Here is a 72,089-nt window from a genome sequence, read left to right on the forward strand (position 1 = left end):
CGTTCCGGCGGTCATCACCACAACCCCCCCACCTGACGACCTCACGCTCGGTCATCACGTCCTGCCAGTCTACACCTCCTGATGATGATGATGATGATGATGATGATGACGTACTTCTGAGAACAGTCGTCTGTCTGTCTGATGGATCTGACAGGAGGGGAGTCAACAGTCTGTTGTAGCTTAAATCTGATGCAGCTCATCTGACCCCAGCATACACACCACAACGCTGCTAGGAAGGAAAGAAACAGACGCAAACACGGATGAGGTCAACAATGATATGCGACAAGACTGCAACAGAAGACGTTCCTGGCTGCGTACCTGGCCGCGTACCTGGCCGCGTACCTGGCTGTGTACCTGGCCGCGTACCTGTGCAAAACATTATAGAACCAAGAGATGATAAGGAACAATTACACATTGACAGATCTCTCCCTTGCATGAAAATATAAACACCACAGAGAACAGCAGGGCACGACACTAGCAGCTCTGGGTTGTGGCAACAGACTTGTAGCTCACGGTTGTGAATCACTTGCACAGACACTCAAGACAAGAAGAGCAATAACAGACGTCGAAATTATGACAGAGGTCGGTCGTCATGGGTAAGAAATTCATGAGCCGTCACCACAGACTGGAAACCTGTAAGATGCCACCAGGGAAGGTCCAGTAATACCCTCACTTCGAGCCAGCACTGTGGTCAACACAGACATCCCCCAGTCATAAACACTGCCACCAACCCAGGTGTCGTCTGCACCGGCTGACGAGGGACGCGATCGTACAAAGGTTCACGAACCCTGGTCCTCTACATACAGGTAAGAGAGGTGTATTGAAGTCATGTGTGCGCCAGGCTGGCGGTGGCACAGGTGGGGCAGAGGGAATCGTAATTCTGCTGTTGTCGCTCAGTGATCTTGATACGTCCATGATACAGTAATAGTTCGAAAAAGAAATGTCATACAACTTTTTATATAAAGGATTTGAAAACTAAGTTGACCTTATCTCCAAAAAATGATTCAAGTTTGGTTTACATCTGGAAATTGTCTTTTCTTTCGGAAGTCAGTTTTGTTGTCAGAATATCGTCGAAAACGGTGAAGTACACGTTTTGTAAAGTTGTCAACAGATGAAGGTATTGTAGCACTACCAGGGACGTCGTGATCCTTCAGTTCTCCTTATATAGAGAACACTTTTGCTCTTCATCCGGATGCTGAGCTCGAAATCCTGATCGTTGTTTACGGGTTCGGATCGCTGGAGTTGTGGTGAGGTTGTGAGTACTTGGTTGTGGCTTGATAAGAACGCAGCTGGGTGTCTGGTGGTCCACCGTGATCACGCTAACTGACCATGAACAATATAGCTGCCTCAGTAGATGATACACGTCATCATTCAGGCCGTCCAGAATGTGGTGATATCTACTCATCATGTAACGTCGACATGACATGTAATGGATTTGATACAACCCTAGTCTGCCTGAAGACTAATAAGTCTTAATGCAAAAACTTTGACTACAGTGGGAAAGTAACCCGTGGGAACCCGACATAAGTAAGATCGAGTCTTGAATTAATTAATATTATTACAGATATTATAATTACAATGGCAGAACTGCTCAGTCGTCGGACTCACTTCTGTACACACACACCTCCTCTACTTCTGTACATAGTCATTAGTAACTAAGTAACGTAGAGTAACAGTGATTTCGTGTTAAGTAACCTTTCTTGTATGATGACTACACAGAACTTGAGTAAGGTTGTTAATTGTGTACATAAAGGCCAATGTTGTAATTAGAATATGTACATAGTATGTGTGCCAATTATACCATTATTGTTCACAACTCTAATTTAAAAATACACAGTAAAAAGATGATATACATTGTTTTATAAACTCCCTCATCATCATTATTGACAAGAGAAACATAAAAAGTGGATGAAAGGAAGGTGGGAACACGTGCATCAATGTAAGTCACCAATGGCAGATGGTAAACATGAATGTAAATAGTGGAAAATTATCAAGCAGATGTACCTAATTATCAAGCAGATGTACCTAAATTATCAAGCAGATGTTCCTAAATTATCAAGCAGATGTACCTAAATTATCAAGCAGATGTACCTAAATTATCAAGCAGATGTTCCTAAATTATCAAGCAGATGTACCTAAATTATCAAGCAGATGTACCTAAATTATCAAGCAGATGTACCTAAATTATCAAGCAGATGTACCTAAATTATCAAGCAGATGTACCTAAATTATCAAGCAGATGTACCTAAATTTTAGTCGTTGGATGTGTATGTAAAGGACGATAGATGTGTATTGATGGTGGACAGCGATATATCATGGTGGACAGTGCTGTATTATTGTGGCCAGAGATATATTGATGATGCAGTGATGTAATGATGGTGGCAAGTGATGTATTGATGATAGTATTATATTGATGATGGAGAGTTACGTTTCATAGTGGTCTTTGCTGTTTCAGTGCTGGCCACCGCTGCATTGATAATGGCCAGTGATGTATTATGCTGGCCAGCGGTGTATTATGCTGACCAGTGATGTATCACTATTGGCTAGTGTTGTATGACTTTTGGCCAGTGTTGTATGACTATTGGCCAGTGTTGTATGACTATTGGCCATTATTTTGAGAAGCGTATGAAAGTTAGTGTCCTGGGGTTAAGCGCCATGTAAATAGAGGTTGGTAAATAAAGAAGTCATATACAAGGTATGGATGGGTAGGACAACCCAGAGTCAGTAAAAAATGGCCATTAGGGAAAAGTTTTTATATAAATGTTGGAATTTATGTGAGTACAAGGCAGGGACAGATAACAAGAGACCTGATCGTCCATTATGAGATTATCTGTGAAACAGAAAGCTAAATGTAGTGGCAGAAACAGATGGACAAAGCCAGTGGCACCTTCCCCATCCCCTCCATCTCCAGCTCAACTGCCGCCAGAGAGAAAAAAAAGAAATACTGAGAAATAATACCTTGCTGCAGTCCTGTGGGGAAATACTGGCCTGGAAATCTTATAGGAACGTGTGGACTGGAAAGAAGCTCCCTGTCAGTTTGACGACGACATCTCTGCACTTGGATTCTGAAGAAAACAAAGAAAGATTAATGTTATTATGGTCATCATCTTGCTGATGAGACATGTATGTCACCGACGTACTTGTCTAGCCTCAGTCTCAAGGTATCTATAGTCTCTGACACTTCTGAAGTTATTCATTCCAGTGCCTCACCTGAGCGGTGCAGGACACGTAAAAGGAGGACATTTGGTATAAAGTTATGCAGGTGGTGATCACTTGGGATGAAAGGTATCTAAAAACAGAAAATGGGTTGAAAAGAAAGTAAATAATGGGCAGAGGGTAAACAATTTCAATGGAGGGGGAGGGGGGACAGGTAAAGGAAAAAGCAATATATTTTGCAAGTGTGTGTGTGGCCTTCATTGTCATTATCAGAAAAAGATTATTTCCATTTCGACGAGACTACTCCCACAGGCTGTTTACACTTGACGTAAATTGCTGTTTACTTACATACGTGTCACGTAACATCTCTACCCACGTACAGTTTCTGCTTGCATATTTATCACGTACCATCATAAACACAACACGAAAACTACGAACATCTTTCGTTTCTCTCAGCAGTTTGTCCACACACAGACTGACGTGTTCCTATCCTCTCGTCTCTGTTGGATCGTATTCTAGCACTTCCTCATAGATCATTTTCAAGACTGCTACAGTACAGTACAGAAGGTCTAGTATACAGTAACCAGACAAAAATACATGTGTGTCAGTACATGTTTAAGTTGTCTGCTCATATGACTACTCAGTGATCGGAAGTAACAACCACAAAACAGTACCACAAACATGAAGGTAAGGAATCATACTTATCATCACTTCCTGGGAACGATTACCTTCTTACTGGTACATTAAGGTCATGCCACGAGAGATGCATAAAGTGCTCATAGAGGAACATTATAATGCTCTTGAGAGGCACATCATGTTGCCTTGAGAGACACATGATAATGTTATGAAGCAAGATATAATGCCTTTTGAGACACATTATGATGCTCTTAGAAGCACATCATGATGCCTTAACGAGCACATTATGATGCTGTGGTGTGCCTATGAGGAGGTTGTAGTGTGACCTGCGGCACATGAGGGGTGTGCCTCGTCTAGTGAGCCAGGCTCTAACATGCAACATAGCCTTGGTCATAGCTTGAGATGGGATGTTCATAAAGCTTCATAGAGTTATTGTTCAGAAATGAACTGTATATGACTCAACACTGGCCAGAACTGTTCTTGAGTCATGCCTTTATAAATGAGTTGAACCTGGAAGGACTTTAATCTTGCTCATAACTAGAAGAAAAGTTTACCTTTCGTCTTGGAACATAACACACAACTACGTAATATCTTATATGCAGTATATCCAGCCATTCTAATTTCACTTTCAATAACTGACGCAGTGCGGGCGACACAAGTGTCGTGGAACAATATTTTGATTTATGATAATAACAGCAGCTGCACACAACCAGGGAGGAGGCAGGTCGATACGCGGCAGATGAGTCAGTTATATGATCAAGCAGACTATTGCGCTACTCCCGTGGTCGGAACCTAACTGTCTACTATTTCCAACACTAAATCATACGGCTGTCGAGGGACGCGTTTTCTACCGGGCTTCGAAGCCTCACACTGCAAGTGTGGCTGAGCTGTCTCTCACAGCAACCCCCCCCCCCCTCCCACCACCACCTGTGATGTTTTCACTTTCATGACACATGATGACCGTATGGTTACTCTCTACGTACACTTGAAATAAGACTTTCAACCTGGCTGACGACGATCTCGCTGCGGCTTGAGGATCTTACTTGACGTCTGACCTCAGACCCTTCGCCCCGCCACCCGGAGTGGATCTCAAGTTCTGGTTGTTCTCAAGAAACGAACTGTTGCCCCTCATGCTGTGAGTCCCACGGTGGCTTGTCCTCAGCTCCCCCAACCACCCTAGCAGGAGGTCACCCTGCAGCAGCCACCCTGGCCAGACGCCTATGTGTGATGATGTAGCGACGGAGGAAGGTAAATAATGAGGTAAGCGAGAGTTCATATGTTGTTGTGGAGCGTGTTGGGCTAGTGTAGATGTGTGGGTAAGATAACCTGAGGTCGATAACATCAACAACAGCAGCAGGCAGGGGTGTCCATGACCGCCACTATCGTGCACACGCTTCCCGCCCATCACGCACGCCCGTGCACATGCCCTCAAATACACACACACACACACACACACACACACACACACACACACACACGTCTGTGTCCTGAATTAGAATAAAGCAAAACGAGCTAATAGAGAAGGTCCAGAGGACGGCAACAAAGATGGTACCAAGAATAAGAGGACTGAGTCAAAGGCTTTACATATACCTACCTGGATCACGACCTTTATTAAGACAGTTTAATGATGTAAGCAGCGATCAGCTCAAAAGATGTAGGGACAGATCAACCAGGAACCATAACATGAAATTAAGCTAGAAACTTGTCAAGTAAGACGTGAAGAAGTACTTTTATAGTGTACAAATGGTGGATGAAAGGAGAGAATGAATAAAGACATGATTAATGCAGGGAATATTCACATATTTAGAAGGAAAAGTTGTATGATATAAGAGAATATTGAAGAAAAGGAGCCTCGTGAGTCTTACCCCCTTCATGTACAGGACAAGTGGGCAACTACTTACAGACGTAGATACGGATCATCCATCATCCATCATACAAACTCTCGAACATACTGGGTAATGTACTCACTGTCACTCATCACGCCTTGCTACCTCACCACACACCACACATTACCACACCCACCACACCTAATCACACTCACTACATTCAACATCCATTACCACTCTCACCACATATTACTACGATCATCACAAATCTCCACACACACCACCAACATCATATGTTGTCAGTTATATAGTTATCTGTTTACTTATGAACACACACACACACACACACACACACACACACACACACACACACACACACACACACACACACACACACATATGCAGCTGGACTGGAGAGCACACGAGATTCAACCCTCGCGTCCACATTTGCCATATGGCCGTAAGCCTCACACAGACACAACGCTTTACAAAACGTACACATAAGGAAACACGTGTAAGCACATGTGTCGACAACGATGCAATATATATATATATATATATATATATATATATATATATATATATATATATATATATATATATATATATTGATACAACTTTGTGTATACCAACTACATTGTGAGAGAGGTGTACAGGCTACGTGAAAAGTGTTTGAATTATATTTTGTTTGTGCTGTGAATATAGATCAGGAGTCAGAATAAGAGAATATTGAATATTGATAACTATGAATGATTAGTAAGGTCAATATCGGCGAGTAAATTTAGTAACTCCTTCCATATCTTACCTACTGTGTGACCTTCCGCAGAATATCTTTGTTTTCACTTTCAACAACTTAAGCTGAAATTTGGGTTACAAGTCAAAAAAAATATATATCTTGATTTCTTCTAACCATCAAAGAATGCTGAAAATGGTGTCACAAATTTGTCATTAGCATTATATGAAGTGTATGGCGATATATCTTCCCAGGGATCATGGACATTGGCTGAAGTACATGAAGGTAAGGTCCACAGTTGTTTTCCTGTTCATTGTTTAAACACTTGGAAAACTGAACTTATGAGAACTTTGATACACGCGTGTAGCAGAACATATAACATCTTTATGTTACATTTCTAGAAAACTTGCTGGAACATATTCAAGAAATAGTAAGATACATATTGTAACCCTGGTTCACTACCGGAAGATACATATTGTAACCCTGGTTCACTACCGGAAGATACATATTGTAACCCTGGTTCACTACCGGAAGATACATATTGTAACCCTGGTTCACTACCGGAAGATACATATTGTAACCCTGGTTCACTACCGGAAGATACATATTGTAACCCTGGTTCACTACCGGAAGATACATATTGTAACCCTGGTTCACTACCGGAAGATACATATTGTAACCCTGGTTCACTACCGGAAGATACATATTGTAACCCTGGTTCACTACCGGAAGATACATATTGTAACCCTGGTTCACTACCGGAACTGTTTCAGATCAGAGGTGTATGTGGCGCATCATGAGGGGCGCCTCTCTGCCCCTCATGTGACACCACACATTATAAGGTATGGCTGATCGCTGGTCGGGTTCCTCCGATGACTTCATAATATCATTATGTGAATAAATAACAAGAGTAATGATAGTAATGATAATGATTGTGATGATAATGATATATTGTGCCGAGTGTAGACGTAGTGAAGGTGTGAGGCTACGAAGGAAACCTGGTTAATGATGATAAAGGCTGTCACCTGTGGCAGGCCAGACTATCCATACCAAGAACACTATTTATCCTCATATATATATATATATATATATATATATATATATATATATATATATATATATATATATATATATATATATATATATATATATATATATAAAGAGAGAGAGAGAGAGAGAGAGAGAGAGAGAGAGAGAGAGAGAGAGAGAGAGAGAGAGAGAGAGAGAGAGAGAGAGAGAGAGAGAGAGAGCGATAGGGTCTGATTTTGATCCGTCGTTTCACCTCAAGACAGATTTCAATTCCTCACAAGTTACATGACACTGGTGTCCACTGTTCCCACACACGGCATGACCCTCCTCTTGTGGTGCACTACAGTACAGGCCAGGAACAGATGACGGTACAAGCCAGGTACAGGTGACGGTACAGGCCAGGTACAGGTGACGGTACAAGCCAGATACAGGTGACGGTACAGGCCAGGTACAGGTGACGGTACAAGGCATGTACAGGTGACGGTACAAGCCAGGTACAGGTGATGGTACAGGCCAGGCACAGGTGACGGTACACATCACATGACCAGTGATGCCTGGTACACAACCATAACATGTTCACAAGTTGTCATCACAACACTGTAACAACAGCTCACCTCCTCCTCTGGTAACACTACTCACGTGTCTGTCTCTCTCTTGCCTTCATCTATTAGCAATGTCTGCTAACCAAAACTAAAGTTATTAATGAATTATTAACATCATTATTATCATTGTCATCAATTATTATCATTTTTGTTAATATCATTACTATTATTATCATTATCATTATTATTATTATTATTATTATTATTATTATTATTATTATCATTATTATCATAGTTATCATTATCATTATTAAGCACGTATGTGTATAATGTGATAATTCATCTATGAATATCCTGAAAGCTATTGTTTTTCTTCAACCATTTCTTTTAGAAAGTTTTAACATTTTGTGACATATTGCCTCGCCATATTCCAAACAGTAAGTTTGTTCAAAAACGGAAATTCTCTTTTCTCCTGTATTGTTGTATTCTGTGACAGGAAATATGTTATCATGTGAAATATTCATATTGTGTGTCAGGTGGAGGTGCGTGTCGTGTATCAAGGAGCAGGTTACATGTGCCCACGTACTCAACACGTTACCATGGTAACGTAAACAAACAACACGTCACACCTCGTACAATTATATGTTTACCTCCAAGCCTCAGGACCAGCAAGCTGGAAATACCAAGAATAACAATACTAGGAAGCTGTACATTCCCTTAACAGCGGTACCAGGCGTTATAAATGGCCAGACCAGCGGTACCAGGAGCTGTAAATGGCCAGACTAGCAGTACCAGGAGCTGTAAATGGCCAGACTAGCAGTACCAGGAGCTGTAAATGGCCAGACTAGCAGTACCAGGAGCTGTAAATGGCCAGACCAGCGGTACCGGAAGGTGCAGAACATAATCTTAAAATTGTTTCTTGTTTAATTCCTGCTGAGATGCGACGTACGAATAACATGCACTATTAAGTGTATGAGAAGTTCAACCTAACATACAAGCCAGAGGCAGACGCATAACCTTCATAACACAAGGAAAACGTGTGTGTGTGTGTGCGCGCGCGCGCATACATACACAGGAATAAAGAAATGGTACAGACGTATATACAAATCTAAGAGACGAGGCAACGTGAGTCTTGAATTCCTCCTAATACTTAAGTAACGATTACACACACACACACACACACACACACACACACACACACACACACACACAAACACACACACACATACACACACACACACACACACACACACACACACACACACACACACACACATACACACACACACACACACACACACACACACACACATACACACACACACACACACACACACACACATACACACACACACACACACACACACACACACACACATACACACACACACACACACACACACACAGACACACACACACACAGACACACACACACACCACAGCTTAAGTGAGGTAGCCACATATTATCGACCAGCCTGGAGGTGAAGATGAACACTTGATATGTGAGTCAGGCACACACAAACTGGCTTACATTTTCTTAGATCCCTTCAAGTGCTTGACCTGAAGATAAGACGAGGCACGTTATCCTGCGTCACAGTGTCCCCTGTTATGTTACCATGAGTGCCGATGTCCCCTGTTATGTTACCATGAGTGCCGATGTCCCCTGTTATGTTACCATGAGTGACAGTGTCCCCTGTTATGTTACCATGAGTGACAGTGTCCCCTGTTATGTTACCATGAGTGACAGTGTCCCCTGTTATGTTACCATGAGTGACGGTATCCCCTGTTATGTTACCATGAGTGGTAGTTTTCCTTGTTAAGTACAGAAGTTAGTAGATGACTTAAGCTGGGACAGAAGTCTATAATTCAACTACATAATCATAATGATAATAATTCAACTACATAATCATAATGATAATAATTCAACTACATAATCATAATGATAATAATTCCCGATTATTGACCATTAATGGTATATCTCTTAATTGGGTTAATTTCATAAGGAAAAGTCGGATCATTTGCTGATTACAGGAAGTCACACTTCGTCCATTGACTTGTATAGGTCGAGCTTCTAGTGTACAGGTCAAGCTTATGGTATGCAGGTCGAGGTAATAGTGTACAGGTCAAGCTTATGGTATGCAGGTCGAACGTATGGTGTACAGGTCGAGTTTATGGTATGCAGGTCAAGCTTATGGTATGCAGGTCGAGCTTATGGTGTATAGGTCGAACTAATAGTGTACAGGTCAAGCTTATGGTATGCAGGTCGAGCTTATGGTGTACAGGTCGAACTAATAGTGTACAGGTCAAGCTTATGGTGTACAGGTCGAGCTGTGGCATCTGCTGGTGCTGTCGGGCATGATGTCCACATTTCTCAAACTTCACAGAAAATGTTAGCACAGCGTCACATGTTAGCACAGCGTCACATGTTAGCACAGCGTCACATGTCAGCACAGCGTCACACTACAACATGACTCGTGAGGTGGATGTTGTTGTAGAGGTGTTTCATCAGTGGCTAGGTCACCATGACCTAATTTGTTCACGGGGAAGCCTCTCATGACACATGAAGTGTCTTACAGCGAACATGAACACTGGCTATCATTCTTACTGCAGTCTTACTCAGTGACTTATAGAAAATATTGGGGAGTGTGTCTGAGTCATGTTAATGGGCGAGTCAGGTATGGAGGCAGACAAGGCTCCAGAACCAGTCTACAATCTATCACTGGTCTACAGCACCAGTCTACAGTGTATCACTGGTCTACAGCACCAGTCTACAGTGTATCACTGGTCTACAACACCAGTCTACAGTGTATCACTGGTCTACATCACAAGACTTGTGTCACTGTCTGCGTTCCTCCCAGTCATGTACTATGGCCGCGTTACCTCCATTTTCTACCACACGGTTCCTGTGGCCTTCCTTTGATCGCTCGTACTGATCCTCCCCGCAGAGTTAGTTCTCCCCCGTCACACTCCCTCAGCCGGGGCGTAAACCTTCCCCCTGACCCCCCTTCCAAGCCCCCTCCCCAGCCCTCGGGAACCAGCCATTGTTAAAGGTGTGCGTGACAGACAGACATACGGGCCTCGAGATCTGTGTCCTGATAGCTCGGTAAATTGCCCTGTGTCATAATGCGTTGTTAGGGGCTTTCTTTCTGCCGCAACACCGTTACTATCATTAATTTTACTTACCTTGCCCAGTGCTGTCCAAGTTTACTGTCTATATACTGATGAAAGGATAGTTATTTGTGGGTTGATGCAGTAGCAAGAGAACTTTATCAACTAACAGTGACAGAAAAAGTAATGAGACGAAAACTCTCTGATGGCAACAGCGAGCGACATCTGATAGTCTTTTGTTTACCAGCGCTACACGCAGGCAACCTGATAAAGTGGGCGAAGTGAAGCCACAACATTCACGCTGATTAAGAAAGAAATATGAATGACTGACACGAGGCCTGAGGCTGGAGCACAGTTGAACAACGCCTCCAGACACTGACACTTCTACTGAAAATGTTTGATCACTTCGTCATGTTACTTTGCTTGTGAAATTTACCAGCCAGCAGCAGCCAGGTATATTGTTAACTTACCAGCCAGCAGCCAGGCATACTGTTAACTAGCCTTTTGCCATCTGACTACGATGCCTCGTTAGGCTGGACACAAACAGGGTCAGGGGAGGTAGGCTGGACACAGACAGGGTCAGGGGAGGCAGGCTGGACACAGACAGGGTCAGGGGAGGTAGGCTGGACACAGACCGGGTCAGGGGAGGCAGGCTGGACACAGACAGGGTCAGGGGAGGCAGGCTGGACACAGACAAGGTCAGAGGAGGCAGGCTGGACACAGACAGGGTCAGGGGAGGTAGGCTGGACACAGACAGGGTCAGGGGAGGCAGGCTGGACACAGACAGGGTCAGGGGAGGTAGGCTGGACACAGACAGGGTCAGGGGAGGTAGGCTGGACACAGACAGGGTCAGGGGAGGCAGGCTGGACACAGACAGGGTCAGGGGAGGCAGGCTGGCAGCATCAACGCCTGTTACCGCCACACAATGCGGTGTCCGGGACTACGACGCAGTAATTCCAATTGCTTCGGCCCGAGGCGCGGTTGCTGGCTGCCGCCGGCTGGCATTCATTAGGGTGGCTCTTGAAGACGCCAGTTTGTAGTGTAATTGCCTTTACTTGTTAATTGGTCGTTAAAAATCAGTTAGTGAGTTAATGGGCGTGTTATTACCATTGCTGAAGAGCTACTTTAGGTAATTGAAGTCAGTCAAGGCTGGAGGCGGAGGCTTGGGGCCGCCGATCCAATTATTTAAGTTTAATTGACCATTCGTGAGTCAGGCTTTTATCCTCCAGTAAGCAGTGGACGCGTCTCGGTTGCTGGAGGATCGTCACCACCCTCTTTTTCCAACAGTGGTGGTGGTACAGCTGTCCTGTTCCCACTTCACTCTCCAACTGGCTCTAGTCTTCACGACCTCCCTCTCTCGCTCCCACCTCCCCTGCTCCCAGCCTCCACACAACCACTTCCATAATCCCAATCTTCGTAATCCTAATTTCTAAGTTCCTAACTGTCAACTCCCTAGTTTCCCAGATACTTACTCCCCATCTCCCAGATCTTAAGTCATTATCTTCCCAGATTCAAACTTCCCATTTCCCACTTCCTTACTCTCCATCCCCCCATCTAACTCTTCTCCTACTTCACCCTCTCAAACTCTGCCTCCTCAAGCTTCGTGTTTTCACATTTTCCACAACATGAGACGTCACCCCTGAAGCAACAACACCTACAAGTGATGTTATGTTTCAGTAACAACTTTCATTATTGTGACGACGGCGAGGAAGGATACTACACACACACATCTTCTGCATGTCCTATATGACCACTCAAAGAGCGAAGTAAAAACGAGTATACATACATACATACACACACATATATATATATATATATATATATATATATATATATATATATATATAGATAGATAGATAGATAGATAGATAGATAAATACAGATAGATAGACAGGCAGATATATAGATAGATATAATGTGACGATGAAAGTAATCTATGGTGATATCATGTAAGGATGATAGCTTCAGCACGAGTTGTATCAACTTGTTACCATCAAACGATGCGCTCCTCATGTAGCGGAACAGATCAGTCTGCTTAGCAGTATACAATGCACGAGGTTTCCAAACCTAACACTCGTACACAGACACGTTAAGTCAGTAGTAATTGGATGTTGTACCATAACAAACGAGAACAGGCAACTTGTCATGTATCCTGGATGTTGAGGTTCCTACAGTAACACATCGCACATCATGAGGCTCCTACAGTAACACATCACACATAATGAGGCTCCTACAGTAAAACATCACACATCATGAGGCTCCTACAGTCACATATTGACAGAGAGACGGTCACTAGTCAGTTCAACCTTCAGTTTGACTGATATGTTATACATCACATGCTTCTTCAGAAGTAAACACAGTCATGAGGAAGGCCATAGCCTGACTGGCCTCACCTGGTGCTCACGTGTTGTCATCAGAGGTAGGAAGTAAGGGCAGGCTTCGCTACACCAGAAATACAATCTATACGAAAATCTTACTCAAGTAACACACAAACGCCACAACCACAACACTGATCACATGTGAGCACAGACGGACATGGTAGTCACCAGATGATAGCCACACCATCAGTAACAGGGAACAAAGACTCTCGAGACCAGTGAAGCTCCGAAAAATTAGAAGCATTTCACGACCTCTTCTCTCGCTGACATCAAGAGGAGTTAAAGTAAGTTCTCCGAAACCAGTTTAGTCGTTTGTGAAGTGTATTCACGGTTAAATGAGATGCATAAGTGTCCAGTTAAACCTGTTTATTCTTTTCTGTGCAACAACGTGTACGATGGTATGGCTGGCGGATCACTAGGGAGAGGGACAGGGTTTTTCGTTTCTCATGACCCTAATGATCGGCTGGCAGTGACCTGCGGTGCTCCTTCATGGTCTCGAACAGGAACTGTAGTCATGACCCCTGAACAAGTGACACTGACTTCAGTTTCAGTTTTTATATTACTATTGATGAAGAATGTCAGTTCTGGAAGGCTGTCTGGAACCGCATCTCACTCGACCCATGTCAAGTTATTCATGATGAATAACATAAGTTCTTAAACAAAGACGAGCTCGGAACGAAGCACTGAGACGTAACTAGGCGCTCAAGTGTAAAGACAAACTCTTGTACATTACCCAGATAATTGTACATTACTCAGATAATTGTACATTACTCAGATAATTGTACATTACTCAGATAATTGTACATTACCCAGATAATTGTACATTACTCAGATAATTCATAAGACCTTCTTGTGACTAGGTGATTCAGGTGATTCACTCCTTCGTAAGCAAGTTGTAGATGATTGCATTGCCAAATTTGGATGATTCACCGGATTCGCTGGTTTACATGAAAGTTACAGATGGTTCACTGCTTCAGATGGTTTACTGGTTCACGTGAGTTACAGGTAGGTTCACCGTTGGATACGTGTGCTCACTGGTCCACATGAATAACATGCATGTTTCAGGTGTTTCACAGGTCACGTGAGGGGTAAATATAGAGTCACTGATGAATCTGGATATTCATAGATGGTTCACTGGTCCACATGTTTACAACAGGTGGGTTCCATGATGAACTTTGATGTTGCAGACGCTAATGTTGAGGGTAATTCTGATGATATAGATGGATGTAACCTTGAAAGATAATGTTAACTGAAGATGTAGTTACAATCTTTAATGTTGAAATAGCGTTAATTGTCAAGTTGCTGTCAGAATTAACTTGACTGAATGGATTCCATTCATAATCATCTCAGCCTCTAATCAAATGCTTAATATAGAGGGAAAGAAACGATGAAATACAATAGAATCATAATTGCAATTATCGCTCCCAGGAAGGCAGAACACTATATTCTTACATATAAACTCAGCAATCTGGACCGTCACCAACTGGAACTCAAAAGGGTCAACTTTAATAGTTTATAAACAATAACTAAAGTAACACATACGCAGGTATCCTGTGATTGTACAGGCGAGTACTACGAGGTTAGGTGAAGTGGGGAGGCAGGTCAGGCGGCACACAAGCAAGTGGTTGTGGAGGCAGTAAATACTGCCATCGCAGGGAACAATATTATGATGACGTCAGCTTATAAGAGGTTATGTCCGTACATACAACCGACCAGTAGTGACCTGAACAGGTAATGGTAGTCTGCAGGTAAGTACTGACCACGATAGGTGGCCGAGAAAAGGTAATCAGAGCAGGTACAAGTAGTGCAAGGCAGACAGTTAATGGTCAGGGCAGAGGCAGGTAACATGTACCAAGGAGGAGGTGAATAGGCCAGGTTGTGATCAAGGTAGGTAGAGGCAACAGGTAGCTGGTCACTGGTGATGTGTGAGTGACCTGGACAGGTACACGCAGCGGGCGGGTAGTGACCTGGGCCACATAGAGGAAGGCTTGTTAATATGCTATTCATGACGGCCCACAGAACACCCTGAATGACCACTCATCTCTGGGATAGCGTCCACCCGGCGAGGTCTTCTGGGTGTGGTGGTGCGGAGGTCCTGGGTGGTGGCCCTGGGTGTGGTGGTGCGGAGGTCCTGGGTGGTGGCCCTGGGTGTGGTGGTGCGGAGGTCCTGGGTGGTGGTCCTGGGTGGTGGCCCTGGGTGTGGTGGTGTGGAGGTCCTGGGTGGTGGCCCTGGGTGTGGTGGTATAGGTACACTTACACGAGACAACTACCACATTGAAGGTATCTACCACGCGGAGGAGACCATGCTGTAGTGGAAGTACTGAGGACGGTGGATGTGGCCACACAGTGGAGGAGACCATGCTGTAGTGGAAGTACTGAGGACGGTGGATGTGGCCACACAGTGAAGGCGGCCATCGTTGTGGTGTCGCCGGTCCCAGGCAGGGAGGGTCCGGGCTGGCCACTCAGTAGCGGGTTGGGCTGGGTTTGTGAAGACTGGCCTCATTAGCGCTATCTCTGGCAACCACAAGATGGCGAGAGGTGTCCTCAACCGTCACCACCCAACACCCTCCACCTCCCCTCTCACTCGTCCTCCAGACATCAACAATACTCCACCTCCTTTGCCTTTGCCCTGCTCTATATCCTTCCTAAACTGACACGCATCATCAGATAAACTGCCCCTCACCTATAGTCATCTACTGTCTACATCCGTTAGCAATGGATCGCCACCTTTGTCTTTCACCTCCCTCCTTCCCTCCCTCCCTCACACACACACACACACACACACACACACACACACACACACACACACACACACACGTCTGTGGGAGGAGTGACCATGATCACCCTGACGTCCTCAGTGTTCCAGAGTCCATCTTTGCTCTCACCTGGTGGTGGCATGGTTGGGGGTCACCCTGCTGGTGGCATGGTTGGGGGTCACCCTGTTGGTGGCATGGTTGGGGGTCACCCTGCTGGTGGCATGGTTGGGGGTCACCCTGCTGGTGGCATGGTTGGGGGTCACCCTGCTGGTGGCATGGTTGGGGGTCACCCTGCTGGTGGCATGGTTGGGGGTCACCCTGCTGGTGGCATGGTTGGGGGTCACCCTGCTGGTGGCATGGTTGGGGGTCACCCTGCTGGTGGCATGGTTGGGGGTCACCCTGCTGGTGGCATGGTTGGGGGCGCCCTGCTGGTGGCATGGTTGGGGGTCACCCTGCTGGTGGCATTGTTGGGGGTCACCCTGTTGGTGGCATGGGTGGGGGCGCCCTGCTGGTGGCATGGGTGGGGGTCACCCTGCTGGTGGCATTGTTGGGGGTCACCCTGTTGGTGGCATGGGTGGGGGCGCCCTGCTGGTGGCATGGGTGGGGGCGCCCTGCTGGTGGCATGGGTGGGGTCACCCTGCTGGTGGCATGGGTGGGGGTCACCCTGTTGGTGGCATGGGTGGGGGCGCCCTGCTGGTGGCATGGGTGGGGGCGCCCTGCTGGTGGCATGGGTGGGGGTCACCCTGCTGGTGGCATTGTTGGGGGTCACCCTGTTGGTGGCATGGGTGGGGGCGCCCTGCTGGTGGCATGGGTGGGGTCACCCTGCTGGTGGCATGGTTGGGGGTCACCCTGTTGGTGGCATGGGTGGGGGCGCCCTGCTGGTGGCATGGGTGGGGGCGCCCTGCTGGTGGCATGGGTGGGGTCACCCTGCTGGTGGCATGGTTGGGGGTCACCCTGCTGGTGGCATGGGTGGGGGCGCCCTGCTTCTGTGGTTGGCCATTGCCATGCCTTGTCTAAACGAGCTTATACTTAACAAGTAATCGGCGAGCAATACTAACGAGGTAGTCGTTAACCTGGTTACCATCAACGATACAACAATTAACGATAATTTATGGTTGAATAATTTACACCCAATTATCAATACACACTTAAGGAGTCTCTCCTCACAAACGTTATAGCTAGCGAGACAGATGGCTAACGAGACAAATGGGGGCTAACGTGATATACAGATGGTTAACAAGACAGTTGCCCAAGAAGGCACTATTTCTTACAAGGAAATTAGTACTTAGCACAAACACAAACTTTCTTATCAGTTACGAGGTATAGTTAACGAGGGCCATGTCCAGCAAGGTACTGTAGCTAACGAGGGCCATGTCCAGCAGGTAGGGTAGCTAACGAGAGCCATGTCCAGCAGGTAGGGTAGCTAACGAGAGCCATGTCCAGCAGGTAGGGTAGCTAACGAGAGCCATGTCCAGCAAGGTACTGTAGCTAACGAGAGCCATGTCCAGCAGGTAGGGTAGCTAACGAGAGCCATGTCCAGCAGGTAGGGTAGCTAACGAGAGCCATGTCCAGCAGGTAGGGTAGCTAACGAGAGCCATGTCCAGCAGGTAGGGTAGCTAACGAGAGCCATGTCCAGCAGGTAGGGTAGCTAACGAGAGCCATGTCCAGCAGGTAGGGTAGCTAACGAGAGCCATGTCCAGCAGGTAGGGTAGCTAACGAGAGCCATGTCCAGCAGGTAGGGTAGCTAACGAGAGCCATGTCCAGCAGGTAGGGTAGCTAACGAGAGCCATGTCCAGCAGGTAGGGTAGCTAACGAGAGCCATGTCCAGCAGGTAGGGTAGCTAACGAGAGCCATGTCCAGCAGGTAGGGTAGCTAACGAGAGCCATGTCCAGCAGGTAGGGTAGCTAACGAGAGCCATGTCCAGCAGGTAGGGTAGCTAACGAGAGCCATGTCCAGCAGGTAGGGTAGCTAACGAGAGCCATGTCCAGCAGGTAGGGTAGCTAACGAGAGCCATGTCCAGCAGGTAGGGTAGCTAACGAGAGCCATGTCCAGCAGGTAGGGTAGCTAACGAGAGCCATGTCCAGCAGGTAGGGTAGCTAACGAGAGCCATGTCCAGCAGGTAGGGTAGCTAACGAGAGCCATGTCCAGCAGGTAGGGTAGCTAACGAGAGCCATGTCCAGCAGGTAGGGTAGCTAACGAGAGCCATGTCCAGCAGGTAGGGTAGCTAACGAGAGCCATGTCCAGCAGGTAGGGTAGCTAACGAGAGCCATGTCCAGCAGGTAGGGTAGCTAACGAGAGCCATGTCCAGCAGGTAGGGTAGCTAACGAGAGCCATGTCCAGCAGGTAGGGTAGCTAACGAGAGCCATGTCCAGCAGGTAGGGTAGCTAACGAGAGCCATGTCCAGCAGGTAGGGTAGCTAGCTAACGAGAGCCATGTCCAGCAGGTAGGGTAGCTAACGAGAGCCATGTCCAGCAGGTAGGGTAGCTAACGAGAGCCATGTCCAGCAAGCTTGGTTGTTGCTTGACAGTAACGAACACGTTAAGATGCTTTGGCACTCTTAATGATCCAAACCAATTATATTGCCACCCAGCACTACCATCATTACCACAACTACCATAACTACCACTCCTACCCTCCATCATGACCTTCAGACTCCATCACTAGTACTACCATAACTACCATTGTCACCCACCATCACGATGTTCAGCCAGCATCTACACCAGTCACGTCCACTCCACCACCACCACTGCCTCGTCACCTCTAGCGATATCAAGCCAGTCCAAGGACGGCCAGCGACAATGACGGGGTGGTGGGTGATGTGGTGGAGGATAGGGTCGTTAGCGAAATGGGAAATAACAGAGTGGTCAATGACCTGGTAAATGATGGAGTGGTCAGTGACCTGTCCTGGTAAATGATGGAGAGGAGAGTGACCTGGTAAATGATGGAGTGGTCAGTGACCTGTCCTGGTAAATGATGGAGAGGAGAGTGACCTGGTAAATGATGGAGTGGTCAGTGATCTGTCCTGGTAAATGATGGAGAGGAGAGTGACCTGGTAAAGAGACTTATACGTACAGTTGACGAAGTAATAATTTTCGGCGAAAAAATGTTTGTACGACTATCACTTGGCTGGTCATCATCCATCATCACAAGTGTAAGAAGAAAAGGAGGATAGAGTGGCACCTGATCAAGCAGACAATGTCAGGTTTCATAACCAGAAACATAAGTTCTGAACTGGAAGGTACAATCTTCACTCTTTGTAACGTCCAAATTGTCCCTGACGACTGAAGGTTACGTAACGTATCGCCAGTTATGAAAATCGGTGAGAGGAAAGGCACCTCGAGCTACCGCCCCACTGCCTCACTAGAGGAAGCATTAGACGCAATATCTGGAGATCAACTGTTCACTTCTAAAAGAAGAAACATGAAAACCTACAATCATTAACCTGGTCTCCGCCAGGAAAGGTCATGGTTATCGAGTCTCATTCATTTCTTTTGTCATGTACGTGACGAGCACGACTCTAAGATGCCATCTAATTTTATCAACTTGGACTTTCGTGAAGCTTTTGATAAAATGCCGCACTACAAGTACAGTTGAAACCCACGCCATAGGAGATGTAATGTGTGCGTGGGTCGCGCACTGGCTCTCTCAACGGAAGCAGAAGTGGTATTAAGTGGTAAGACATCTGACTGGCTTCTTGTGTGTAGTGGAGTTGCACAAACCTTAGTCCCATGACCCAGCATTGTCATCATGTACATATTCTAGAGACGAGACTCACTCATAGAATTTCAAAATTTGCCGACAACACCAAACTGGGAAGCAGTCAACTCAAAGGGCAGCTGCCTGAGAAGTGAGGGTGATGACGACCCACAGGTGGAGGAGACACACGACATGACGACCCACAGGTGGAGGAGACACAGTTGACGGATCAAGTTGAGGAAAGACACATTCAAAGTCATGCACATTGGTGCCAAAATATAAATCATGTGCACAAAATGCTCGGGAAAACTGTACAAGAAGTTAAAGAAGAAATACATTTTGGATGATTGTCAATAATGACCTCCAATATGGCCAACAATGCCTGGCTGCATCAAGTAAGGCCAATAACATGGTTGGTTTCATAGCTAGAAATGTAAACTACAAGACCAAGGATATATTCATCATTTACAGAACCATAGTTAAACATTATTTACAGTTCTGCTCACCAAACCAAGGAGCGCTGTCCACCTGACGGAGAGGTCCGAAATCCTAAATAATTTCAGTAACATAACAAACGAAAATCTTCTGGCCTTGTTGACCGTAAATATTGGTATGAAGATCAAGGAAGATATAATAGCAATGTGATCAATCAATCTCTCACATGTAAAGTGATGGAGCTCAGGGTAAACTACCTCCCAGGAGAGACTGACTATAGATACCTTGAAATTAGTCGAGGTAAATACTTCTGTCTCTTATCAGTATGGGAAACTACCACCACTACCACCATCCACACCCCTACCACCACCACCAACCATCAGATACACAACCACCTACCACCATCACCACCACCATCACCATCACCACCACCAACCATCAGATACACAACCACCTACCATCACCACCACCATCACCATCACCACCACCATCACAACCACCATCACCACCATCACCACCACCATCATCAACACCACCATCACCACCATCACCATCACCATCACCCCCACCATCATCAACACCACCATCACCATCACCATCAACACCGTCACCATCACCACCATCACCATCACCACCACCATCACGCCTCCCTCATGTTCGCCACTCGTCACGGCTCGTCAGGCCTAAGTGGTCAGGCCCAACTATCACCTCCGTTCAAACTAATTAACGTCCTCGTTCACCGTATTTTTTTAGGGGTGGGGTGGGGGTTGTTTGGGTTGAATGAGGTAGTTTAGCTGGGGTGATGAGCAGTTAGGTGTCGATGTAGGAGGCAGTAGTGGGAGGTCAAGGGAGGGACGCGCCGGCCATCATTACGTCGTTGTTAAGACGACTGCTGCTGTGGCACGGGCAAGTCAACATCCTCCACCACAACACCACCACCTGGGTCATGGTTCCACCGCTGGCAGCTAATGATCATCAGGGAAAATGATCTATTATAATGTGAGGTTTGGCTGGTGGTGTACGACACGGAGAGCGGGAGAGGCGGCGGCTGGAATGGAGAGGGAAGGAGATGGGCTAAGGATTGAGGAGGGTCCTGAAGGAGGATGGCGTGAGTGGGGTTATGGGGAGGTTGCTGGAGGCAGGGGAGGTGGCTCAGTGGTGGTCAGGTCAGGTGGGATGGTCATGGTACACACGACTGTCTCCCTCCTGCTCACTGCATCATGGTGGTCCTCCCCTCCCCACCTGCGCTACCCTTCACCAGACCAACCTGTCACGCTTCTCGTATTGTCCCCACCAGATCCCAACTGGGAGTCCCCAGCAGGTCCCAACTGGGAGTCCCCAGCAGGTCCCAACTGGGAGTCCCCAGCAGGTCCCAACTGGGAGTCCCCAGCAGCAACCGTGGCTGACGGAGAAAAGAACGAAACAAGAAAGATGAAAAGACTATTTAGATTGGAACACCGAAATGGAGAGGATTAAATCTATCTATCTATCTATCTATATCTATATCTATAGATATATTTACATATATTTACGCTTATACATATGTACATACATAAATGAATATAAACATACGCGCATAATTTCTTACACCTACACACATCAAGCCGGTGTGTGTGTGTGCGTGTGTGTGTGTGTGTGTGTGTGTGTGTGTGTGTGTTGGGGGGGGGGGGGGGGTACGGCAATACCACAACGGCGTACGTAATTGGTCAGCGGCTACAATTAACCAAAACCAATTCATAGTCACTTACAATTATGTAAATTTAGGCCTCACCTTCAATTTCCTTAATGGTATTCATTGAAGATCTCGGGCATTCCCAGACCACCTCCGTATTGCTCAATAACGTGGGGGAGGGGGAGTGAAGCGCGGTGAGGGGGCGTGGTGAGGAGGCTTGGTGAGGAGGCTTGGTGAGGAGGCGTGGTGTGGAGGCGTGGTGTGAAGGTGTGGGGTGGAGGCGTGGTGTGGTGTGGAGACGTGGTGTGGAGGTGTGATGAGGGGGCGTTTTGAGGAGGCTTGGTGAGGAGGCGAGGAGAGGAGGCGTGGTGTGGAGGCGTGGTTTAGGCGTGATGTGGAAGGCACAGGTTTTATAAAAGATCTGGTGAGTGACAGTCAGACACACACACGCACACACTCACTCACGTAGTTTCGTGTTTTCAGAGTCGTTCAGGTGAGGTGCTTGGTCTTCCGTCTCAGTACAGCACACATGTCACACACTGGAAGCTTCCCACACTTGTTGAGACCCAGAAGTTTAGATTGCTTCCTCTCGTCACATAGTAAGTCCTAGCAGCTTAGCTTATCTCCTCCCGTCACATACCAAGTCCTAGCAGCTTGCCTTACCCCTCCGTCCGGGACTGTGCTGACCCAAGGCAGCTGGACTCTCCCACATCAGTCCCAACCGCATATATCAAAAGCCATAATTAGAGATGGAACAAGCTGCTGCTCTAACTAACATTTCAGCATGATAAAAGCTAACACGAGGGATGGTACTGGCCCCGGGCCGCCGGCTCGCTCCTCCACCACAAAGAACTTTACATGAGAAAGCTTAGCCAGTCTACCGTTCCTGGTGGCACGTTGAAAATGGCGTGTGTCTTGTGAATCCTGCCTGCATCACCGACTGAGGCAGGACAAAGGCTGGTAACGTGCTGGTGGTGGTGGTGGTAACTGGTGGTGGTAGCAGGTGTTGGTGGTGGTGGATGTAGCTGATAGTGTTTGCTGGTGGTGATAGTGATAGCTAGTGGTGGTGGTGGCGGCGGTGGATGTAGCAAATAGTGGTAGCTGGTGGTGAAAGTGATAGCTGGTGGTAGCGGTGGTGGAGGTAGCCGATGGTGGTGGTACTGATAGTTGTTGTTGGTGGTACCTGGTGCCATTACTGGTAGCTTGTGGTGTTGCTAGCTGTTGGAGGTGATGGTGGTGGTAACTGTAAGTACATAACAGGAATAACAGATAACCAGGAGACATGTTATATACTGAAGGATGGTAGTAATATTGTACAGTCTCGTGTGTGTGTGTGTGACGCACAGACAGGCTCCTCTCGGCTCCTTACTCCACAACATTCTCCAAGAATATAGGTGAGAGGGAGCGCCACGCTACATGTGCCAACTGACGCTACTGGAAATTCGATAGAAAAGTGATGGGAAAATGACCTTACTGTCGTGCAGAAATGGGATACTCGTGCCTGACGCGTTAACAGTTTCATATGTTAAAGTATAGAGTTTTATCTACTTGAAGATTCCTATGTACTGGTAATGAAGACCACACAAGTCCTTAGTAACCCATGATTTAAAGGTGTTGGCAACACCTGCTGGTACCTCACTACAGTGTTCTGTACAACTGTTGATTTTCTGCCCACATTAGTATTACATCTTCACAGTTTCATACTATCATTTCAGGTCGTTGAATCTCTAGCTTTATGAAATCTTTGATATCATTTTTCATTTCTCCAACTGGGTTTGGTTTTTGTATTTGACAGAAAAATATTTTACTTCCAAGTCGTTCTTCTGAAAGCTTATTTCTAAGGAACGAAATTAGTTTTGTTGCTCTTCTTTGCATATGCTCTTTCTTCTTCTTCTTCTTTTCTTCTTCTTCATCTTTTCTTATTCTTCTTCTCCTTCTTCTTCTTCTTCTTCTTTGATCAAGTTTGATGATCAGAAGTGAAGAGTGTATTCTAACTGAAGTTTTATAATACGTTCTAAAGAGTAATGTATTCGTCGTTATACAGTGTTGGTGGCTCTGAAGATTAACATGTTAATTGTCTACTATGTGGAGCTCGGCATCTGCTTGTATATTACTGGTCTGTACTGATCGTCACTCCAAGACCATTTCTTTCTGCACTTGCAACGCTGTCTTACTGAGCACTTCATAATTGTATACATAGTTTTCCCCGTAATACATTACTACGCATATGTCAATAAATTCTATTTGCCATGTCTCTGACCACTCCATCAGTTTATCTAGATTACTTTGACTCATTTGCCAGTCTTCCCAGGAATGGCTTTGTTTCTTAATCTCGTACCATCAGCAACTTATGGAACTCCTTCTGTGAGACCAAAGTCCCGTCTCTAGATTATCTACTGACCAATAATGTTACATTTGGTTCGAGCACTAAGCCGTGTGGACTCCCTCTCCTCACACTCGAAAGCTGACACTCAAGAGCCGTACACTCTTTATCTCCTGTCTCTAAGCAAATACGTTTTCTATAAGCAGTTTTCCATGAGGAGATTCAGTTTTCTCTGTCGTGGTCTTTAATGATACGTAAGAATCCTTTATGTTCTGCTTCGTCGAAAGCCATTTTGGAAGTCATTATCATGTGATGGTAATTTTGAGTTTCACTTGTCTATTGATCTTCAAAAATTTTATTCAGATTTGTTAAGAATAATTTTCTATAGAAAGGCAACGTTGACTATCGTTACTAATTCATTACTTTCCAGAAATTCGAGTATGTTTTCCCTACTGATGATTTCCAACATATTACATAAAAAACGAGATCCAGCAGATGGGATGATCCCGTGAGTACTTTTACTTGTGGGAACTTCCGGTCAGATGGCAGCATTTTACTGTAGTGATCAGTTAGATATGTTCGTCGTCATTATGCTTGGTCCAGCTTACTTCCTTCAGTATTATGGTGAGAGTTCGTCATGTTCTGTTAACTTAATCAGATTTAACATTTCTGAATATCTGAATATTTCATATCTAGTTCATAATATTCTGTCACCAGAAATAACTTTTCCTTGTCGTATATCGACGAATTATGGGCAGCATCACCGAGTGCAAATATTGCTTCAGCAAGGACCACCATTGTTTACCAGTCTGGTCATATAACCACATTCAGAACATAACAATCTCACTGTATCTTCAATATTTTGTTCCTCCTTCATCTAAAGAATTCCTTTTCTTTTTCTTCACATTATGAGAAGTTAATCCTTCACTAACCACAGTTTCCTCCCTACAGTCCCCATGAGATCATATTTACAGTTCATGATCTTATTAGCCGCCTCTTGATTTACGTGTCATGTATACATTTCGTTTACATTCATTGTAAGTGAAGGAATCGTTTCTGTAGCCAGCCACCCTAACACTTCTCATACATAGCTTGTTTTACTCTTTCTTGGAGAGACTGTCTCCCTCCAGGAGCACTTTAGCCCTACAGTTACAATATGTATTGACAAAAGTGACTTCCTCCAGAAACCTGATCCAGTTTACATCACCTGTGTCCCAACGTATCTTATCCAGGAGGTTGACAATGTCAGTTAATTATAGTTCTAGACGTATTAATATGTTGTCAACACCCGGAGATCCTCAAGGATGGTTGGCGTCAGGTTGTGGTGGAGATCCTCAGGGATGGTTGGCGTCAGGTTGTGGTGGAGATCCTCAGGGATGGTTGTCGTCAGGTTGTGGTGGAAATCCTCAGGGATGGTTGGCGTCTGTAATATTCATGCACCTCAAGTATCTGTTTGACACTGACACTTACCCGATTTAGTACCCAGTTTGTGTTGGTCTTCACTATGCATTAACTCCTTAATCTATCATGGCGTAACAAATAATGTAATCCATCTAGCGTCCCAGAGTCTTCCTGGAAGATGATGTACAATGGAATGACCTGCAAAATTTGCTTTTGATTGCCCATTATATACTAATAATCGTTGCACTGAAGTTATTCTGTCCAGTTGGAATGCTAAAGAGATGGGAGAAGGTCGGCATAGCCGAGCCTGCCGATCATGTGTAGGGATCATCTGCACCAACTGCTGCCTCACGATGACCCGCGGGTGAGGTGAAGTCAAGTGACACCAGAGTGTTGAGGAGCAGAGAGTTAGGGTGATTAACGTACAAACAGTTCTTCCTGACTTTGAATAAATCAATGAAGCCTTTGTGAACGCCATCAACCTACGACTTATAGCCATCGTTCACCCACTGATGAACCTGCTTCTTGTACGCTTCACTCAACCGTTGATGAGCCTGCCTCTTGTACCCTTCACTCAACCGTTGATGAGCCTGCCTCTTGTACCCTCACTCAACCGTTGATGAGGCTGCCTCTTGTACCCTCACTCAACCGTTGTTGAGCCTGCCTCTTGTACCCTTCACTCAACCGTTGATGAGGCTGCCTCTTGTACCCTTCACTCAACCGTTGATGAGGCTGCCTCTTGTACCCTTCACTCAACCGTTGATGAGGCTGCCTCTTGTACCCTTCACTCAACCGTTGATGAGGCTGCCTCTTGTACCCTCACTCAACCGTTGATGAGGCTGCCTCTTGTACCCTCACTCAACCGTTGATGAGGCTGCCTCTTGTACCCTCACTCAACCGTTGATGAGGCTGCCTCTTGTACTCCCCAGTGAGCCTCTCTTCTGGCTTTCATCCAGTCAGTAAACCTTCCTCAGTTTGGCTAAATCATGACGGTCATATTTTCTTTATAACATGTACGGAGTAAATATGTTGGTTGTACATATACTGCAAACTCAGACTGTGTAACATATAAGTTACTTGTGTGTTTAGACAGAGGAGTATAACATTAGCCATATACGAGCCTTCATAAACGTGAGGTCGTGTCACATCAACAGTGGCTGGAAGTCTCCATCTCTTTCCAGTGGTGATGATATATGACGTCGTGGGTGTATCCCCCATGAGGTAAGTGTAGCTTCCATGATCTTTCCCATCTTCATCCCATGGCGCGGCCACAGGCCCGATCTTTAAGAGTATCTCCCTAACTTTTGGTTCAGTGTTCTCTGAGCGATGCAAGTGACCAGCTTCTGTTATTACGAGAACAGTAAAAATGTCGGGTTGAAAAATGCGTTATCAGAACTGTTGCAGTTACCAGAAAACCTTCGCCATAGCAACATAAGGACCGCTGATAGTAGCCAAACACAACCATAAATCCCATCAGTGTGGTACACCATCTCAGGTGTGGACAGCACCTCTCCAGAGGTTATCGAGAGCGGTCCATCCTTGTAGCTTTACGGAGCGTGGCCGAGACCACCGGACTCCAAGGAAATAACTAACTCGGAGTGTCCGCCGCGTTCCTCAGTACAGAAGCTGATGTTAGCGTTAATGAGTATAAAAACTCTGGGCACGTTGCGCTTCGCGCTGTTCACTCGTTGCCGCCATGATGCTGCGCCGCACCATCCTCGCCAGAATTTCGGAATGTTTTCATATTCTTCCAGCAATGCTATGGTCAGTCTTGTGTAACGTTTATGGCGGATTAGACTGTCTTAGTGTTACATATGTCACACTAACTAAGCATGTTTTTTACATTTTGTATCAACATAAAGATTTTTTCATAAAACTGCTGAAGAATGACTTTGAAAACTTTAATCAACAACGAGGAATCCTAAAATTGCCATCTACTGAGCGAAAGACGGTGGGACCGGCCAAAGCCCACACGCCTGAGTCTGGCCCGCCCATCGATGTTAGATAACGACTTGAACGCTTACACTGGTAATGTTACAATCGCCAGCTGCTTTTATTTTCAGGCTTTGGTCATTTTCCCCAAACCATTCGTTCACCCATGTAAAGTGAACGGCGGGAAAAGCCCATGAGCTAATGGTTCCAGGAACCCTGGAACGTAGCGGTCTCAGAGTCGCCCGCAAAGGAACCCCAACTTAGGTCTCACACATGAAGGCTGTAGACGCCTCCACAGACAAAAAGACTGTCCAGCCTTCAGCCGTAGTGTGTCTTTCTCGCGTCCCTCCTGGCTGGCTCTGGCGGTCTCTTTGTGGCTACCATTTACCGAGCACCTACTACTGCTGCTGACCCCTCCCTCCCTCCCTCACTGCTGACCCCTCCTCCCTCACTCACTCCCTCCCTCACTGCTGACCCCTCCTCCCTCACTCACTCCCTCCCTCAATGCTGACCCCTCCTCCCTCACTCACTCCCTCCACTGCTAACCCCTCCTCCCTCACTCACTCCCTTCCTCACCTACTGTTGCCTCCGTTCCTCACCTCCGGCTGCCTTCCTCCTTCACCTCTGACGTCAAAGCTTCGGACACAGTCGTCAAGCCTGCCTGAAGAAAACATATATGATGAGGGAGAACATATAACGCTGCAGTATGACATATATGATGAGGGAGAACATATAACGCTGCAGTATGACATATATGATGAGGGAGAACATATAACGCTGCAGTATGACATATATGATGAGGGAGAACATATAACGCTGCAGTATGACATATATGATGAGGGAGAACATATAACGCTGCAGTATGACATATATGATGAGGGAGAACATATAACGCTGCAGTATGACATATATGATGAGGGAGAACATATAACGCTGCAGTATGACATATATGATGAGGGAGAACATATAACGCTGCAGTATGACATATATGATGAGGGAGAACATATAACGCTGCAGTATGACATATATAATGAGGGAGAACATATAAACCTGTAGTATGACATATATGATGACGGAGAACATATAACGCTGCAGTATAACATATATGATGAGGGAGAACATATAACACTGTAGTATGACATCATATGGTCGGTCTGGTTGACATAAAAACATGACCTCATAACAATAACAACAAAATTGTGTTTTCGGAATAACACAGATATAAGGGGAGTTAGCAATGCTGGGTTAGGGTCTCTCTGAAAGATGGAATTCACAAATCTTTAAAATTTTAGAGTCGTTATCTTCTACGTAGGACACAAACTACATGTAAACATTGTCAGAAAATCTGATGATGATACATAAGAATCATCACAGATATTGATGCGTATGATTCATCACAGATTTTGATACATATGATTCATCACATGATACGTATGATTCATCACATATATTGATACGTATAATTCATCACAGATATTGATACGTATCAGTCATCATTTATGGAAATTACAAATAAGAGATCCAAAGTTGCTTTAAGGGTTATGAAACGATTCTTCAAACAATGTGTAGAAAACATGAATGCTTTCTAATATGAAACCAAATTCTCAGTAAATACCGGAGAAGCGATGATGGCAGGAGGTGTTAACGAACCCAACAGAAAATGGGAAAACCTGATCTGTGACAACGAGAGAAACAGACTAATTAACCAAACTGAAGACTTATCATAACGCAAATGATCTAAGACCGAACGAGAGAGGCTATAATGTTATATATGAAGAGACCTAATTAGCACCTGTGAGGTCGGGAAGAATGCAGTCATCACAGTACTATACATTTCATTGTAAAATGTCGTTTTGATTGAAAGAAAAAACTCTGATACTCAATGTTAGATGTGTAGACCTGGAGACACGACCCAGGCCAGACCATCTGGATCAGAGTGGAGCTGGTGGTCAGGGTTGAACACACGTGAAGAACACAGAACTTTCGTTTGAGGATCAAAGGTGAAGATACGTTGTCTAAGGTAAGCGTTGCCAGCGGCTGCATACATAAACAAAAACTAACTAGAGTTCATTTGTTAACAACGATTCCAGAAGGAAGTTTTATGAAAGATTCCAGAAGGAAGTTTTATGAAAGATTCCAGAAGGAAGTTTTATGAAAGATTCCAGAAGGAAGTTTTATGAAAGATTCCAGAAGGAAGTTTTATGAAAGATTCCAGAAGGAAGTTTTCAGTAAGATTCCAGCTGTTGCCAAACATCACTTTTCAAAAGCTCTTGCAGTCCAAGTGTGAGCTACTTCCAGCAGCAGGGAAATGTGAACTCTTAAATGAGGATTGCTTTGACGCTGCTGTACTGCCAGTGATACAGCTTGGCCATAGTTGACTCTTCACATAACAGGAGGACATACTGGGTATGTAATTCAAGTGGTGACCATCATTACCAGGAAATGTACATAGGATTGATAAACAAGTGAACGAAGATAATCTGAAAGGGCAAAAAACATTTTGAAAAACTATATTTCACAAGGTAACGAAAAACTAGAGGAATTCTTTAATCACGTTTAAAACTTGAGAAAAAGTTGCGACTATATAGCAAATGGCTTCGTTACTGAACGAAACATTAGAACTGAAAGATATTGAACAACAGGAAGTACTTGAATATCAAGATATTCTCAACGTAAACAAGTCGACTGGTCTGCAGAATGTAGACAAAAAAATATCAAGAAATCATTGCAGGAAGGAAGGTTGTCCAGTGACTGGACACTAACGTCCATTTTGTAAATAATGAAATATTAAATGTACTTTGAATTGCCATTGACTCGGCTTCACTTCAGTTCCAGGAAAAGTTTTGCAAATAATAATCTGAGACAAAATGATTATATCACAGTAAAGTGGAAGCTGATCATGAACATTGTTCCTGGAATCATGAATCGTGTTTACTTCCTCACATACTAGTGACTGAGACGTTCGTCAAGCCTTCCACAAAATATATAACATAAGATACAGTAGACAAGCCCTCAGGGAGGAAACAAGTGTAGTGACCAGGAACCGCGCCCTTCACCACATACATCAACCGCCTGCACACACGCACGTACGTACGACTTACCACCACAGACTAAATCTGCCAAGACACGAGACTAGGAAATATAGGCCAGTCGAGGAAGAGTGCTTGCTGATCTAGATGATGATTACATAAGATGTTTGGGAAACCAACCGTAGAAGTTCAAGAAGAAAAAGCCTTAGAGTCATTATTATCAATAACAGCCTTAAATGCAGTAAACAACGACTGGCTGCATGTGATAAAGCCAACACTTTCATAACAAGAAATATAACCTAATACTAAGTATAAAACACTCACCATGTATAATGCCCTGCTCATAACTCAGTCGGAGTCTAGTCCTCAGTTCTGGTTATAAGCCAGATGGTCAGAGACGAAACCTATAATGTTAGAACCAACACAAAACAAACCAAACTTTATCTTAACTGAGAGAACCATACCAGGAAGGACTTAACTGAGAGGCATAACATATCAGGAAGGACTTAACTGAGAGGCATAACATATCAGGAAGGACTTAACTGAGAAGTAAACCATATCAGGAAGGACTTAACTGAGAGGTATAACATATCAGGAAGGACTTAACTGAGAAGTAAACCATATCAGGAAGGACTTAACTGAGAGGTATAACGTACCAGGAAGGACTCAAAGACCTAAAATCATTCTCTCTACAAACACTCACTACGAGGTAATTGAACATAAGGTGCCAAAATACTAAATAATTTCGATAACTTGTATGAGATTCAGTGTCGAAGATTATCAATATAAAGATAACAAGAAAAAGTGTAATAGTAGAGCTGTGGAAGGAAGGAAGATAGAGAAAACACAGAATATCTCAACCTCAACATCAGTGTTGAACTAATATTTCAAACATCTATCTATCAATAATAAATCAACCTTAACTGTGACTGTCTATCTCAGGATCTGCTCCTGGTGCCAGAGCTCTTACCGTCTGGCTGGCATATATTTTCCCTTCGTGCTCTCTTATAGAATATCTATGAGAGGATGTGCTGCCACGTCCAAAAGTTCTGCCATCCCCTCCCTACCCCCACTCAGCCAGTGCTACCTCCCTCCCTCATCCCACACTGTTTCTGTCGCCCCATCCTTCCCTCCCTCACCCCACACTGCATCTGCCGCCCCACCCTCCCCTCCCTCATCCCACACTGCCTCTGTCGCCCCACCTTCTCCCTCATCCCACACTGCCTCTGCCGCCCCACCTTCTCCTCTGCTTGTGTTCTATGATTATCGTTTTTGCTGTAGAACAAAGTGGGCCAAAAATGTAGAGGCATTGGAGATCTTAAATATGTACGCGAAAATTATTGAGCATTTCCTGATTAACGTAGAAAACCTGTGAACGAGGAACTGGCTCAAGTCTGCACACACCAGCTGTGTCGATGCTCGGCCTTACTGTAACTCTTTCATGTTGGCAATTACAGAGAACCTTCACAGTGCCATACCTACCAACACGGGACCTGTAGGAACCGTAGCAGTGTGATTCATGTGAGGTCAAGTTGACACTTTATTATTCCTTGTAGTTTAGACCAGGAAATGACTCAATACATAATGCACTGGGGAGACTCACCCCCTCCTCATTAGCCAGCACCACGTCACATACTCCAGCTTGTTCCAACCATCTTATAACCAGGTTTTGGCTTGGGTTGCAAGACGCGTAAAAAAATGGTTCAGATTTCGTAGTGTTGTAAACCCTTACAGTGATGATTCATTAAGTATACTCGCTATCATTCGTGAATCCAATTAATATAAATAACAATTAGGATCAAGGAGGACGGGTTTTACCGGGGTTTATCGCCACAGTGGCAACGTAGGGCTGACTCGGTGCAAGTCAGTGCTACAATTTCCTTCGTGCATATTGAGAACAATGAAGGTAATCAGAGATATGTAATGACCCTCATGCGGTGGTGCAATATAATATGATATAATGATTATAATCCTATATACTCTGGAATGTTTGAAATCATGGTTACAGTCGGAACTTACAGTGTTGCAGTATAGCAATACATACAGTTATATCATCACACTTCACAGCATAATGTTCTATAAGGAATGAAATATAACCATGAGGCTTGTGGGATGCTTTACACAAGTATTTCTGTATGTAAACAAAGTTCATCTAATAGGTTGTTGGTGTGTGTGACGGTCAGCACTATATTGTGGCGATGGTCCACTCTCGTCACGCGTTCAGCACACGTCCACTGTGCACACACGACACCACCACATCTCATTCTTGGCTCTCACACCAGGTCAGCGCTCTCACATCTGGCTCTTGGCTCTCACTCTCGCTCTTACTTTTCACGTTACATACGCCACATCTTAGATCGCACCAGCATTATGGACGGAGACTTCAACTGGCCATCAGAAGGTATCCTGTGGCGTGTGTGGGGCTGGTCACTAGCATGATACACAGGGAGTGAGAACGTCATATACGAATGTCACGACACACTATATCCCTAACGCTCACACGGCGAGAATCTATTACTTTAATTCCTCTAATTTCTCCCCCCCTCTCTCTCTCTCTCTCTCTCTCTCTCTCTCTCTCTCTCTCTCTCAGCCTGGCCTTCCCCGTCGCACGGTCGCCCGGGCCAGGCAGGACCCATACGTCTCGCACTTCGCACGGTGGCGACAGCACAATTAAGAGCCAGCCGTAATCACTTCCCGTAATGACACCGTATCAGATGATGCTCGGCTGGGGAGGGTGACGGAGGGAGGGAGGGGTCAAGGAGGGGATGATGGAGGAGGGTCACAAAAGATAGGAGGAAAGTCGGGGCGTCAGAGAGAGAGAGAGAGAGAGAGAGAGAGAGAGAGAGAGAGAGAGAGAGAGAGAGAGAGAGAGAGAGAGAGAGAGAGAAGTGGATGGTGATAATGAAAGTGATGATAATGACGGTTTGAAGATGGCGTCATCATAGTAGACGAAGGTGATGGAGTTGATGGAACATGAATAAGCGGAAGAAATGTTAGTCACATTCCTGATGGATCTGAGAATGAGAAATGTGGTAGAGGAGGGGCATTAGAGGGGGAGGAGGTTGTGAGTGGTGGTGGTAAAGGAGGGGCATCAGAGGGGGGGAGGCAGTGGGTAAAGTGTGAGGATGGTGGTGGTAGGAGAAGAGGGTGTGGGTTGACCACAAGCACACACCCTGGTAGCAGCAGGTCTCGGCCTTGCGAGCGGCTCCTTCCTCAGGTTTACATCACAAGTCATGGAATTCTTCCTCTTCGTGTCAGCAGGTCACCTGTACCTCACTCTGGGTCAGGTCCAGTCACGCCAGACCAGACGTGACCATATCATTCTGAGGCTCTCTGTCTTCTCACTCTTGACTAGATTAGTGAGTATCATACTGAGGCCCACTATCTCCTCACACTACCCCAGGATCAACCACATCATACTCAAACCTCTCGTCCTCTCACACTAGATTATACTCGAAGGTATTATAGGGCGCCGGCCTCCCGTCCCTCCGCTCAGCAGTGTGTGTTGTGGATGAAGCCAAACAAACAGAGACACAATCACACGAGGCGAGGTAGGAGGCTAGCGAGCAGTGTGGGTCGTGTACGACTCCGTCAAGTCAGCCATCAGAGAGATAAGTGATCCCCAGGCGGCAGGACATGTCGGTAATGGCTCACTATCTTCTCTTATCTCGGCTCCTACCGCGCGGGTATCCGCGACCATCTCGTCTAAACGCGGACCTACGGGGAAGGCGAGAACCGATGTGAAAACAGAGTCATTAAAGTGTGTGACTTGATTGAGAGAGAGGGTGAGTGTTGTCCACCTGTCTACCGCTCCCCCTCCCGTCCACTGACACCCGTCTGACGGGATCCTGCCTCTGTCTCCCTCCATTTCCATCATTGCCTCTGTCTCCCACCGTCTCCATCACTGCCTCTGTCTCCCACCGTCTCCATCAATGCCTCTGTCTCCCACCGTCTCCATCACTGCCTCTGTCTCCCATCGTCTCCATCACTGCCTCTGTCTCCCATCGTCTCCATCACTGCCTCTGTTCTTAGAACCTACTACTACTAAGACAGCTCTGACTGAGTGATCCCTGGTGGAGCAGAACCTGCTCTGGTGTAGCTAGGACCTGCTATCATTAGGATAGCTCTGTATCAGTGATCCCTGGGCTGGCTAGGACCTGCTATCACTAGGATAGCTCTGTCTCAGTGGTTCCTGGTGTGGCTAGGACCTGCTATCACTAGGACAGCTCTGTATCAGTGATCCCTGGTGTGGCTAGGACCTGCTATCACTAGGATAGCTCTGTATCAGTGATCCCTGGGCTGGCTAGGACCTGCTATCACTAGGACAGCTCCGTATCAGTGATCCCTGGTGTGGCTAGGACCTGCTATCACTAGGACAGCTCTGTATTAGTGATCCCTGGGCTGGCTGACGTGGTCATGTCTCAGTGATTGTTTGCCTTGACAATCGTCGTGTACAAATTGACCTGTGTCCCGTGAGTGGTAGTCCCAATGTCCCAGGTGGTGAGCCAGAGGACACCCAACGTCCCAGGTGGTGGGTCAGAGGACACCCAGCGTCCCAGGTGGTGGGTCAGAGGACACCCAGCGTCCCAGGTGGTGAGCCAGAGGACACCCAACGTCCCAGGTGGTGGGTCAGAGGACACCCAGCGTCCCAGGTGGTGGGTCAGAGGACACCCAGCGTCCCAGGTGGTGAGCCAGAGGACACCCAACGTCCCAGGTGGTGGGTCAGAGGACACCCAGCGTCCCAGGTGGTGGGTCAGAGGACACCCAGCGTCCCAGGTGGTGAGCCAGAGGACACCCAACGTCCCAGGTGGTGGGTCAGAGGACACCCAACGTCCCAGGTGGTGGGTCAGAGGACACCCAGCGTCCCAGGTGGTGGGTCAGAGGACACCCAGCGTCCCAGGTGGTGGGTCAGAGGACACCCAGCGTCCCAGTGGTGGGTCAGAGGACACCCAGCCCTCCAGTGGTGGGTCAGAGGACACCCAGCGTCCCAGGTGGTGGGTCAGAGGACACCCAGCCCTCCAGTGGTGGGTCAGAGGACACCCAGCGTCCCAGGTGGTGGGTCAGAGGACACCCAGCGTCCCAGGTGGTGGGTCAGAGGACACCCAGCGCCCCAGTGGTAGGTCAGAGGACACCCAGCCCTCCAGTGGTGGGTCAGAGGACACCCAGCCCTCCAGTGGTGGGTCAGAGGACACCCAGCGCCCCAGTGGTAGGTCAGAGGACACCCAGCCCTCCAGTGGTGGGTCAGAGGACACCCAGCCCTCCAGTGGTGGGTCAGAGGACACCCAGCGTCCTAGTGGTGGGTCAGAGGACACCCAGCCCTCCAGTGGTGGGTCAGAGGACATCCAGCGTCCCAGGTGGTGGGTCAGAGGACACCCAGCGCCCCAGTGGTGGGTCAGAGGACACCCAGCCCTCCAGTGGTGGGTCAGAGGACACCCAGCGCCCCAGTGGTGGGTCAGAGGATACCCAGCGCCCCAGTGGTGGGTCAGAGGACACCAGCCCCCCAGTGGTGGGTCAGAGGACACCCAGCCCCCCAGTGGTGGGTCAGAGGATACCCAGCGCCCCAGTGGTGGGTCAGAAGACACCAGCCCCCCAGTGGTGGGTCAGAGGACACCCAGCCCCCCAGTGGTGGGTCAGAGGACACCCAGCCCCCCAGTGGTGGGTCAGAAGACACCAGCCCCCCAGTGGTAGGTCAGAGGACACCCAGCCCCCCAGTGGTGGGTCAGAGGACACCCAGCCCCCCAGTGGTGGGTCAGAAGACACCAGCCCCCCAGTGGTGGGTCAGAGGACACCCAGCCCCCCAGTGGTGGGTTAGATGACTATAAGTTTAAGGTGTAATTCCTGTGATGATTTAATCCAACATATCCTTCCCTTAATGATAATGTTGTATGAAGAGAGAGAGAGAGAGAGAGAGAGAGAGAGAGAGAGAGAGAGAGAGAGAGAGAGAGAGAGAGAGTGTGTTACTACGTCAGTTTAAGTTATAAATATATGTACAATACCCCACTGAAGTGGATGAGGCCAGAGCCACACATCACTATAATCCTTCCTGCCACCAATATTACTCCCACACATTACATGTGCGACAAATGGCCTCCATAACTTTATGAAATTGACTGTAATTACCACCGCCAATCACTGCCACCACTCAGGACCACCGTGGCAACCACTGACCTCGGTAATAGTCTCTCCCACATCCACCATATCAACAATTACCATCATCTTCACCCAACCACCAACCTCACTTCCACTCACTAGAACCACTCACTTGTCCACCATTATCGGCAGTCAGTCCTTCCAACACTTTGCTGCCGCTTTCACCACCAATCCCCGTACCTCACCAGTATATTTGTACCATCAAATACCTTTATCGTGGCACTCACATCGATCCATCCAGTGTACTACTTACCATTATTGTGGTTTTCACATATACCATCACCACTTACCTACCTTACTACCCACCATTATCCAAGATTCTTCCACCTCCACAACCATACAAGATCCCGGGTTGTTATCCATACAATTATCCCTACTTATATCCTTCCAGATCCACTCGTCCCACATCCATACACATCCCTGTCACTACAACATTATCAGACCCACTTCTCACTGTCCCATATCCACCAGTACAGCCATTCTCACTACTACATCCACCAGTAAAGCTATTTACACTGTCGTATCCACCCTACCACATCTTACACCATCATGACCCTACAACCACACACTGCCACCACCACTACTATTTCTGCAACTATAACCACCACCACTTCTTCTACTGCTACCATTACCACTACCACCATCACTAGTGCTGCCATTACCATCACTGCTACTACCAATTGTCGCCACCTGTACCAATGACACCATCACCACCACTACTTGTACTACCACCATCACCACCACCACAACTACTGCTACCACCACTATCACCACAATCATGACTATCACCACCACCATCACCACTATCGCCACCACTGCAGCAGCCACCGTGCCCCGTGCCGCCTGGCACCAGGGGGCCCATGATTCACAGTAGGTGTGTGAGGTTATCCAGCACCATCTTGGCTTCCAGCAGCTCGCCTTGGAATCTGCGCTTGGCTGGAAGCTGGATGCGCCGGGAATACGAATGAGCGACCAAGAAAATTCCTGAGGGAAAAACGAAGACCTTTACTCGTATTGTTTAATTGTACGTAAGTGAGTGAGTGATGTTCCCCAAGATTAGTTCCGGAATGCCACTCACCGGTCCCTCGAGGCAGCACCGGCAAACCTCGTTAATGAGGTATTTTTCTATACGTAAGAATGGTTATTGTAGGTCACTAGGGTTGGTGGGTCCAGGTGTGGGACGTGGCACAGGGAGTGAGGACTGGGGTCATGACGGCATCCTGTACCTTCACAACAAGACGACTCCGGCAACTCTAGTCATAAGAATATAACGACGGAGGCGACAGAGCCCCTGGTAGTGGGATATACAGACACGCAAGACCACGGTACTTGCCATACTGTGCCTCCTAGCTGGGTGAACTCTCACTTTCTCCTCTCGTGTGCGGGTGGATGAGGAGTTAGTGGCATAACGATGTTGCCTGATGATGACGGTGAAGCGTCTGTGGCTAGTGCCGGCCAGAGGGTTATAAGTGGTGTTCGCCATACCTCGCTTCTGACAATTATTCAAATGTTTTCTTTTATGTCTGAGGACTCTTCCAGCTCGCCGCTACTCTGGCTGAAGCTTCCAGACTACTTCCTTCGGCAGGATTAGGCTAAGCCTGGAACTGGACACAATTGTAGACTGGATCGTAATGAACAACAAACTAGGCGCAAACTAAAACCAGCCTGAGTTTGTGGTTGAGACGAGTCACTGGGTACTTGTACGGCCGAGAAGAACCTGTACTGATGCCAGACTGAGCAGACGTGTGACCAGAGTGAACGTGTTGACTGGGTATGATGACCGGACCAGCCTGGTGAGGTGAGGAAACTTCACAGTCCAGAATGAAGACAAAGTGGAACTGGACTGAACTTGACTCAGTGAGAATGAAGCTTAGACCAGACATCTACTTAGACTTTCAAAAAGCTTTCGATAAAGTTCCGCATCAAAGATTATCAGCTAAGCTTAAATCACATGGCAATGATAGAACTGTAGTTCAGTAGAGAAGTAATTGTGATTAATAATCAAGCCTTAGAATGGTTAGACGTAACGAGTGCAGCTGTCATACTTGCTGATGATACTAAACATGATATATGAAGCTGAGCCGCTTGACATCCTGAGCTAAACCAAGAAAAGAGTCATGAAAGCTGAGGACAGAGTGACTACAGACGGGAAACAAAGAAAGTGTTGGGCAAGCAAGGACTGACACCACACTGACTATATGCTGAGGCTACACTGAACTTGGATTGAGGTGAGATCAGAGGTAAACTTAAAGAATCCCGAGACCAGACTGGACGTATGTGTAGACTCAGATTATCTATGGTTCGAGTTTTCGTCTTAACATCGACTGAGACTGACTGGAGTGAGAGCGTCACTTGAAGGTATGGTCTGAGTGCGGCGGGAAGACACACGTCAAACTAACCCTCGACTGACTCCAGTGTGAGTTAGAACCAGCTACAGGTTCAGTGTGGACTGCCCGGGAGCCAATGTACGCCACATCTGATCTTAAACTGATGTTACACTAAAGCTAAACTAAGAGTAAATTGAGGCAGACTGAGTGAGCGTGGCCACAGGAGGCTCTGCAGGCCAGCCCAAGATTAACTCTGGCGATAACTACTCATTACCTCCTGATTTATGAGCTCCTCCACCCCCCTCCTCCTCCCTCCCATCCCTTTACTCCCTCCCTTTACCCACTCCCCCTTTCCTTCAACCCATTTATGTGGTTGTTGATGCCTCGGCTCCTGCCGACCCGCTGATACTCACTAATTATTCTATTTGAAAACACTTTCAGGATCTGTGGAGCCTCCGGCGGAGGAACCCGCCGCCCCGCTGCCTCAGGACACAGCCTGAGTGTCTCCTGAGGTGATAATGACGGCTCGAGTGTGTTATCCTGACGTCGCGACGCTGGCCGTGTGAGTCAACAGTATTTACGACCTGGAGGGTATCAGAATATAGTGTTCCTCCGTCGAGCAAGTGGGGGTTGTAGGGTCGCGACCTGCATCACTAAGGTGTTCAGAGGCAACGTTTACCTCAGGTGTCGGGAGAGCTCTAGAGGTGCCGGCGTGACCTGGGCTGACCCCTGGGGGTCACACTTTCCCAATATAACATGACGTTGTACATATCTTGTATTGACCTATATACCAGATACTGCCAATGTAAACGGGTCTACAGAAAACTCATTTGCCAAAAATACTTCTTGTGAAACTTTGGATGCGCACGTTACACAAGCCCATCATGATTGTTGACCCATCATGATTGTTGACCTCATCATGATTGTTGACCCATCATGATTGTTGACCCATCATGATTGTTAATAATCACAAACCTCAATGTGTATGAAATTTGTTGATATATATACCGTAACTGTAGTGTTAACAAGATGTTCTGTATATGTATGACATATTTCAAACATAATTTGTATTACACAGATGTTGTTACTTGTGTTGCCGTCAACATCCTGTAGCTACACATCATGTACTGCATGTATGCTAATCCTCCCCCCACACCCCCACCAACAGTGGCCCCACCTGACACCCTGCCATGTCCATGTACTGTGTCCACTGTACGCTCTCTACTGGCCTCCTCCACCCACCTTCACCCATACTACCACTGAAATACTTCGTCGATGTAGATCTAGATCACAGATAAATCTTCAATATATATATATATATATATATATATATATATATATATATATATATATATATATATATATATACACAAGGTTTAATGAGCCGGGAGCCACAAGAAAGGGCCCTCATCAACACCCCCTCGTCAGCATCGTCAGCAGCAGCAGCAGTGTCAGCAGCACTCGGCGCTAACTAATGATCTTGAGCCTCGCCATTGTCGCCACTCAGGCCAATTTCTTCAGCCATTCATGGGACTCTGTCGCTATTGATGCTATTTCGGAACCCATTGATGCCAGGACACCCCGCCGACCACGCGCGCACACTGCCCTCCTTGTGGTGGTGATGATGATGGTAGGGGCTAGTAATGGTGATAATGGTGATGGTAGTGGTGGTGATGGTGGTCATGATGACGATTGTGGTGGTGATGGTGTTCATGGTGATGCTGGTGGTCTTTCATGGTAGTCTTGGCTATATTGTTAGCGATTTGGTTGATTACTCTCTATTGGAGGTATAACTACAGTGGTTAGGTTGTTTTTAAGTCCCCAGTACCTACAATAGTGCTGGTGTGACCCAATACCTACAATAGTGCTGGTGTGACCCAGTACCTACAATAGTGCTGGTGTGACCCAATACCTACAATAGTGCTGGTGTGACCCAGTACCTACAATAGTGCTGGTGTGACCCAGTACCTACAATAGTGCTGGTGTGACCCAATACCTACAATAGTGCTGGTGTGACCCAGTACCTACAATAGTGCTGGTGTGACCCAGTACCTACAATAGTGCTGGTGTGACCCAGTACCTACAATAGTGCTGGTGTGACCCAGTACCTACAATAGTGCTGGTGTGACCCAGTACCTACAATAGTGCTTGTGTGACCCAGTACCTACAATAGTGCTGGTGTGACCCAGTACCTACAATAGTGCTGGTGTGACCCAGTACCTACAATAGTGCTGGTGTGACCCAGTACCTACAATAGTGCTGGTGTGACCCAGTACCTACAATAGTGCTGGTGTGACCCAGTACCTACAATAGTGCTGGTGTGACCCAGTACCTACAATAGTGCTGGTGTGACCCAGTACCTACAATAGTGCTGGTGTGACCCAGTACCTACGATAGTCCTGGTGTGACCCAGTACCTACAATAGTGCTGGTGTGACCCAGTACCTACAATAGTGCTGGTGTGACCCAGTACCTACAATAGTGCTGGTGTGACCCAGTACCTACAGTAGTGTTCTAATTTGTTCTCTAATGCATTAAGATAACTCATGTTATTTACGTCAACAAGCAGACATTCATCATAGCCACAAAGAACATTCACACACTCCCAGCAAGGGACACAGCTTATCCCTTATATTCATCACAACGAAATGGAAGTATTCTCTTAAAGCCAAAACAGAGTCCATCATGAAGGTTGTCTTCCATTTAGTTTGTGTATGACGAAGATAACGTAGAACATAACAGGTATTTAAGAAGTCAACCATTATGACTTAACTATACTAGGTAGCTATATATACAAGGTATATACATACCTACATATACTAGGTAGATATATATACAAGGTACATATATACTTACATATACTAGGTAGATACACATACAAGGTACATACATACCTACATATACTAGGTAGATATATATACAAGGTACATATATACCTACATAAACTAGGTAGATATATATACAAGGTACATACATATATGGTAAACTCTCAAAGAACGACAGCATAACCCTCCTACCCTGCTGGGCCTGGACCAGTAGGCTTGAGACGCTACGGCAGCACAATCGTCGTAACGAGCAACAGGGTGGTTAGCTGATTCGCGCTCCACTCCCCTCAGTCGTGAGTAATACTTCAGTATCATCAGTTTGTTTCTTCACTTACGACGAGTCAGTTTCTCGATGGATGTTACAACAAGTGTAAGATGAGTCCAAATGTCCAGTTACAAGTCGACGCAAGATATGAAACCATCGCCGCATTTCCGACAGTGTTCGTGACTGGGTTATCATCTCATTATTTGTCATGGTTTTGGTTACATATCCAGTAGCATAAATATACTTAGATTCGACACATTATTTCAATTTACATATAATAATCTATGTTATTGCCCACATGTCTATTTCCATGTATCGCTAACCATCTAATAAGCTATCATCATAGCCCAAGTGTTCTTACGACCTTCATCTCTGTTTATCCTCTGTTGTCGAGGTCTGTACTTGCCTCTGTTAGTGCGGTAAAGTGAGGCATGTGCGCTACGTGCCTCACTAGCAAAAGCGCTCAGGAATAAATCCTCCATGAACTCCATCCATCCAATCTCCTACTTTTAGTCGGGCATTCTTACCCTGTCTGCCTTACCCTGTCCGCCTTACCTTACTCTGTCTGCCTTACCCTGCTTATCTTATCCTGTCTGCCTTACCTTTGTCTGCCCAACCTGTACCCATTAGCTGCCTCACCATATTCCCCCCTGCTCCCCGCCTCAGAAGGAACACTCGCCACCCACTAGCTCCACACCAGAGTCATCCTCATTAAGAAAGTGCGAGTAGATGAAGTGACTCTACTTCCTGAGTCAACTTTTTACCTCCTGTTTCCTCCTCTATTGAAGAGGTGTTCGCCTCCTCCTGCCGGCCACTGAAAGCTTGAGGACTCTCTAATGAATTATCGACCCCGAGGAGGCCCACAATGGACGACCTCCTGCTGGTGTTGCCACTTGCTGGCTGACTGGTCGTATTGCTAATCCCCATCATCACTCGCACCCTCGTGTGACCCACGGGCTACACACGCCTCATCCAGCTCAGCGTGGGCCTGAATATGTGTACATGTGTGTACCTGCGTGAACTTATGTGAACATATGTGTACATGTGTGTACCTGTATAAACTTATGTGAACACATGATGCACATGTGTGTACTTGTGTGAAGTTACGTGAATATATGTGTATATATGGGCATCTGTGTGAACTTATGTGAATATATGTGTACATGTGTGCACCTGTGTGAAGTTATGTGAACACATGACGTACATGTGTGTGCCTGTGAGAAATATGTGAACACATGTAAATGTGTGTACCTGTGTGAACTTATGTGAACACATGATGCACGTATGTGTACACGCACATGTCTATCATCATTACTATCATCATCATTACTATCATCATCATTACTATCATTCATCATTACTTCATCATCATTACTTCATCATCATTACTTCATCATCATTACTATCATCATCATTACTATCATCATCATTACTATCATTCATCATTACTTCATCATCATTACTTCATCATCATTACTTCATCATCATTACTGTCATCATCATTACTTCATCATCATTACTTCATCATCATTACTATCATCATCATTACTATCATCATCATTACTATCATTCATCATTACTTCATCATCATTACTTCATCATTACTGTCATCATCATTACTTCATCATCATTACTATCATCATCATTACTTCATCATCATTACTTCATCATCATTACTTCATCATCATTACTATCATCATCATTACTATCATCATCATTACTATCATCATCATTACTTCATCATCATTACTTCATCATCATTACTATCATCATCATTACTTCATCATCATTACTTCATCATCATTACTTCATCATCATTACTTCATCATCATTACTTCATCATCATTACTGTCATCATCATTACTATCATCATCATTACTATCATCATCATTACTTCATCATCATTACTTCATCATCATTACTTCATCATCATTACTTCATCATCATTACTATCATCATCATTACTGTCATCATCATTACTATCATCATCATTACTTCATCATCATTACTTCATCATCATTACTTCATCATCATTACTTCATCATTACTGTCATCATCATTACTTCATCATCATTACTTCATCATCATTACTATCATCATCATTACTTCATCATCATTACTTCATCATCATTACTATCATCATCATTACTATCATCATCATTACTATCATCATCATTACTATCATCATCATTACTTCATCATCATTACTTCATCATCATTACTTCATCATCATTACTATCATCATCATTACTTCATCATCATTACTTCATCATCATTACTTCATCATCATTACTATCATCATCATTACTGTCATCATCATTACTATCATCATCATTACTATCATCATCATTACTATCATCATCATTACTTCATCATCATTACTATCATCATCATTACTTCATCATCATTACTTCATCATCATTACTTCATCATCATTACTTCATCATTACTGTCATCATCATTACTTCATCATCATTACTTCATCATCATTACTTCATCATCATTACTATCATCATCATTACTTCATCATCATTACTTCATCATCATTACTTCATCATCATTACTGTCATCATCATTACTTCATCATCATTACTTCATCATCATTACTATCATCATCATTACTGTCATCATCATTACTATCATCATCATTACTATCATCATCATTACTATCATCATCATTACTATCATCATCATTACTTCATCATCATTACTTCATCATCATTACTATCATCATCATTACTTCATCATCATTACTTCATCATCATTACTTCATCATCATTACTATCATCATCATTACTTCATCATCATTACTTCATCATCATTACTTCATCATCATTACTTCATCATCATATCATTACTGTCATCATCATTACTATCATCATCATTACTATCATCATCATTACTATCATCATCATTACTATCATCATCATTACTATCATTCATCATTACTTCATCATCATTACTTCATCATCATTACTTCATCATTACTATCATCATCATTACTGTCATCATCATTACTATCATCATCATTACTTCATCATCATTACTTCATCATCATTACTTCATCATCATTACTTCATCATTACTATCATCATCATTACTGTCATCATCATTACTATCATCATCATTACTATCATCATCATTACTTCATCATCATTACTTCATCATCATTACTTCATCATCATTACTGTCATCATCATCACTATCATCATCATTACTGTCATCATCATCACTATCATCATCATTACTGTCATCATCATCACTATCATCATCATTATATAACGTGTAGTGGTCAGAGGGCTGGGGTTACTCTGGGGGAGAGGCTCTCATAACTGGCTATATACTACGTGCAACGTGTGTGTGTGTGTGTGTGTGTGTGTGTGTGTGGTGTGTGTGTGTGTGTGTGTGTGTGTGTGTGTGTTTGTGAGTGTGTGTGTGTGTGTGTGTGTGTGGTGTGTGTGTGTGTGTGTGTGTGTGGTGTGTGTGTGTGTGTGTGTGTGTGTTTGTGAGTGTGGTGTGTGTGTGTGTGTGTGTGTGCGGTGTGTGTGTGTGTGTGGTGTGTGTGTGTGTGTGTGTGTGTGTGTGTGTCTGTGTGTGTACACTAAGATCAATCTAACGTTTATGGCGGCTCGTCCGAGGTCTGTACATCACAGGAAACGACATTTTTACTGCCCTCGTCGTCAATCACACGTCCTCCGCTAGCAATACCACCCACCATTTGATGACTAAACGAGCGTAACAGAGTACCTGCTCGTTACACTACTGACTGGTACACTCATCCCAGGCACGGGAAGGGGTTTGGGTTGGATTGCCAGCGTGCAAACACTACCCCCCCCCCCCCGTCACGTCCTCCGTCACGTCCCCCGTCATCTACTCCGTCCTCCATCACGCACCCCGTCCTCCGTCATCTACACCATCCGCCGTCACCTAACCCGTCCTCCGTCATCTACTCCGTCCTCCGTCACCTAACCCGTCCTCCGTCATCTACACCGTCCTCCGTCACCTAACCCGTCCTCCGTCGTCTACTCCGTCCTCCGTCATCTACACCGTCCTCCGTCACCTAACCCGTCCTCCGTTATCTGCTCTGTCCTCCAACACGTCCCCCGTCCTCCGTCACCTACCCCGTCCCCTTGCTTAACGCGGGTGACACAGCAATTAGCGCGTCATTATAAGGGTGGTGGTGGTAAGGGTGAGGGGGTCGTTATGATGGAAACACAACAATTGCCGTCATTAATCACACCACAACAAGTCAACCACAATAACATAATCAGGCGAGCCGACCGAGGCTAGGAATTAGCTGCATCCTCCGTGGCCTGACGCTACTGTGTTGTCATGTACGAGTCGTTTTCTATTTGAATGTTATATGAAAATGTAACAGTTATTCACCTCCCTGTAGCAGGTAATGGCCGTCAACGTACCTATGATGATGACTCTTAATGACACGGACTACACACACAAAATTAAAACCTTGAGAAACAATAAACAATTTTTCAGAGAGGAAAGTTACGAGCAGCGCGTCCGCCTCCCTCCCTCCCTGAATGCCTGCTAGCTCTGTATTGCCTTGTCTGGTTGTCTCACCTCACACTACGCTCGCCCTCACCTGACTGAGATCCTTCTAGCTATGAGCTCAAATATCCTGACGGAGGCCAGTCATGTCTCAGCTTGCTCTAAATTCAGTATTAAAATGCGTCATGAAAGACTGTCACAATTATCTGTAATGATTCTACCACTCTTGCTCCATCAGATAATCAGCTTTGGTTATCAGCATACACCTGATCTTGCCACCATACGTCTGTGTAACATCTATACTTAACGAATTATGACAACTGGACACCATACGTCTATGCCACGTCGATACTGAACATGTGTTTCTAACATCGACTGTGGCACAGATGCAGTGTGTAATGCATCATGTGTGTGATCCATTACACAGGACATGTATATAAGGCACAAGAAATGCTTTATGCTTACTCAGCAAGTGTACCTCCTGACGCAGGAACGATTCAGAACGAGGAGAACACGCGCGCGATGCACACACAGTCGAGGACCACAACACACACACACATGCAGACGACACTGACACAAAGTCCAGAAGACGAGTTTACTTAACAATACAACCTGGCAACTCACTACTGACCCAAGCACTGTTCATCTATTCACCACATGTAAAATTGTCTACAAAGGCGGATCTTACGTTATCAGAACATATTATGATGGACAACGTGCCCCTAAAGCAGATGATGACTGTATAGTTGATTTTCGTATTAAAAGACCTAGACCATATCCATAATAGTTTCAGACGTATAGATCACAGAGCAACGAGGCAAGTGGATGGGAGGATGATCCAGTAATTAGCAACAATATACCAGCAAAGGAAACTTTCCTACGTTGTTCTTGTGTGTGAGGGGCAGCGGTTGGTGACTGCCAGGTAGATGTGTCCCCGAGCATGTCTGGAAGCACATGTACCTGAGTGCACGAAGACTGGAATCAGTAGATAATATATGTACCAAACACCAGGTGGTGATGCCTTGTGGCGTTGACAGACCAGGAGGTAATATGACCCCCTCCAAGCGACCCTGCTCATACAGTTATATAGATGGGCAATATGTGGAAGACACACATGTGACACATGACCCCAGACGTTATGGAGTCTTGGTCAGGAGTTGCAGTGTATAAAGAGTGAGGCACTGGTCTCATCTGACGTCACTCGGTCTCACCAGACGAATTGACTTATGTAAGAAACGGTATATGTGTGGATGACCGTGTATCTCTGACACGCACGACGGGTTCACGATGTGTGAGTGAAGGACATACGGAAGCTGTGCGTGCCTGATCCATCCCATGAAAGCTAGTGGGGTGAAGCCGATACACAGAAAGATGGAGAGAAGAATGACGGCGCTACTTCCAGCGTCAAGTTTGTGCAGCGTATACGACCTGGCTGACTATCACTGGGAGACCCCCAAGTTGATCAGCTGTTCAACATTCTACCGTCCAACATCTACAATAACAAGTATTTATAAACAGCTCATCAAACAGACCATTTTACTTTACTAAGTCCTGCGTGCAGACAGCAGTGTAGCATGACCATCAGACTGAACTAGGTCATTTAAGAGTTTTTGAAAGTTCTACTCTCCGTCTCCTGCCCTCCCCAGCGGCTCAGTGTCTTCCGTCTCCTGCCCTCCCCAGCGGCTCAGTGTCTTCCGTCTCCTGCCCTCCCCAGCAGCTCAGTGTCTTCCGTCTCCTGCCCTCCCCAGCAGCTCAGTGTCTTCCGTCTCGTGCTAAAATCAGCGCAACGGAAGTTGTGTAATTTGCAGGAGGTTGGTACTTGTGCTGCGACTGACGTTCCCTCATGCATGACACGGATGGCAAGGTTGGAGGCGCGCCCTCGACTCACAACATACTTGCCACGAGAGTTTACCAAAAAATAGACACGACTAAGGCGTAGCGCTCACCGCACGAAGACCTAATAGTGTGAGTTACTTATTGTCAAGTGTTATGTGTGTGACGGTGAGAATGAATGTCTGTGGATTGAATGCCAGATCACATGTCAGTGAGGCAGAAAAAACAGCAACCTGGCCCAATGGAGTGAAAATCTACAGCCACACATGCTTCAGCTCACCGTGCAGCCGTCACCAACCCTCTCGAAACTGAGGGAGGCAGTACCAGTAATATACCCCCCCCCGACCGGTAGCTGCTTCCCACCTGCTACCTTCCTGAGACAGTGCGTGCTGGTCCGCCTAGTGCAGGTTCACCTAGAACTGGCCTCCCCTTGGTGCTGGTCTACCTAGTACTGGCCTCCTCTGGTGCCATTCTTGTACCTTAGATGTTAATAAGAGAGAGAAACGACGTTAGTTGAAGTTTAGTTGCCATGAAAGAGGACGAGAGTCTCCCTGACTGCAGCAGCCCTCTGATGTGTGGCTCCTGTGTCAGGGTGAGGCAGAGCTTTTGCCTCAGGCTCTTTAGGAAGGACTCCCACCTCAGGGTTAGCCACGGCCCCTCCCTTAGGATACTTAGCTAAGTCAGGGTCACAGTCAGTTAGAGGTCATAGTCCAACGGACAATAATCTACGCAGGAAAATGATAATATGAGGGAGTGAGAGCCAGGGGTTGATACTGTGTGCTGCTAAAGTGCAGGGAAACGCTTAGACAACGGGAATTAAGAAAGATTAAAGAAAATAGAAGAAACTTTTTGCTAATTTTGCATAAAGAAAAAATGCATAGTAATAGTCAAGGGAAAATGGTGCGAGAGTAGAAGTGATTTGAGGGAGTGTGAAGCGTTAATGGGAACGGGTAATGATAACTTGTATGTGAGTGTTGAGCGAAGGAGCAAGCAGGGCAGGAAGTTAATTGTGGCCTGAGTATGAGGTGGTCATGCAAGGTGTACTTCTCTCTCTCTCTCTCTCTCTCTCTCTCTCTCTCTCTCTCTCTCTCTCTCTCTCTCTCTCCTTGTTTGTCTACATGTCTTTTTTGTTTTGTCTCCTTCTCTTGTCTGTTTGTTTGTCTACTTCTATACGTCTGTATCTATCATTCTGTGAGTCTATCTCTCTTTATCTGTTTGTAGATATGTGTCACATGGACTGGGCTTATGGCAAGGCAGATCATACCACTTTATCTCCACTCTGGTCCAAGAGCAGTGTCCCACAGTGCTGCTGTATACCGTCCCCGCCACACCACCACAACTTACTCTCAACAAGATGAACACTTGGCAACATGTTGACGTTGTGTACTGCCTGCCCTGTAGTTGCCATCCTGCGCCATATACGTACACATCTTACACCTTATTATGTTAAAGGCTCCAGCTACGGACGTCACCCCAGCCACGGACGTTACTCCAGCCACGGACGTTACTCCAGCCACGGACGTTACTCCAGCCACGGACGTTACTCCAGCCACGGACGTCACCCCAGCCACGGACGTTACTCCAGCCACGGACGTTACTCCAGCCACGGACGTTACTCCAGCCACGGACGTCACTCCAGCCACGGACGTCACTGTCTCCAGCCACGGACGTTACTCCAGCTACGGACGTTACTCCAGCCACGGACGTTACTCCAGCTACGGACGTTACTCGTCGAGGGCGTTACCCCAGCCACGGACGTTACTCCAGCCATGGACCTTACTCCAGCCACGGACGTTACTCCAGCTACGGACGTTACCCCAGCCACGGACGTCACTTTAGCCACGGACGTTACTCGTCAGGGGCGTTACCCCAGCCACGGACGGTTGCTCCAGCCATGGACCTTACTCCAGCCACGGACTTCATTCAGCCACGGAAGTTACTCCAGCCACGGACGTTACTCCAGCCACGGACGTTACTCGTCACGGGCGTTACCCCAGCCATGGACCTTACCCCAGTCACGGACGTTACCCCAGCCACGGACGTTACTCCAGCCACGGACGAAGACCCCATCTACGACTGCAAGCATTACGTTTATAGAGCATCTACTTGTATGTAAGGACCAGTAGTGTACTGGTGTCCAGCAGTGCACCGGTGACCAATAATGTAGTGATTACCGGGAGTGTGTGTACTGGTGACCAGCAGTGTAATGATGACTGGGAGTATACTGGTGACTGAAGAAAACGGCTCTTATGGCAGCAACAAGGAGAGGGAGGATGGTCTGCTCCCTCCCTGTCTTTTGGTCTAACTTAAGGATGCACTTGTCCACAAAGTCAATAAGTCCACAGGAACCTGGCCTCCCTCACAACAGGATTGTTAACATATAGAGTAATTTACCAATTACAATAGATGAAACAATGGACGATGAATAGTTCGCTTCAGATCTACGACTGATATTATTTGCGTCCCTTTAGTTATTTGAACAGATTACAGATTTTTCTCCATGAAACACTTGTATGTCTTTCCCTTCTTACGACACTATGAGTTTCTGATCCTTTCTTCTGTCGCAAACGGCCTCGTTATGACCCAGTGGTCTGTTATTTGAAATTCATTGTATTCCTTTGTATAAGTAATTGTCTGAGAGACCACAGTGTTCGCTTAGCCTACAGCGTACGTCTGACACGCCCCAGGCTAAAGATTAGGATCATCCATAATGCTTTATCATGCTACATGTGGATCAGATTCCGGGCACATACGCTGGGCCAAGATCTGCCTCCTCGAATTTGTTTACTTCACAGGGCTGGGGCTCCGAGACAGAGGCGTCACAGAAGGCTGGGGCTCCAAGACAGGCGTCACAGAAGGCTGGGGCTCCAAGACAGGCGCCAGACAGAAAAGACAAAAGTAGACGAGGACAGACCAGCATACAAGACAAGTCTGAAAGTCTCAACTTTACATAGAAAATAATTTCAGCAAGGTTAACGTGGCCAGAAGGCACGTGCTTCACTGATATTAGGATCTACCTCCCTTCCTATTGCTTTGCGTTAGCACTGCACAAATGTACAGTTCAGCCCCGTATGAGCGCAATACATATGTACAGAACTGTCCTATGAGCACCGTGAGTATGTATGATAAATTTCAATAAACAAATCTTTCATTATTACAAGTCTCCGAGATTATCAATCTTATCATTCACCAGTTATTTACTAAACAGAGAAAAACCAGGAAAGTCGCGGCTATGAACTTAACAACAGGAGAAGCAGAAGCGACAGCGGAAGCAGTAACAGGAACGGTAGGAAGGGAAGTAGCTGAAGTAGTAGCAGTAGTTAGCAACAACAGGAAGAACAGCAGCAGCTGAACAGGAGCAGCTTTCTGTGGGTAAGAGTGAGTGGCCGGACCGACAGCAGGCCAAGATAAGTGGCTGACGGACAGACACCTTCCGAGGTGCACACATCACCGTGTCGGCAGCCAACCACGGGCACCAGTGGCTGACCATCAGCTGACTCACCTTATAAGCCGGTGATATCCATAAAGCAAGCCTCAGGTGTCGGGTTTATGAGGCAGCTCGACCCGACTCGTCACCGCCGTTTCGTGAGAGTTGAGCTGGAGCTGCCTCTCCTGGCTGGTTGGGGTAAAACTGCTTCTCCTGGCTTGCTGGGGTGGAGCTGCCTCTCTTGGCTGGCTGGGGTGGAGCTGCCTCTCTTGGCTGGCTGGGGTGGAGCTGCCTCTTCTGGCTGGCTGAGGCGAAGCTGCTTCTCTTGTCTAGAAGGTGGGGATCTGCCTGGTGGGGAGCTGGCTGGCTGGAGGGCAAAGAGGTAAACTAAGTTGTCGAAAGTGATGAGGGATGAGTCATGAAGCAAAGAGTTAGTGAGATACGAAGATAATGATATATATATATATATATATATATATATATATATATATATATATATATATATATATATATATTGGAAAGGATCACAATTTTGCGCGTGATCAAGTACATTCCTAAGAGTCTACGGGGAAAATGAAACACAAAAAGTTGCCAAGTGCGCTTTCGTGTAATAATCACGTCATCAGGGGAGACACAAGAGAGAAATATAACAGTCAGTTGATATACAACGAAGAGACGTAGCTAGGACGCATGTTTACCAAATGGCGTCCTAGCTTCGTCTCCTCGATGTATATCAACTGACTGTTATATTTCTCACTTGTGTCTCCCCTGATGATGTGATTATTACACGAAAGTGCACTTGGGAACTTTTCGTGTTTCATTTTCCCCGTGGACTCACAGGAATATATAAATATATATATATATATATATATATATATATATATATATATATATATATATATATATATATATATATATATATACACACACATATATATACATATATATATAAAGTGTAAGACAGAAAATTGTAATAATCTAATACTACATTGTTCCTGCTCTTGATTGAAATAAAGAAAACGTGCAATAACATTCATTTGTGGCACTTGGCGCATATTGCCTGTGTGTGTTGCAACATTTGATTGGATGCTGAATATGATGTACCACAGCTCATAACCTTGAACCTCATTACCCATGGCGATACGGGCCAATCTTCCACCTGGAACGTAAAGACGTACAGCCTCAACTGGATTCCCTGTAATGCCGGTGCTTGCGGGTGGCAGACAGGGATAATGTGCAGTGCGTATTAAGGACACTTGCGACTCATCACGGCCCCAAATATTGTGAAGAATATTTATGACCCATGAGCCTGTTATTGTCCATTGTCAGCTGGTGTCTGGAAGGTCTGTTACTGACCATTACCTCACCATCAATGAACTTAGCAGGATATTGAGGCTGGTGTGAGATTACCTGGGTTCCTCTGCCTTACACTGTCCCTCACCACTCATGTCTGACACACTGTCCCTCACCACTCATGTCTGACACACTGTCCCTCACCACTCATGTCTGACACACTGTCCCTCACCACTCATGTCTGACACACTGTCCCTCACCACTCATGTCTGACACACTGTCCCTCACCACTCATGTCTGACACACGGGGCAGGAACGTATATCAGGACCAGAAACACAGGAATATGTATCAGGGCCAGGGGTTTGTATCAGGGCCAGGGGTTTGTATCAGGGCCAGCGTCTGGAGCTGGAGCAGAGGTGTGTGGTGGATGGGTCGGAACGTTATCTGTGTGGTTCATCTTTACTACCCAGGTTTGTGTCGGACGGAGGGCAACCCCCTCCCAAACTCCCCTCTCCCAGGCTAACCCTTCCCATCTTCTCCCTAACAAACTAACTTCCCCAACCCTTCCTACTCAACTTCAACCACTTGTCTTCTACCCCCGCAATGTCACTAACCGTAACTTCCGATTTTCCATCTTGCCTCCTCAACTTCCTGCTCCCGCCTGCCTCCCCGGGACTGATCATATCAGTTTCCTCACAAGTTTGTTGCTTCCCTGCACATAAGACTGATCTTATTACCTTCTCATCATCATTCGCAAGTTCCAAGATATTGTAAATCCTGAAAATGTTTTGTTCATCCGTTTATTTTCGACCTTCGGGAAATTTTTGGTTGTGTCAGAAGATGGGGATGTTGGTGTCACCTTGCTGGTGGAGACGCTTGTGTGCTGGTAACCACCTCGAGGCTCCTCATCTCTTGATCATTTATGTATATTTGTTTATTAGGAATTTTTCTGTCATTTGTAGAATATTTCAGGATCGTGTGTTATGGTCACACATACATGCTTGGATACCTGCATCTTGGTATTTAGTCCCAAAATATTCTTAGACATCAACATAGTCTGTTACTCGGTACAAATACTTCCTATATGGTTATATGAATCTGACGTCATCATGAGTAATGATAAGACAATCTACTTTATGTAAGTGTTGAATTATCGTACCATGAGGCATGGTCACTGTGCTATTCTTGTGTACTAAACCATGTTCATGTGGTGTGTCGTATGAGATGTGTACTGCTTGTGTGTACTGTAGTACATGATCATGTTCACGTGGTGTGTCGTATGAGGTGTGTACTGCTTGTGTGTACTGTAGTACATGATCATGTTCATGTGGAGTGTCGTATGAGGTGTGTACTGCTTGTGTGTACTGTAGTACATGATCATGTTCATGTGGTGTGTCGTATGAGATGTGTACTGCTTGTGTGTACTGTAGTACATGATCATGTTCATGTGGTGTGTCGTATGAGGTGTGTACTGCTTGTGTGTACTGTAGTACATGATCATGTTCATGTGGAGTGTCGTATGAGATGTGTACTGCTTGTGTGTACTGTAGTACATGATCATGTTCATGTGGAGTGTCGTATGAGGTGTGTACTGCTTGTGTGTACTGTAGTACATGATCATGTTCATGTGGTGTGTCGTATGAGGTGTGTACTGCTTGTGTGTACTGTAGTACATGATCATGTTCATGTGGAGTGTCGTATGAGATGTGTACTGCTTGTGTGTACTGTAGTACATGATCATGTTCATGTGGAGTGTCGTATGTGTACTGCTTGTGTGTACTGTAGTACATGATCATGTTCATGTGGAGTGTCGTATGTGTACTGCTTGTGTGTACTGTAGTACATGATCATGTTCATGTGGAGTGTCGTATGTGTACTGCTTGTGTGTACTGTAGTACATGATCATGTTCATGTGGAGTGTCGTATGTGTACTGCTTGTGTGTACTGTAGTACATGATCATGTTCATGTGGTGTGTCGTATGTGTACTGCTTGTGTGTACTGTAGTACATGATCATGTTCATGTGGTGTGTCGTATGTGTACTGCTTGTGTGTACTGTAGTACATGATCATGTTCATGTGGTGTGTCGTATGTGTACTGCTTGTGTGTACTGTAGTACATGATCATGTTGTAACCTTCACCACTGAGTACTCCCACATTGGCCCACTTTGTCATGCAGCGTGAGAGCGCTCCTCTTGTCTGCCAGTTAACGTAAGTCTAACGTCTCGTGCAGCTCAGTGGTATGGCAGTGTTAAGTACACACTTTCTCGCTGCAGTATTGGAAATGACGCAACGCCACCTACCCACTCACACGGTAGATCCCGCTGCAGTGGCAAGTTCGTCAACCAAGTCGGTACGACGATCGTCCAAATCCTTACTGCTGCTGAGAGGAGACCTCTGCATGAGGCCATGCTGCTGAGAGGAGACCTCTGCATGAGGCCATGCTGCTGAGAGGAGACCTCTGCATGAGGCCATGCTGCTGAGAGGAGACCTCTGCGTGAGGCCATGCTGCTGAGAGGAGACCTCTGCATGAGGCCATGCTGGAGACGACGATCCCGCAGTCCGCTGACCAGCGACGCACACAGCCTCCCTCACTGATCACTCTGCCGCTACTGATGTCTTCGTTATGTGTGTGTTGTGCGTGACTGAGGGCGCTCCATGTCTACTGATCTACACTCATAATGGCCGTCAGCAAATGCCGGGTGACGCATTTTGATGCATGAAAGTGGAGGTGGTCCTTCTCCAAGCGCGAGCTGAGGCTGGAGGACGAGCAACATGGCAAGGTTACCTGCAAGAGAATAACGTTTTTAAACTACAACAGAAAGTATGAAGGAAAACTGGCCCCTTTCATGGTCGTTCTGGCATCAAATATCTTTTCCTCTTCCTTTGGCATGACAAATATTTATGCCCATGAACTAGATAATTCTACAAAGTTTCGCAAGTGACAGAAATAAAACAGCGCAACATGAAAGTGAGATTCCCTGAGCTGGACCAGACTGGTCAAGTGACTGTACCAGGATGATACTGTCTCTACCACGTCTACATTCTTTAATGATTAACTCAGAAAATTGTCCAAGACTTGTGGGACGTTACAGGTGCTTCTCCAAAGGTCAAAGATCAACCTCTTGACCTGACCTTGATGCATCCACAGGTCGCCCGGGGTCGTGATCATGGATTCGAATTCTGGTTGCGGCAGTCGGTCCACAGTCAATATATACATATATATATATTTGGATAGGGGCTGTTTTTTCGGTGCATGATACATGACAACGAGAAAATGAAGGTGAGAGATGAGGTGTGTGTGTGTGTGTGTGTGTGTGTGTGTGTGTGTGTGTGACAATATAGAGACATGCAGCATGTTCAGGTACCCCGTCCCCCTGTCCCACCTAGTGTCCAGATGATTATCTCCCCAGCTCTAGCCTCCCCGGGGTGAGAGGATTGTCACCCTTTTGTTACGGTCGGTGGCTGGGTTCATGCATGAGGTGGGTGGGTGGGTGACTTTATGACACGGTCATGTGAGCCCCCTCACTGCTGTCTCCAAGTGAGCGAGGTTTTATCCTCCCATCACATACTGGTTTCCTCCTATATCTTGGTCTTACTCGGGGAAAGGTTTTTGGTGCAACTGAGGCCCAGCCTTGGTTGGAGTTTGTACAAGGATATGTTGAGAAATATGATCTGTATTGACCTGCTGAGGCGTCACTTGGCGCTGGGGATTTCATACTTTGGACAGGATTTCCATACTGTGTCCAGAACATCTGTAAACACACACACACACACACACACACACACACACACACACACACACACACACACACACACACACACACAGGGCACAATACAACAGTAGCGTAACGTGCGCAGCAGGAAGGCCATCTGTATCTGTTGTGCTGTAGGTGTGCGTTTAGTCTTGAGGCTCAGATGAAAGGAGGAACAGCTTTAGGATCTATGTCAACAGCTGTGCCACCATCACTACTGCTGTTACGTATTTCAAGACTACAATAACTCTTATTTTCTTGGGAATATTTGCTCTTTACCTTAGCTGAGGTCTGGTGTCCTTCCTTAACACGAGCAACCCTGGGTCACCTCCCTAGCCCCACCCTGGTCGACTGAGGTCACACAAGGGCGTCGCCATCACCTGGCTGGTGAGCAACACACCTGGGGCGAGATCTCTGCACCCTCCCCATCACCAGACGACAATTCTGCCATCTGAGGATCTTCATTACGAACCTGAATATTGAAATCAGTAAATTTTGTTAGACTAGGTTTCAGGTACTGCAAGCACTTGAAATCACGATTGTATTTTTTAAAGACTTTGAGCATTTGATTTTGGTGGTCAGATTCTCCTCCATGGTGGACATGAAGGTATGTACACTCTTACTGCCATTACACCTCGAGAGATGAGATGCTGGAACACAAATGTTCTGGTTATCATCTGTCTTACAGAGCATGTTGATACTGCGGACAAGAACACTTTGGACTTTTGTAACAAATTTGTTTGTTCTTTTGCTGAAATTGAATGTGACCGTCAGACACTAACACCAGGTCATAACACAATTGCTAGGGTGTGAGTTACACTAACACCAGGTCATAACACAATTACTAGGGTGTGAGTTACACTAACACCAGGTCATAACACAATTACTAGGGTGTGAGTTACACTAACACCAGGTCATAACACAATTACTAGGGTGTGAGTTACACTAACACCAGGTCATAACACAATTACTAGGGTGTGAGTTACACTAACACCAGGTCATAACACAATTACTAGGGTGTGAGTTACACTAACACCAGGTCATAACACAATTACTAGGGTGTGAGTTACACTAACACCAGGTCATAACACAATTACTAGGGTGTGAGTTACACTAACACCAGGTCATAACACAATTACTAGGGTGTGAGTTACACTAACACCAGGTCATAACACAATTACTAGGGTGTGAGTTACACTAACACCAGGTCATAACACAATTACTAGGGTGTGAGTTACACTAACACCAGGTCATAACACAATTACTAGGGTGTGAGTTCAGATCAAGATAACACCTGCCAGGGAGCGGGGAGTGTCATCACCTCCTTAACTTGTTATCTTGAGAGCGACCTCGTCTGCTATGTTGCTGCAAGCGATACTGTTTCAGTTATCATCTTGCCTGAAGAACGTCTCCACATACAGCACCAGCAGTTTAACTCTGCCTCTCTTATTTGGTCAGCCTATGTATCACATGTAAGCCACCAAAATATCTGTAGACCACATATTATCCACCACAGTATCTGTGCATCACATGTGCCATCATCACAACACGTCTCTGTTGAGCGCTGACATCCCTCCCTACAGCCAGAATACGTCACCAGTTTGTCTGGTCCAGGATCTACCAAGATGAGGTCAGCCACGCAGGCAAGTCCTGCTGAACCTGAGGACATGATCGTCCACCATTTAAAACGCATTAGTGAGGCCGACACGTCTCGTGAGCCTCGCCGCTCCTACCAGTAATTACTCACCAGAACACATTCTTAGCCCGGGAATCAGGGGAACCAGAAAGGGTTAGTGAATCTAACTACCTCAGAATCAAGGGAATAAGTAGGGCTGGTGGATGTAACTACCTCAGAATCAGGAGAACCAGAGGCTGTTCATGGACCTAACTACCCCAGAATCATCAACAGTACGCCACATTTTTTTCTTTTGCTCTGAGTGTTATCAGTGTCAGTCACAGAACATTGCACTTCAGGATCACATTAGGTTATTAATTCCTTCATACTCTCATAGAATTTCCATAGCAGAATATCTTCCACATATCATGTAGTGCTCCTTCTTAACTACTTTCCTACCGCCTGTTGTGCCCCAGGGAGGGAGTGGTGGATCGTTAAAAGGTTCCCTCTGCTTTACTGCCGTATAATGTTCTTAAGATAACAGGAAGAAGGATATTACTCACCTTCACCATCTAACTTTGTCTTGGACCATCAGGTCTCCTGTTGTCTCTCCTTCCATTGTACGCAGCTGAGGTTATGGCTTAGAGGAGTAACGCCATGACACCCTTGGTTCATAACCCAGCATCAACATCATCTCCTCCTAACGCGCATCGCACGCCCAACACACGACTCTCCCCACCATCCAATCCTCTTCAACGTCGGGCCAGTAAGTCTGCCACGACCTCGTGGGTCACGTGGTCGTCTACTGAACGATCACAACTGCACCACTGCTGTAATGACCCCCTCCTACCCCAGCACATCCTCTGTGAACTTACAACATATCATGTTATCCTTCCCCACACAGATGTACCCACCCAACCTACGCCACACTGTACATAAACTCTCAGTCTTGAAAGAAGAACTCATGAACTGGGCTCGGTTATGTTCCACGGCTAATGCTGGGAGGAAGAGACCTTGACCAGGGGGGAAGATCATAAGGGTGAGACCGATCTTGACCAGGAGGGAGGATCATGTACGAGACGAGCGGTTACTGAGGTCAAGGCAAGTCTTGTACTAATGGCTCCTGCCGGGCCAATCTGGCCAAATTCCCGTGACCCGCCCACACACACCTGACCTCATGGGGAGACTTGTGGGTTTTGTTATTGTTCGTGTGCATCAGGTGATGACCAGACCGCTTCTGACCTGACTCCTCACCGTTCACACCAGGTCACCTCACGTCAAAGATCACAAGATTAGACGTGTTAAGTCCATCCAGACACACCCACTGCATGCATTCATATACATGTGCTTATGTGAGTAAAGATATTCATATATCATATAATCTTGATTACATCTATACTAGATTATTATAGCTGTACTTGATTATTATAGGTATACTATATGATTTTATCTATACTGGATTATTATATCTATACTGAATTACTATACCTATACTAGATTGTCATAGCTATACTAGATGATTATATCTATACTGGATTATTATATCTATACTAGATTATCACATCTACACTAGATTATCATATCTATATCTATCTATCTATATGTATGTGTATATACATATAAGTGTGTATATACATATAAGTGTGTGTGTGTGTGTATGTGTGTGTGTGTGTGTGTGTGTGTGTGTGTGTGTGTGTGTGTGTGTGTGTGTGTGTGTGTGTGGACAGCAGACAGGTACCTAAAAAGTTAATTATAGTGAAGAAAGTTCAGGAGTTGAGGCCCCCGGAGTGGTTGAGCACGTGCCTGCACCGGCACGTGGCAGCTACACACATACGTAAGTATGGTTAATCAGTTAGTAGAAAAGTAAACAAACCCAGAGTTATGGTAAACCAGCGAGAAGATAATGTTCCCTCCCAGAGAAGGTGGCCAGCAGAGACCCGTGCACCACTATCACCAACACCAACACCATCACGATCACCATCATCACCACCAACACCACAACCACCATCACCACCACCGCCACAACCACAACCAGCAGCAGTAGTGTCCTGGGCCTCCATCATCCTACGGTCAGCTGACCCAGTCATTAAGCAGTCACACCTTCAGGGGAATAATGGCTAAACCAACACCTAACACCAGCCTTCCTCAGCACTCCTCTACCCACCCCATCATTACCTCCCCTTCTCCCCAGCCTTCCTTCCCAGTACTCCCAGTCCACCACATCATCAGGTACTCTTCCCTTCCCCTGCTCTCTCCTGTCCACCCCATCTCCTCCCTTTACTTCTCCCCAACCTCCTTACTTTAGATCTCCCCTGCCCACACCGTCCCCTCCCCTCTCATCGCCCCAGCCTCACACCTGTACCTGATGGCCAGCACACCTGGGAATTTCGTAGGAAGACTGTCAAAAAAGTGTCACTTTGGGTGATTATCTGATGAGATTAACTGTAGGGAGACGCCCATCTGTGGCGTAGAGACGGTCAAGACTGATAGTGTTATATACCAGTATGTAGTGATAGTGTTATGTGCTACTATGGTGTCTTATATATATATATATATATATATATATATATATATATATATATATATATATATATATATATATATATATATATTATACATATTCGCCATTTCCCGCGTTGATAACGTAGCGTTAAGACAAAGGACTGAACCGGAGGAAAAATCCTCACTTGGCCCCTTTCTCTGTTCCTTGGAAAAGTTAAAACTGGAGTGGAGGATTCACCCCCCCTCCCCCCACTTCCACCCCGCTCCCTCCCCAATTATTCACCTTTTGAGAAACGCAGGGAATACGTGGGAAGTATTCTCTCTCTCTCTCTCTCTCTCTCTCTCTCTCTCTCTCTCTCTCTCTCTCTCTCTCTCTCTCTCTCTCTCTCTCTCTCTCTCTATATATATATATATATATATATATATATATATTGATAGATAGATAGATAGATTTCTGGACTACTGTACAAGAATATATAAGTAAGATGAGTAATGAGGCCTAGGTATGTAAGTAAGATGAGTAATGAGGCCTAGGTATATAAGTAAGATGAGTAATGAGGTCTAGGTATGTAAGTAAGATGAGTAATGAGGTCTAGGTATGTAAGTAAGATGAGTAATGAGGCCTAGGTATGTAAGTAAGATGAGTAATGAGGCCTAGGTATATAAGTAAGATGAGTAATGAGGCCTAGGTATGTAAGTAAGATGAGTAATGAGGCCTAGGTATATAAGTAAGATGAGTAATGAGGCCTAGGTATGTAAGTAAGATGAGTAATGAGGCCTAGGTATGTAAGTAAGATGAGTAATGAGGCCTAGGTATGTAAGTAAGATGAGTAATGAGGCCTAGGTATGTAAGTAAGATGAGTAATGAGGCCTAGGTATGTAAGTAAGATGAGTAATGAGGCCTAGGTATATAAGTAAGATGAGTAATGAGGCCTAGGTATGAAAGTAAGATGAGTAATGAGGCCTAGGTATATAAGTAAGATGAGTAATGAGGCCTAGGTATTTAAGTAAGATGAGTAATGAGGTCTAGGTATAAAGAGGTAAGTTAGTTCGTGTTAGATGACCTGGTGGGCCGGAGATGTCATCGTCAGGAAAGACGGAAGCCAAGTGAGGCAGGTGTTGTGAGGGGAGGTTAAAGATGAATGACCAGACGACCTGCTCCTCCCTTGGTATCTAGTACCCCGATCTGGTTCTTTGACTCCTTGACCTCGTACCTGACTCCCTGGCCTGAAGCCTCACTCCCTGACCTGATATCTCCCTCCCTAACTTGATGTGGTTCACTCCCTTACCAAGTGTCTCACTCCCTAAAACAAGCGCCTTCCTCCATGACCTGCTGCCTTTCTCCCTGACCAGGTACCTTGTTGCCTAACCTGTTGCCTTACCTACTGACCTGCTGCCTTACCTACTGACTTCATAACTTGCTTCCTGACCTGATGCCTTCCTTTCTGACACTTATGCCTTGTTCTCTGACCTGATGCCTTGCTCCCTGACCTGATGCCTTGCTCCCTGACCTGATGCCTTGCTCCCTGATCTGATGTTTTGTCCCTTGAACTGATGCTTTATTCCATGACCTGACGCTTTGCTCCTTGACCTGGTGCCTTAATCCCTAACCTGATGAATCTTGGAGAAAAGGATATCACCTTCCCTCTTCTTCCTTTTTTTCATAGATTTCAGGTTGCGGCGCCAAGTGTGTTCGTGGGAAGTGTGTACGTGAGAGTTATGTACTTGGAAGGCGTGTACGTAGAAGAGTAAGTGTTGGAAGAGAGAAGGGAAGTGGGAGGAGTGTACGTGGGAGAGAGTGAGTGTTCGGAAGGGTTGAGGAGAATGGGAGGTGTGTACGTGGGTGAGAGTGACTTAGAGAGGGGAAGGGTGGTGAAGAGTGGTGGTATTTGAGGGTACAGTCAAGTGTGTTGGTTGGTGGAGGGGGTGGGGAAGGGTGGTGTTGGTGGAGGGGGTGGGGAAGCAGAAAGCCATCAACAAGGTGGCTAACGACCCTTCATATAACTAGCTCATCTGGTGTCTGCCGGGAAGGCCGCCGCTGGTCCATCTCCTCAGTGAAGTGAGAATCATCAGCTCAAATAGATGTGTACTGGCCACGTCTGGCTTCCTCTACCCCCTGCACTCGAGTCCAAGCTCCCTCCTGCCCCGTGCCCCGTAGTTGGCGTTCCCCGTTCCCTACCCGCCCCGTTGACCCCCTACTGCTCTGTCCCTGCCAGTCTTGTCTGAGCAACTACTGTCTGCTCCAACCAACCAGCGATGAGGCTGGTAGTTTGGCGGGAGTTCTGTGTTGTGTTTGGGGATAAAGTGATGAGCGTAGGACTATTGCAACTTACTATGACTAACTACTGTGTTTTGCCTCGGGCGACACTCAGAGTCCACACACACACACACACACACACACACACACACACACACACACACACACACACACACACTTGACCAACCCAGTGAAATATTGCTGAAGACTTCCAACAGTAACTGGAAAAAGCCAGTGTCCGGGTAGACCAGCAGGCCTGTCCCCTGACCAGGTGAGGTAAGGTCGTGCCGGAAAATATAATCATAAAGTAAATGAATGACTAGTGAGTCATGTGCGGGCCCGCCTGGATTCGAATCCTGGGCGCGGCAGCCGGCCCACACATTAACCAGGTGTTCATCATCTCTGGGCTGGTCGATAAATGGGTACCTGTCTTAGGCTAGTGTGTGTGTGTGTGTGTGTGTGTGTGTGTGTGTGTGTGTGTGTATCAACTAACATAAGAGGGAACACATACTACACAAACACGTCAAGAGACGGGACAAGACGAGTTTACAGCTCCTTCCCCGACACACATACAGAAGTCATGTTAAGAGACAGTTAAGAAACTGGGAATTATGTGGTAAGTTGACAAGATGAAGTTAAGTGAAGGAATGTGGCTAGAGGAATGATGGTACTTTACAATGGAGAAGGTCAGAAACAAAGGTTCTTGTGGCTAGAGGAATGATGGTACTTTACAATGGAGAAGGTCAGAAACAAAGGTTCTTGTGGCTAGAGGAATGATGGTACTTTACAATGGAGAAGGTCAGAAACAAAGGTTCTTGCCTCACTATGTCGGTATATACCACGTCGCCATGATGGCACATACTAAGTCTTTATGATGGTATATACCACGTTACTATGATGGTATATACCACGTTACTATGATGGTATGTACCACGTTACTATGATGGTATGTACCACGTTACTATGATGGTATATACTACCACACCGTCGCCATGATGGTATATACCTCGTCACTCTGATGGTGAATATCACATTATATGTAAATAATGATATAGCGTAATGCCGCCCTCCACCTACTATCATATGATCTACATTGTATAACAACAATATTTCCTGTTATAATACAGGTGGAGGGTATCATACATCTACATGATACCGTCTCCCTCTCCGGTACCACCAGGAAACGATGCAAGTCATGTAGCAATCATCACAACTCCCTCACCCCTCTCCCCTCTCTCTGCTCTCCCATCACCCCTCTCCCCTCTCCCCCGCTCTCCCATCACCCCTCTCCCCTCTCCCCCGCTCTCCCCTCTCCCCTCTCCCCGCAAAACGATCACGTGCTGGGAGGGTCCTGTGTTGTAGAGCTCAACTTGTTCCTAACAATTCAAGGACGTATGGCAGCACGTGGTGCCCACGTACGACACGTCTGACAGCACGTGGTGCCCACGTACGACACGTCTGGCAGCACGTGGTGCCCACGTACGACACGTCTGACAGCACGTGGTGCCCACGTACGACACGTCTGGCAGCACGTGGTGCCCACGTACGACACGTCTGACAGCACGTGGTGCCCACGTACGACACGTCTGACAGCACGTGGTGCCCACGTCCAACACGTCTGGCAGCACGTGGTGCCCACGTACGACACGTCTGACAGCACGTGGTGCCCACGTACGACACGTCTGACAGCACGTGGTGCCCACGTACGACACGTCTGGCAGCACGTGGTGCCCACGTACGACACGTCTGACAGCACGTGGTGCCCACGTACGACACGTCTGAAAGCACGTGGTGCCCATGTACGACACGTCTGACAGTACGTGGTGCCCACTTACGACATGTCTGACAGCACGTGGTGTCCACGTACGACGCGTCTGACAGTACGTGGTGCCCACGTACGACGCGTCTGACAGTACGTGGTGCCCACGTACGACGCGTCTGACAGTACGTGGTGCCCACGTACGTCGCGTCTGACAGTACGTGGTGCCCACGTACGACGCGTCTGACAGTACATGGTGCCCACGTACGATGATCTTTTTAATATTTGAGGAGAATGACTGGCGGCAGGTGGAGGGATCCCGTGCCCACTGACGTTCTATGTCTACCATTACAGTCATATGTACGTGAGGAGGGGATGGACGGTGAGGGGACGGAGGACGGGTTGTCACAACGTAGGGGTCGTCGCTCAGCGAGGGGGGAATGGGCAGATGGTGCTAGCAGGGGGTCGTCATGTGGCGAGGAAGGGGGCTAGGGCCTGGTGGTCCTGAGACCAGGGTCGTCACCTGGCGAGGAGTGAACGAGCGAGGGGAAGGTCGTCCCAACGAGAGGTGGTGGCTGGCGAGGGGCAGCACCACACTGATCGATGGTCATCAGTTAAACGCCAGAAAATGACCAACTTCCTGAGCGGACGTCGGGCGTTGGCCCTCACCTCATTGTCCAGTGCTCGTTATCCTGGGTGGAGTGGTGGTTAGAGGTAATTGAATCGTTTAGTCAGGTCAGGGAGCACTGTGGTTGTAATCAAACTTTACACATGGTTAATGGTCATACTCTTAGTTAGTAGGTGTTGAGTTGTTAAGGGTCAGGTAGTGAGGCCTCGTTGGTTGCAGCTCTGTACCAGGTATGTAGTTGCTCACTGATGTTCAGAGGTTAACTGTTATGACCCGATGTTAAGGGGTTAATTGGGCGATCAATAATTGGTTTAATCATTTAGTCATTAAGTATGTTCATTAAAGAGTCATTTAGTCGGTAAAGTATCTAGTTGAATTATCAAACAGTCAATTAGTCATTTTATCATTCATTCCTTTGATCATTCAAATAACCAATTACTGTCTACAACTTATCTAATCGAATAATAGACTAATGAAACTCTTCCGGGAAGCGGTAGGGAGCGGGTGGCTGTAACTGCAACACAAAGATAAAGAGATAGTCAATTACTCTGGGTGGCATAAACATGTCAATTCTTTTTCATTTAGTGACATGCAACACAAATACCATCATAACAGATAACACAGCCATCTGAATGATGTTTTATGTAGCATCGCTGTATATGATCTGGGTCACTTAAGTCAAGGTTATCACAGATTGTGTAGCAAACTGGCAGGGTCAGCCAAGTAGTGTTCATTGTCAGCCGCATTACCATAGTTGTAGTGTCAGTACTCCCACTAGGCTGGAGCCATACAAAGGAACACGACTATTTCCGGAATTCTTGGACAGTGACGGCCTACACTCACACCCCGACCTCATCCACCAAACTCAGAAGCCAGTGTTACCTTCTCCTGTACACAGAAAATACTGGTTTGTCATTCTTAAGTGTCTAGCGAACGCATCTGATGCCATACACATCACAGACTTTACGTCTTACAGAACGGAATTCCTCTTACGTCTTGTCTACCTAATGTTAGATGATAACTTTTGTTTCTCTATAACAGAAAGACGAGGTAAGTCAGGTGGGAGTTGGTCACCACCATCATTATCACCGCGAGCACCACCATCATCACTATCATCATAAGCACCACCATCATTATCACCACGAGCACCACCATCATCACTATCATCATAAGCACCACCATCATTATCACCACGAGCACCACCATCATCACTATCATCATAAGCACCATCATCATTATCACCACGAGCACCACCATCATCACTATCATCATAAGCACCATCATCATTATCACCACGAGCACCACCATCATCACTATCATCATAAGCACCACCATCATTATCACCACGAGCACCATCACAATCATCATCATTATGACCATATTCACCATCGCCACCGTCAACATCCAATAGCATCATCGTCATCACCATCCCTGCCATCATGTCTATCACCATTACCATCACCATCATTGCCATAATGGTCACCATCCCCCCACTACCCGTGTCGTCCGTCATACAGTAGATGGATCACTGATGTACCGTCCGCACCACAACAAGACAATACCACTAACTTAAGCCAGAAAACCTTGTGATGGACAGTAATGATCTACACCCTTTTATCACTCACAACTCATGACAATATGCACTGAAATCTCGAATTTCAAGAAATATTTTGGGGAAACAACGTAAGATTTCTGCTCACAAGGATAAGATTTGATAGGTTTTGCTGTGATCTTCGCCTTTACTGTGAATGTGGCTGATGATTATCTACCCTTCCTTGAACGCTAAGATATTCAACGTGCGAAACAGATAGTTAACAGAAGGTAATTTTGGTATAACTTGCGAAAGTTAACAGATAAACACAGCCGTGGGGCGCCAGGGGGCAGACTTTACGAGACGTGGGGGCCTGGATGTGTAGTTCCTGACCCTGGCTGGGGGACCCGGGACGTCCCAGTCCCGGCCCCGACATGAGAAGTGAGTCAGTTGCTTGCTGATGATACAGCGCTGTTGGCGGATACGACTGGGAAACTGTAAGTGTTAGTGACTGAGTTTGGAAGAGTTGAAAGTGAATGTGATTAGTTTCAGCAGGGATGAGGGACAAGTTAATTGCGGTGTGAGTTTGAAAGAAGAAAACTTGGAAGAAGTGAGGTGTTTTACATATCTGGAAGTGGACTTGGCAGCAAATGGAACAATGGAAGTGGAAGTGATTCACGTGGTGGGGGAGGGGGCGAAGGTTCTGGGAGCGATGAAGAATGTGTGGGAAGAGAATGTCATGTGGGAGGGCAAAAAATGGATGTTTCCAGGAATTGAGGCATGGGCTATAGCTATAGATAAGGCTGTGCGGAGAAGGATGGACGTGCTGGAAGTGAAATGTTTGAAGAAAATATGTGTTTACATGAGTTTACATGAGTAAGAAGCATGATTGGCCCACGACTGGGTCGTAATGCTAAAAAAAAAAAGTTTAATTTAAAACCAATTTTCTAAGCTATCACTGACTCCTCGCTGCTGCATTATCCTTCTACTGTCCCCTTTATCGCTGTCGTTTATACAGTTTATTTCTGGTGTTTTCCTCAGAGTTTACCTGAATCTATAAAGTATTTGTCTAAACGACTTTGAAAGCATTTACAGTCTTAGCATTCACTACGACAGACGTCTTTTATCTTTGAGTTTTATTCCATTTGTCCTGGTAACCATATTTTCTTGTATTTCGAAGATGCTCGTGGTTTACTGTATCGAACTTGTTCAGAATTTTGAATACTTCGATTAAGTCGCCGCGAAGTCTACTTTTTCTTTAAGGGAGAAGAGATCTAATCGTTTTAGCCTCTCTTCGTATGCCAGATTTCTAAGGGATGGGATCAATTTTGTCGCGCGTCTTTGTACTTGTTCTAACTTTTCCCCGTCTTTTTTATAGTTTGGGACCAAAACTGGACTGCATACACAAGTTGTGGTCTTACTAGAGGATTAAAAAGTGTGACAACTGTTTCTGGTGTCTTGTGTTCCTGGCTATGAAACCTAACATTTGGTTGTTTTTTTTTACTTGCTGCTTGACACTATTTAGTGTATTTCAGATTGTTGCTAATGACAACTCCAAGGTCTTTTTCTTCGTTTATTCTAGTTCGAAAGTTTCGGAATAGTTTGTAGTCGTAACGTATATTCTTGTTTCCAAAGTACATAACTTTACACTTGTCTACATCAAACTTCATTTGCCATCTGTTTGACCACTCTGCTAGTAAGTTAAGATCTCTTTGAATCATTTCGCAGTATCGCCTGTCTACAGCTCTACCTCCTGATTTAGTATCGTCAGCAAACTTGGAGATCTCACATATGAGACCCAGTTCTAGGTCATTGATATATATTATGAAAAGAATTGGGCCTAGGACCGACCCCTGTGGCACACCGCTCATTACTCTGGCCAATCCGAGGCTTCACTGTTTGATACTGATAGGCCAGTCTCTGATCCATGTACAGAGTTCTTCTTTGATTCCGTGTGCTTTATGTTTATGTAAAAGTCTCTTGTGAGGTACTTTATCGGAAGCCTTTTGGAAATCTAAATAAACTATGTTAGACGGTACTTTTTTCGTCCAATTCTGATAAACAGCTTTAAAACATTCCAGCAAATTTGTTGGTAGTCCAATATAATTTTGCGATCTAAAAAGTGAATTTTATCTCGTATCATTTTTCCCATCGTTTTACCTAACACTGACGTAAGGCAAATTGGTCGGTAGTTCAAGGCACACTTTTTGTCTCCTCTCTTATATATAGGAGTAACATTTGCTAGTTTCTATTCAGATGGCACCTGACCATCCGATTGAGATTTGTTGAATATTCTTGTTATGGGGTACATCAGCTGTCTCCTGACCTCTTTTAAAAGTCTTGGAGCTGAGTTATCTGGGCCGTTGGATGTGTTAGGATTTAATTGGTCCAGGTATTTAAGTGCTTCAGAACTCTATTTTTCTAACCTTCAACTCTTCTTCATCAGATTCTTGAAACATTTTACTGGTTGTGGTATTCGAGATTTCTTCAATAGGTCTAGTAAGTAATGAAAGGGTAAGAGAGATGTATGTTAATAAAAAGAGTGTGGTTAAGAGAGGAGAAGAGGGTATTTTGAAATGGTTTGGTCACATGGAGAGAATGAGTGAGGAAAGATTGACAAAGAGGATATATGTGTCAGAGGTAGAGGGAAAGAGAAGAAGTGGGAGACTAAATTGGAGGTGGAAGAATGGAGTGAAAATTATTTGAGCGATCGGGGCCTGAATACACAGGAGGGTGTGAGGCGTGCACGATAGTGAAGTGAAACGATATGATATACCGGGGTCGACGTGTTGTTAGTGAATTGAACCAGGGCATGTGAACGTCCGGGGCAAACCATGGGAAGGTCTGTGGGGCTGTCACTCGCTACGACATGGGTGTCCCAGGAGAGGTGATGGGGGCAGGAATAGATGAAGTATCGTGGGGGAAGTGGTAGGGGACATGACTGGGTGGGTTGTGGTGGGGACATGGCTGGGTGGGTTGTGGTGGGGACATGGCTGGGTGGGTTGCGGTGGGGACATGACTGGGTGGGTTGTGATGGGGCATGACTGGGTGGGTTGTTGGGGGGGGGGGGGCATAGTTGGGTTGGGTATGGTTGGGGAGGTGGTGGAGGCAGGTGGTGGTGGGAGGGGGGGGGGAGCCACCAGTTAAGGTAGCCAGTAATCAGAGGCGCCAACATGTACGCTCTTAACTCGCTCGCCCACAAGAAAATAATTTATGCAAATTGTTTGGGTGAGCCAGTAGTGGGCTCCATGTTTCTTTTTCCTGCAACTCTCATACATACCTTCTCAATTATTTCTATACTGCATTTTTCTCTGTTTCACTTTCCCGTGGACTCATAGGAATATATATATATATATATATATATATATATATATATATATATATATATATATATATATATATAGCACAATAACCAGGCAGGACAAACTGTAACGTGTAATACAAATCTGAAACAAGACACCGTCACCCACACATGACCCCATCCTTACCACCACAAACACAACCATCACCACCACAACCACAACCATCACCACCACAACCACAACCATCACCACCACAACCACCACCCCCACTACCACCACCACAAAACCATCACACCACTGACGTGGTACCCCTTCACTGTCACACTGACGTGGTACCCCTTCACTGTCACACTGACGTGGTACCCCTTCACTGTCACACTGACGTGGTACCCCTTCACTGTCACACTGACGTGGTACCCCTTCACTGTCACACTGACGTGGTACCCTTTCACTGTCACACTGACGTGGTACCCCTTCACTGTCACATGGAAGGATTGTTGGATGGACCATCAGCCCGGAGGCCGGGGTATAATAGTGGTTCACAATGCTGGCTATGAACTTCGTACCACAAATATTTGCCCCAAAAAAAAAATAATGAAAAGAAAGTCGACAGATGGGCACACAAATACAGTAGGAGTTATGGAAAGCTCTGCTGTTGGAGAGCAACAGGAGGACGTTGTCTTGACCCAGGTAACGCACACCAACCCAACACTGACGTCAGTCCGTCACAGCGGCACCTCCGTGGTAAACACCACAACACAGATGACCATGGTTCCTCCCCGCTGACCCACATACACACCCACACACACACATGCACACACACACACACACACACACACACACTCACACACACACAGACACACACACACACACACACACACACACACACACACACAAGACTGATGGTCCTGATAATATCTCTCCATATATTCTGAAGATATGTGCAGATGCGCTTGGTATATCTCTTGAAATGTTTTTAAGATGTGGCGGGAGAAAGGTAAAGTGCAGGGGAGTGAAAGAAGGTAAGCATCATGTCTGTTTATAAAACAAGAGGACGGAAGGAGGCGGTGAACAACAGGCCAGTCTGCCTGACGAGTCTTGTCCTCAAGTGTAGGGAAAGGTAACTAGAAAGCATTCAGATGGCTTCCAGCAGACGACCAGCTTCTGAGTGAGAGAAACACGAATCTGTTAGATTTCTACAAAAGTAAGATATCTGCTTCATACAAGAGAAAGGTGGGTGGTTGGTCTGCCTCTGGACTACGAGAAAGCCTTTGACACAGAATAACTTTGTTTACATGGTGCGTCTCCATGTAGGACTAACGTGGAGATTCCTGTAATGGCAAGAAGATCCTGTCACTAGGAAGGATCACAAGAACGCACGTGAAGGGAGCCACCAGTGACGCACCGCAGACTTACTACCAGCACAACTTGCCCCTTGGATTGCCTCCCTACCTGATCAACGC

General features: G+C 46.0%; 1 protein-coding gene across 1 annotated transcript in view; it reads left to right on the forward strand.

Annotated features, from left to right (window-relative positions):
* Positions 1-1,848, forward strand: part of LOC139757669 (uncharacterized) — a 26,576-nt gene extending 24,728 nt beyond the window's left edge. Inside the window, exon 5 of the mRNA XM_071678432.1 lies at positions 1-1,848. This exon is cut by the window's left edge and continues 434 nt beyond it. The gene's annotated coding sequence lies outside the window, so the exon portion shown is untranslated.
* Positions 1,849-72,089: the final 70,241 nt, after the last annotated feature.

This window comes from Panulirus ornatus, chromosome 27 (assembly GCF_036320965.1).
Source record: "Panulirus ornatus isolate Po-2019 chromosome 27, ASM3632096v1, whole genome shotgun sequence".
NCBI lineage: Eukaryota > Metazoa > Arthropoda > Malacostraca > Decapoda > Palinuridae > Panulirus > Panulirus ornatus.